Source organism: Euprymna scolopes, chromosome 32, assembly GCF_053919585.1.
Source record: "Euprymna scolopes isolate OS-2025 chromosome 32, ASM5391958v1, whole genome shotgun sequence".
NCBI classification, from domain to species: Eukaryota; Metazoa; Mollusca; class Cephalopoda; order Sepiida; family Sepiolidae; genus Euprymna; species Euprymna scolopes.
Window position 1 is genome coordinate 70898652 of NC_136513.1, and position 72089 is coordinate 70970740.

Here is a 72089-nt window from a genome sequence, read left to right on the forward strand (position 1 = left end):
GGACCATTTAATCCAAATTGTCCAGGTATGATTGACAACAAATGTTCCAAAAAATACCCAAAAGAATTTCTTCAGTGTACCGAGCAAGGCCAAGACTCTTACCCCAAGTACAGGCGAAGAAAACCAGAAGATTGAGGCCAGACTGGTACAATAAGGATGAAGAGAAATGGTCGGTATGTTAATCAAGAAATAACAAACCAGTGGATTGTTCCGTACAACAAGGTCCTCCTTCAGCAGTTCAACGCTCACATTAACGTAGAAATTTGCAGCTCGATCCAAAGCATCAAATATGTCCTCAAATACGTGAATAAAGGATGTGATCAAGCAGTGTTTGAGCTAAAAAGAACTGATGGAGCAGCTAACCAACAAGGCCAAGTACAAAGTCACATCGTGGATGAGATCCAGCAGTTCCAGAATGCAAGGTATGTCGGCAGTTCAGAGGCGGCCTGGAGGATATTGGAACATCCCATCCATGAACATTTCCCCCCAATTGTACAACTTTCTGTTCATCTTGAAAATGGGCAGCGTGTCATGTTCTCAGCTGATACTGCTCTGGAACAAGCCCAAGGTCCACCGCCTGCCACAACTTTGACAGCATTTTTTCAACTCTGCCATGAGGATGACTTTGCAAGGGGTCTCAAATACGTAGAAGTCCCTGAGTGTTACACTTGGAACAAATCGACAAAGAAATGGATGAGAAGAATGCGTGGGATACAAGTTGAAGGTACTGAAAATGATGATGTATGGAAGGCACCATGCATTGGGAGAATCTACACGATTAGTCCAAAAGCAGGGGAGTGTTATTTCTTACGCCTGTTGCTCAATGAGGTTGCTGGTCCAACTTCATTTCAAGATTTGCGAGCATGCAATGGTCAGGTGTTTGAAACATACAGAGCAGCGTGCCTTGCTCGAGGCCTTCTAGAAAATGACCATCACTTGCATCAAGCAGTAGGAGAGGCAAGTGCCACTCAATCACCTTCAAATTTGCGAAGCCTATTTGTGATAATTTTAACAGCCTGTGAGCCAAGCAATCCTCTTGAGATCTGGATGGCTTTTCGTGATGTAATATCTGAAGACATTCTTCACAGATACAGGCAAGAAGTTAACAATCCAGAAGCAGATTTTAATGAGGACATCTACAATAAAACTCTTTGTCTAATTGAAGAAAAAGTTCTCCTTATGTGCGGTCAACCATTGGCAAGCTATGGATTACCTGCACCAACGCAAGGGAGAGATGAAAGACTCGCGAGAGAGTATCAACGTGAAGTTACTTATAATCTTGAAGAACTTTCCCTACAAGCAGAAAATATGCAAGAAAAACTGACCGATTCTCAAAGAGAAGTTTACAATTCATTCATGGCAATGTTGGAAGCACAAGGTGAAATGAACAAAAACATGATGTTTCTTGATGCTCCAGGTGGTACGGGCAAGACTTTTGTAATCAATTTGATCCTTGCAAAGATTAGATCCATGAGAAAGATTGTGCTTGCAACAGCATCCAGTGGCATTGCTGCTACTCTACTACAAGGTGGCCGCACTCTTCACAGCACTTTTAAAGTACCCTTGGATACTCATCGAATGGATCAGCCAGTTTGCAAAATTACTGGTAACTCAGCCTTGGCAAATGTAATTAGAGACACCTCTGCAATCATTGTAGACGAAGCCCCAATGACGCACAAGAGTGCTTATGAAGCAATTGACCGAACACTGCAAGACATCACAGGAAACAAGAATCCCATGGGTGGCATTCCAACCTTATTTTGCGGTGATTTCCGTCAAATCCTCCCAGTGGTTAAAAATGGCACAAGGGCTAACATTGTCAATGCAAGTTTGAAACAATCCTATCTCTGGAGGCACGTTATAGTGAAGAGACTGACTACTAATATGAGAGCCTATATCTCTGATAACACAGCTGCAGCAGACTTCTCAAAATTGCTTCTCCAAATCGGTAATGGTCAGTTTCCTATCACTTCTTCACCTGACACAATTAAGATTCCAACTGCGCTTGGTAAATGTGTCGGTAATCAGAAGCAACTGAAAGACAAAGTGTACCCAGACCTGCAAAACAATGGAAAATCACCGGATTGGCTTGCTGAGAGGGCTATTATTTCGCCATTAAACAGCAATGTGAATCATTTGAACAATTCAATAATGGATGAATTTCCAGGAGACACAAAGCAATACAAGTCAGTTGATTCGACTACTAATGAATATGAAGCTGTTCACTACCCTGTGGAGTTTTTAAACTCTTTGGAGATATCTGGAATGCCTCCACACATTTTAAATCTCAAAATTGGATCGCCAATCATGATTCTTCGATCCTTGGAACCGCCAAAAACAACAAACGGAACCAGATGTGTTATCACCAGATTGCACACCAATGTTCTTGAGGCCACCATTTCCTGTGGTCCCTACAAAGGCGAAACCGTTCTACTGTCAAGGATCCCCTTAGTTCCATCGGACTCAGAACTTCCATTTAAATTCCGGAGACTCCAATTTCCTGTGAAGGTGTGTTTTGCAATGAGCATAAACAAAAGTCAAGGTCAGACATTTAACACCATTGGCGTAGACTTGACATCAGACTGCTTCAGTCACGGTATGTTCTACGTCTTTATCAGCCGGACAGGAAGTTCAGAAAAACTCTACATTCTGGCTCCAAATCAAAGCAGCAGAAATGTAGTTTACCCTGAGGCTCTTCAGTGAAAAGTTCGAGAAATGGATATGAGGAAAAACTGACATGATCTGATTGTGGTAAGTTTTTAGTATTGAATGTGCAAGATAAAATTTAAGCAAGAGTTGAAAATTACTTCAATGAAAAATTTACTATGTAACATCAAGTAACCTTCCTTTTTGATGAAAATGTTTTGTGAAGTTCCTGATTGAATTTCAGTCACTACAAGAGGTAGTTAAAATGTTAATCACCTTATGCAATCGTTGCTCTTACAACATCAACTTACTGGAAAGGTGCCCACAGATTTTGGTACCCGAGTGAGCAATAAAGCTCCGTGCGAAGCACGGGTATCTTTGCTAGTATATATTATATAATATATATAATATATATAATATATATATAATATATATAATATAATATATATATAATACAAATATATAATATATATAATATATATAATATCATATAATATATATATAATATAAATATATATATATAATATATGCATAATATGTATAACATATATATACTATATATATATAATATATAATATATATATATATATATATATATATATATATATATAATATAAAGCTGAATGTTTGTGCGCCTGGTCCACAAAGTATGGAAATAAAAAATTTAAAAATTAAAACAAAAACGTTTACAAGGGTTTTTGATATAGATGTACATAAGAATACTTTGATAAGTATGTTTTCATTTAAATAAGGATGGTATAATAATATTGTGGGGTCTGCGTTCGGGCCTGGCCTCCATTGTATGGAAATAGGCACAAACCTTAATAAAGACCTTTATATCTATCTGCGTCAGTATACTTTGATAATTATGTTTCCGTTTGAAGAAATATAGTATAATAAAATTATGGGGTGTTCGTTCGCACCTGACCTCCGTAGAATGGAAATATGTCACAAAGTTTAACAAGGTTTTTTAATATATATCCACAGAATATTGTGATAAGTGTTTCAGTGTGAGCAGGTATGGTATAATAAATTATGGGGTTTATCTATTTTATTTTTACTTTCATCATATTTTGCTTTGGTTTTGATACCCCCAAATTCAACCCAAATTTACAACCCTTCCTTTCATAACCTATCACACTTTCATAAATCAGAGTCCATTTTCTGTAGGCTGTTTTTGAATCCAGTCAACGACGGGTACTTTTGCTAGCTAATATATAATATATATAATATATAATATAATATATGTATTATATATATATAATATATATAATATATATAATATAACTACTTCATTTATTCACATAAAATTAATATACGAAATTATAAATTTATGCGTAAACTTTAAGTATTTACTTCAAAAGTGCTCAATACGTAGGTAGAGCTAGTTAGTAAGTTATAAAATATATATGGTGATTAAGCTACACTTAATATTCCGCGTTTCAACCACTCTAGGTCTCTGGGCATAAGCCTGAAGAGCCCTAGAGTGGATGAAACGTGGAATATTCAGTGTAGCTTAATCGCGATATATATTTTATAACTTACTAATATATATATATATATATATATATATATATATATATATATATATATATATATATATATATAGCTGTACCCTGCCACGCGTTGTTGTGGTTCAAATTGGTGCAATGGAAAAAGTTCCAAAATGAGAAAAAGCATGTTTCTTATAGGTTTAATTTTCCATTTCGTATGGGTACACAGTTTTTGTAGTTCCATTTTCTTAGGTGGTGTAGAGATTTTCTGGTTTTGTGATTCTTGAATACGTAACATAAATTGCCCATGTGAAAAAACATTTACTGTGTAACTGTAAGCCACACAAATGTAAAGATTGTTCTCTGTGCTTTGTTGATTCTTATTGCAAATGACAATAAAACTGGAAACTGCAATTTCCTAAAGTGTAATGATGTATCCGATGGAATCATAGGAATGCATGGAATGAAGATATATTCATCTGTAAAAAGTCCTGTTATGATTGTTGTTTCTATGATATTGTTTGTTAATTTTTTTTTACTGCAAGCCATGTGCCTTAGCAAAGCTTAGATTTCACATGGTAATTAGTACGCCAAATTTCAGTTGCAATACATGCGGTGGCATCCCTGGCAAATATAGCTGTTGGATAATTAACCACTTTATCTGCTTTCACAACAGTGTCGATGGATTTGTATTTGACTACCTCACTTGGAATTTTAGATTGAATAATAGCGTGAACGTCTTTGTATTGACCTGCAAGAATAGCTCGGTTACTCAGTCAAGTGTAATTCTTATAATTTTAATATCTGCAAAAACCTTTTAAACTAACTCTTCTTTTGATGTAATAAAATTACAGAAGTTAAAAGTCAGAGAATTTTGCCCTCATCTCTGATCAGCTGGCACTTTCTCGTGCCCAATTTCCCACAAGTTTTGCAAAAATTTATGTGCGGATCGAACAGTCTGCAACTGGATATGCATATTTTGAGTTAAGTTTAATGTCTTCACATGGCACAAAAAAGTAGAGTATTTGAGGCAAGCACTTATTTTATCTGCTGGTGTTGATTGAATGTTACCTGTTATTCAACAGGTAACATTTGTCTGAAATCTCCTGCAAGCAATATTACTGCATTCCCAAATGGTCTGGCATTGCCACGCAAATCTTGCAAGGATCGACCAAAAGCCTCAAGTGATTTTTTTTTTTTTTGCGTACCATTGTGCATTCATCCTAAACAATAAGTTTGCATTTTTGCAATATTTTCCCCATATTGGATATTTTGGAGATGTCGAACATGAGATTTTTGAAAATTTGAATGTTTCAAAGTAGAATAAATAATTCCTCTACTTGGCAGCAAGGTCGCAGGTATTTCTCATGCAGCAAGGTCTAAGGCTATGTCATTTTGTTACCGAATGGCTGCCAAAATCAATTTAATTAGAAAGGTTTTACCAGTTACTTCTGGTGCTGTTCAAGGTAGCAGTAATTTCCAAATAACTTCTATTCTCACAGTCAGTAAATTAGGTAACTAAAATAGGGTTTATCCTTGTTTTGACAATGCCTTATTCACAGTAATTAATTTAGGAGACTAAAATAGGATCAGGGATTAGAGATGGACAGATAGAGAGGAAGATATATAGATAGAAAGAGAAAGTGAGAGGAAAATAGAGAAAGAGAAGGAGACAGAGAGAGATAAAGGGATTGATAGACAGACAGAGAGAGGGGGAGTTAGACACAGAGAGGGCGAGACAGAGGAAAGGAGAGAGAGGGAGTTAGAGAGAGAAAGGGGCTCAAAGAGAGATGGAGCGTATGATATAGAGAGAAAGATAGATTGAGAGAGGGAAAGGGAGAGATGGATAGAGAGAGATATTAAGAGAGGAAGAGAGAGGGGAGAGAAACAGAAGGTGAACTAAACTTCACTTTTTTTCCTCGTTCAGTAGAGAAGAAATGTTTCGAGACTGAGGCAATTTTAATTTTTTGTTACAATCCAGAGTACCCTTCTTTTTTTCGGGAGCTAGATTTTTCACACATTAGAAATCGACCGGGTTATCTGTACTTTCACCTAACAAATTAATAAAAGAAAAACATATTGTAAATTTTGAATTTAGTGTGAAAATTCTATTTTAAAAAATAGCACGATAACATAAGTGCATAAGTGACACTTCAGGTACTCCTTGGGCGTTGAGTTCCATGGCAACCAGCATAATTATTTAATGGTCGCTCCCTTATCCCCCCTAGTCAAGGCTAATGCATGCGCACGTAACATTTTTTTTATTTACTGGCGTTGGCTTAGTAACTAAACGATTTATTGATAATTTCGTAATCCTTAAACGCATGCTGGAAGATTTAAATTGGTTCATTATTGTTGTAATGAAAAAAAAAGTTTCATTCAACACAAAACCAAAAACACATATTAATGATGAATGATTTATTATTCTATTCATTGAAATTTACTCATTTTTAAATAAAAGAAGTTAAAAAAAAGTTAATAAAAAAATAGTTGCTTACGTGCTCATGTAAAAATATTTGTAAAAGTGAGAAATAATTTTCTTCATTTAAAAAACTTGGGGTTTTTTTTTTTAGATTAGGTCCACCTTATAATCACCCCCAACCTCCTCATCTTAAGAACAGCTTCCGGAATAAACACCATTTTTGAAGGGGAGTGAAAATATATTTGAAAAATTTAATTGATATTTGTTTTCAGCATACCCACCCGAAAATACTATTAAAAAAAACGAGGCGTCCAGTGGCCATTGCAGAGAAGTAGATTCATTCATCAATAAAAGTTGCAGAGAAGTAGATTTATGTATCAATAAAAGTCGTCATTTAAAAAAGAAAATTGTGGAGGTGGACTTAAATGTAAATATTTACCCAAAAGTTGTTTTTTAATATTCATGAAAAGTGTTATGCCAACGTAAGTAAATACATGAATTACAAATGTTTGTAAAAGTGATAAATGAATTACAAATGTATATATATACACGTGTGTGTGTGTGTGTGTGTGTGTGTGTGTGTGTGTGTGTGTGTGTGTGTGTGTGTGTGTGTGTGTGTGTACAGAGTGCCCACAAAGTCTGGCTACATAATCTACAGGATGCTTCCACAAAGTCTGGCTACATAATGTAACCAGACTTTGTGGACACATCTGTATATTATGAAAGTGCCAAGCGAAATACAAGTTCTCTAATACAGAGGAAACATTGAACCACCTGATGTACATAGACACTCTGAAACTTTTTACAAGGACCGAAAAGAAACTAGAGACACCAATAAACACGACCAGGATCTTCAGCCAGGATATCCAAATGGAGATTATTATGGAAAAATGTGCACTAGTAGTTATAAGAAATTGATAAGAACCAATCACACCAAAGCAAAGATCGACAAAACACAAGAAAACAGCAAATACAGACTCTGTAAACAAAGAGACGAAACAATAAACAATTTAGTAAGCGAATGCAGTAAACTGGCCCAAAAAGAATTCAAGAACAGGCACGACCTAGTGCGGGCGGTAGTACACTGAGAATTATGCAAACAACCGCATCTCAAATGTACAAATAGTACAAGCTGATCAGACTTCCGTTTGACAGTGCGAAAAGAACTGGGACTTTCGGGAGGCCTATTGCCACTCAAATTTCAGTGAAGACCAATGGTCGCTGCCAAGGAGAAATCAATTATCGATAACACAAATTTATTTGAAAATGCTATTGAAAGAGATGGAAAGTACTGGAAATGTTGGAAGATTTGTCACTCGGCTTCCAGGGAACACTGCATATTGTTTTCAAGGAGAGATCTTTGACGACCTGTGTGAAAGCTCCTTGAGAGTCAATAATAAGGTTTATTGCCACCAAAATTTTAGTGGAGATAACAAGTCGCTGCCAACTACCATACTAATTATCATTAATATAATTCTATTGATATAGAGAGTATTATATAACTTTTTAAATTTTTAAATGTTTTAAGTATTATTATTATTATTATCATTATTATTATTATTATTATTATTATTATTATTTATGGCGTATTTTTATTGTTATTACTGTTGTTTTTAATATTATTTTTATTATCATTATTATAATTATTGTTACTTATTCACTAGTAGTAGTGACATGCCACTATCAAAGAATTCTCTGTGGTAATAACCTTTGGTTTCCTATAGTCTACTAACAGTTTTTACAGAACTTTCCACTTCTTTTGATAATATTCACAAATATATTTGTCATCGCAATCTAGTTGGAAGTTACTTGTGATCACCACTGAAATTTGGGTGGCAATAAACATAATTATTACACTGGTCAACAAAAAGAAACTTTTTAAAAGGTGTCTGATATTTTTTAACCGATTTACTATATTTTTGCCATGCTAAATCTAGAAATAACATCTATTTTGCTCTCGGAGGTCAAATGTTTTTGTAAATTTGAATTTAAAATTATGCGACTTATATTTTTTAAAACTATGTTTTCAAGATTTATTAATGATGTTTCAATGGCAAAATGTCAGTTTTTTATGATAAAATTGTTGTATTCTAACAAAGAATCATGTACACTTCATGTACAGTACATGTAACTAAAAATGAAAACTTAATGTTTGCATTATTACGATCTAAATTTTCGTTTTTTTGATTGTCGTGAATGTTTTGGTGCTTGCACATCTCTTTTTAAATTCCAACAGTAGTCCGCCATCATCACAATGTCCCACCTTCCCTGGTAGCGTGATTCCATTTCTCTCAAGCCCTAGTGAAAGCGCTCTCCATGCTCATCGCTTAAAGAGCCAAGATTTTCGGGAAAGCGGTCCATGTGCGAGTACAGGTAGTGCATTTTTATGCTCATATTGCAGCCAAGGTTCCTAAAGGCCACTAACATGTTTGCTACTAGATATTTATAGTTCTCTGCTTTTGTGTTGCCTAGGAAATTCATCAGGACCTGAACAAAGCAATTCCACGCTTGTTGCTCAACAGGATTCATGGTCTCCTCAAACGCGGGAGAGTCTGCCTAATCCTAATCAGCTGCCTAATTTGAGGACCATCAAAAATACTAGCTTTTAATTTTTCAGTTGACAAATTGGGGAAGGTTTTACACAGAAACTAAAAACACCGTCCATCTTTATCCAGGGCTTTTGTGAATTGCTTCATCAAACCGAGCTTTATGTGCAGTGGAGGAAATAAAATACGTCCCCTGTCAACTAGAGACTTGTTTATCAGATTTTTTGCTCTACAAATTGCAAGCTCTTCACGTACTGGCCATTCTTTTTTCACGTAATGTTGAGTACGATCCCTACTATCCCAGAGGCATAAAAAGCATGGGTATTTGGTAAATCCAGACTGTTGACCAAGCAAGAAGTTGACCATTTTTAAGTCAACGCAAATCAGCCATTTATGTTGGTCATAAGAAATTTGTTCTAGGACGTACTTAATTGCTTCATGCTGTTCTTTTAATGTTGTCGAATGTGCCAATGGTACAGATGCAAATTGATTTCCATTGTGTAACAACACACATTTCAAAGACCTTTTGCTGCTGTCGATAAAAAGTCGCCAGTCCTCTGATTTGTATTCAGGTACGCTGAGATGTTTCAGTAGCTCTACTATGTCATTGCAATAGACTAATTCTTTTTCTTGAGCAAAATATCTTAAAAATTCCTTGTGCCTGTTACGGAAGAAACTTACCTTAACTTTACCATTTAGCATGTTCTTGTCTTTTAAACGAGATGCAAGAAGTTCGGCAGAGTCTTTTGGCAAATTTAAATCGCGAACAAGATCGTTTAGTTCGTTTTGGGAAAACAATTTTGGCTGCTCATCATTGTCATCGGGAAAGGATGCATCATGATGATCATCGGTAGTGGTAATGCTTTGAGTTTCATCCTGGGTACTGCTGCTTTCTTCAATACTTGTATCTTCAAATAGGTTCACTATGAGGAGTAGGGCGCATAGCTGACGGCAGATTGGGATACTCCAGTGTTGTGCGATTTTTTCTGTTAACCCCCATGACATTGATAGCACAAAAGTAGCAATCGGTTGCATGACTTGAAGGCTCTCGCCAAATCATGGAGATGCCAAAGTTCATGGGCTTTCGCGTGCCTTTGCTCCATTGACGGAGATGCTCTGTGCATCTTTTGCAAACCATGTGAGGTGCCCAACTTTTGTCTTGATCGCCGAGCTTCATGCCAAAATATGCATAGTAAACGCGCTTGATAAAGGTGGTGACAGTATTGCGATTTGGTGCAAGTGTGTATTCACCACAAACATAGCAAAAAGCATCTGGCTTATTTGCACACATCTTCGAGTCGCCATTGTATACCTGAAAAAAATTAAAAATTAAATTTGTGTACGTTGTCTCCATGTAATTTAAAGTCTGTATCCAAAAAAATTAGGCACAATTATATCTATGTCCTGCGAACAGTTTTAATCGCACAGTAATGAAATAATTTGACTCTGAAACACACAGAACCAATACGTAAGACTTACCTTCTCGTCTGCTTTCATATGTTGGTGTGTTTTAATAACAAGTTTTACAATAGAATTCCCGTATGGGCCAAATAAAGTCTTATCTTATCTTTAAATATCGCATAATAATCGCAAAACTTAGACTCCCTAATTAAAATTTAATCAAAAATTGTTTATTCAAATGCTTTCTTCTTTGTATTGCTATTGCTAAAAACTTTAAATTTGTTCAGGTAATAGAACTTTAAACGGTAAATGGTTAATACTTGTGTTGTACCTTTCTCGGGTATTTAAAAGTTAAAAAATAGAAAATTAACGATAGCTTAAAATGTCGACCTGACCCAGCAAAAAGAGTGTCATTTTTGGATTCAGCACATCAAAATTGTCCAAAATCAGCTTACAAAACTGAGACACCAAATTTGCTGTTGACCAGTGTTATTATTATTATTAATATTATTATTATTATTACAACTATTATTATTATTAATAGTATTAGTAATAGTAGTAGTAATAGTAGAAGTTGTTGTTATGGTGGTAGTGAAAGTAGTAGTGGTAGTAGTTTGTTGTGATCATTCTTTAATTCGCTTTTATTACAGTAAATGAAAGTAAATTTAAATCCCCAACCCAGCGATATTTCAGCCCACAATTCTACTTTCAACGATTTATTTATAAACTGACATGGTTGCATCATCGAACGTTTAATTCGTTTCCTGTGTTGACACATATATATTTTCTTAATACGTTAATAATTTGTTTTTATTTTTTTTTTTTTTCTTATTCTTTATTTTATTCTATGATCTTTATCTTTTTATTTGTCATTTTTATTAATATTTTTCTAATTCGACTGCTGTGTGATTTTTCTAGTCCTATTTTATTTCACTTTTATTTATTTTTATTATCAATAGTTTTTTTTTAATATATTATGTATATATATTTTTATTAGTGTTTTTTGTTTTTACCTGCACTCTTTCCTTACTCTTTTTCATTTTCATTTTTCTTTCTCTTCCCATCTTTTCCTTCCTTTCTTTTTTCCTTTATGCTTTTTCTTCTGTTTATTTTTTTCTTTTTCTTTTTATTTCGAAAATAAAAACCTTAATCCACACCCCTTCTTTTTCGTTTTCTTCTCATATATTAAATATATATTTTTATTCTTAATAACATAAATATTCTTAATAACATATGATGTGACCTACTAATATTTTTTGAATCGCTCAAGCCCTGAATAATTTTCATTATGGACTAAACTTCTGTATAAACCATGTCGCTTGAAGAGGTCTCTAGTTACTTAGAACTGGATGACCGAAATATGCTCATGAATGTGTTGCGACATATTAATGTGTATGTAAAACAAATAAAAAGTATATATTACCCCAACTTCCGTACTGAGCACGCTTGTATCAACCTCGTTTAAACTTCATTGCTTACTTACGTTTGGAAAATATTTACCTGAATTATATATATATATATATATATATATATATATATATATATATATATATATATATATATATATATACAGTATCGTCCAAAACTAAGGGACAACATTTTAAAACCTAATATTTGTTAAAAATAACAACTGTGAAAAGCTGACATTTTGACAACTGGTAGTCGTTATCATCCATAATGACATACTAAAATTGAAATCATTTGCAAAGAATATAAAAAGAATTATTACAATTATTTATTTATTTCCAAAATAGGAACGTCCAAAAATAAGGGACAAAATTGAGAAAAACAATGTAAACAGCCAAAAAAACAATTAAAAAAATACATGTACAATCAATATTTAGTAAATTAGCCCTTGCTCCCAATGACAGCTGCACATCGTCGACTACAAGAACAAATAAGTTCTTGACAATCCTTGATACTAATTTTAGATCATTTTTCTTGAAGCTTCACCAACAAATCCTTCGTGTTAGTAGGATTTCTTTCCATAATTTTCACTCCTAAGATCTTCAAAAGATGTTCTATTGGATTTAAGTCAGGTTTTGGCCGTGGCCAATCCATAATTTCGAAATCTTGCTCGCTAAGGTAACTGATTACCACCTTTGCTTTGTGACATAGCGCATTATCTTGCATAAAGGTAGCCCTATGGGAAGCTTGTTTTTTTTTATAGATCTGCGCGTTTACACGTGTTTCTAAGCGGACAAGACGTGTTGTACATTGGCTAGAAAACATCCCAAATACCATGACGCTTCCGCCCCCAAACTTGACAGTTTTCTTCGTACACTTTGTACTTAATATTTCACCAATACGTCTCTTTACATTGTTTTTTCCATCATTTCCAAATAAATTAAACTTACTTTCATCACTGAAAAATACTTTGGCCCAATTTTCATGTGTCCAAATTACATACTTGTTTGCAAACTCTAATCTCTTCTTATTCTTCGAACTAACAAGTGGTTTATTCACTGGGATTCGATTAAACAGACCTATTTCTTGCAGTCGTCTAGAAACAGTCTGTCTTGACACATTAACACACGAGGTACTATTCATATAGTAATTTCTGTGCAAGACTTAAAACAGTCTTTAATGACATACGCTGCATTATTCGATCTTCTCTTGCCGAAGTTTTGCGGGGTCTGCTGGTTTTAAAAGCACTATTTTGTCAGTATCATTGTAGGATTTAACAACCCTGCCTACAACACTCATGGAACGTTTCACTTCCTCTAAACTGTCTCTGATGGTGTGCTTTTCCTTGTGTACCTTCACAATAGATTGTATCATAGAGTAATAAAGTTTTGGGCCTTTCGGCTGATGCAACGTTTACAAATGACTAAGTAAGGCTTATTCTTCAGAGGAAATAAAAAAATTTGAATAAAGTTTACTGTTCAATATTCGGTTGTCAAAATTTCAGCTTTTCACAGTTGTTATTTCTAACAAATATCAGATTTAAAATGTTGTCCCTTAGTTTTGACCGCTACTACATACATACATACATACATACATACATACATACATACATACATACGTACATACATACATACATACATACATGCATATACTTATTTCTACTTTCTTTTGCAGGTTCATCCTGATTAATTTTTACAGAGAATCCTCTTCTGTGTTACACGATGAAATTGGAACTGATTTTAAAGGCTTTCATTCTCAACTGTCTGTATTTTCAACTAACCGAATCAGAAAATATTCTGTTTCTTTCTTTCCCATATTACGGCCACATCAACCCAATGGTGAGAGTAGCTGACCAATTGACAAAATTCGGCCACACCAGCTACATTAGTATTCCTGAGAAATTTAGAGATAGGTTCAGCCTAACGACAAACGGGGTGAACCTTTTCATCCTCGAGGAATTTCCAGAATTAGAAATAATGAACAAATACATGACTGAAGTGGTCCGATTTCGAAGCAACCCTCCAATCAAGGAAGCATTTTCGGCATACCATAAAGTATGTGATCGCTATCTTCTAAACGACGAACTCTTTTTAAAGTTAAAATCTTTTAATGCTTCCCTAGTGGTTGTTGATGCAGCCTTCGTAAGCAACTGCTTTGCTGTTTTTGCATACAGGCTGGATGTACCTTTTATCCTCCAAGGGATCCACAACCAGATAAACCTACATCGAACAACATGGCCGATTTCAGTTTATTCAAATATGCCGATGGCCTCAGCTGTAGAAACTTCATTTAAAGAAAGAATCTTTAACACGATTTTTAATTTACTTGAATACTTTAAACCAGCAATGGGTACCCCTGGTAGAAAGATAAAAGACTATGCACCCGAACGAGCGGACATTTCGTTTGATGATCTTATACGGCAAGCAAAGCTGTATGTCATCGATGCTGATTTATATCTGAATCCAGCACTTCCGGCGCTTCCCAATGTGAAATATATCGGAGGAATAGCCCTACGCCCGGCAATACCGCTGAGGGGAAATTTTCTTGATTTTGTTAAAGCTTCTAAAAATGGAGTTATTGTTGTGTCTCCGGGAACTGTTGTCGGTCCCGATTGGGATGTTTACGCTAATAAAATGGCCGAAGCGTTTAGTAAGGTTAAATACGATGTCGTCTGGAAACAATCAAATTCTTCTTATTCCTGCCAAAATATACTCCTAACAAAATGGCTGCCTCAGAACGATCTTCTTGCTCATCCAAATACTAAATTATTCATCACACACTGCGGGAATAGTGGGAGATATGAAAGTCTTTATCACGCTGTCCCGGTCATTAGCTTTCCAGTGATTGCGGATCAGTTCTTTAATAGTGAAGGGATGAAATTGAAAGGTTTCGGGATTTCAATGGATCTTTATAATTTCACAGTAGACGAGTTGGTTGAAAATATTAAGGAGGTGATTGAGAATCCAAAGTACAAGAAAAACATTGCAAAGGCCAGCGAGTTATTTCGATCTAAACGACAACTTCCATCTGAAAAAGTTGGGAATCTTATAAACAAGATCGTGAAATATGGAGGCGACCATTTGCGATCAGAACTTCAGAATATCCCGTTGTATCAATTTCTTATGCTAGATATTTTGGCCGTTGTTTTCGCGGCCATTTTCTTTGTTTTGTTTGTGACGGTTTATTTGGCGCGCAAATGTTTTGCATTTGTCTGTAGAAAGAAAAAAGTAAAAACAGAATAACATTTATTTGCTCTTTTCTCTTCATTATTACTACTCGTGCTGAGATTCGAAACCCGGTAGGCAGTCACAGCCAAAGTTGATCAGCAGTTAAGTATCTACAGCCACTGCTTCAACAAATAGTACAGATGAAAAGAATATATTTTATCACGTAGCATGAGAAATGTATTTCTTAGAAAAGTATTATGTTTACGCTAAGAGTGAAACGTTAATACTATGCTGAAGTCTTTGTTACAATTGGTTATGGTGATTATATACAACCGAAGAACTGCGTTGCTGTGCAAACTACGGACCTCAACCACCATTTACTGTGAAGATCGAACGTCTATTTTAGTGTGCGCACATGCATTTATTTTTATGCTAAAATAAGTTTATAAATAAAATAATCCAAGAAAATAATATTTACCTTATATTACGTTTACATTAATTCGATATTGAAAAGTAATAAAATCAACATAAAAATGAACCGAAAAGAAAAAATTGCATGTGATTTAATATGAAAAATAGACAATTGTATTTACTTTAAAATACTTCCGATTAATTACTTAATTTGTGTCAGGTAATACAAATCCTTGATTGTGATTTGTGGCAGCCAGTTGCGGTCAAAAGCTGGCATAAAATGTGACGTCACTCTAATAGTTGTTTTTCATAAATTAAATCATTCTTTTACAACGTCGGGACATTATCAAAGTATCCACGAAATAGAAATTTCTAAAAAAAAAAAACTATTTAATTTTTTAGCTTTTCGGGTGGGGAGCCACTTTTCTATAAAATTTAACCTAAAATGAATACCCACTATCGCGCCGTTTAGTGCTAATATGGAAACGTGGAACACATTTCTTTTTTCTGTTTTCTTTTTTTTTTTTTTCCTTTTTTTTCTCAATATTTTAGGAAAACCGAAATTTGTGCTAGATGGCGGTATGTGACTGTTTACTAAAATGATATTTTTTATTTTATTTCTTTTTTGTTGTTACTTTATTATTTTTATTCATTTTATTTTATTGGAGACTTTTGCTCCAATGAATAAAGTGCAAAAACTATATTTAATGTTGTATGACACATTTTTCTGACTCAACTACATTTGTTGTTTTTTTATCGCTCTCTATATATGTAGATATGTGTCTTATATACATATATATAATTCCTTGTTTTGAATAAAATATTGTAAGTTCAAGTCAAGATAATGTATTATCTTGACCTTTTCTACTTATATATATATGTGTGTGTGTGTGTGTGTGTGTGTGTGTGTGTGTGTGTGTGTGTGTGTGTGTGTGTGTGTGTGTGTGTGTGTGTGTGTGTGTGTGTGTGTGTGTGTAAATATTTAAATCTCGGGAGTATTTGCTTAAATCATTACAAGATTTTTTCTATAGACGGGATAAACAAATTATCCAGTCTATATGATCAGGTAATTTAAGCCAAAATAAATTATAAGAAAAGATTTATACGGATATTAAAAACCAAGATTTGAAGTAATGGATAGAGAAAGGAGAGAGGGAGAAGAGAGGTTGGTTATTTTTATTTTACGGTATATCAACCTTTTTCAGGTTATTTAATGCCGAATCTAGTTAGTTTGAGGAACGATTTTTAATGGAGTATATTTTTTTTTAAGTCGGATTCTATTTAACCCATAGTTGGGACCCTAACAGGTACTACCACTCCGGGTCAGAGTGGACCTGGGAGCAATGGTAATTAAAGGGTTGCTCCACACTCTCCAAGGCCCGCAAGGTGGGGCCTCACCATCGGATATAGTTTTGGGTCATATCCAGGACCGGAGAAGAGAGGGAAAGAAAGGAGTAAAGGGGGGAAGAGAAAAGGTATATTTAAATAAATTATTAAAATGAGAATTAGAATTAAAGATAGAAGGAAGGAAATGGGATTGTGGATGTCAAGAAGAAGGTGTTTGTTAGAAAGAATAGAATAAAAAAAAGGAAAAATATGACACAATAAGAAGAGGAGATAGAAAGGATAAAATAACGGAAGTGTATAGTTTTGGGGAAAGCGACCTCGATGGTGAGGAAGCGAGACGTGGCAGTGATCGTAAAACAAACAAAGCCATCAGTTTCAAGATTATAAGGAGAGTTACACTCTTTCAAAGGGCATTTAAACATATAGATCACATTAGTTCTTTCTAATGTTTTAGAGTTAGGGAGGCGTTGTTTCTTTTCTATAAAATTTTATATCTTATATTTCTTATGATAAACTAGACTGGGTGCCCAGCGTTGTCCGGGTGTTTGGGGGGGTGTTGAGCAAAATAATTGGTAGTAGATAGGCAGGCACGAACTCGTACCGCTAAGGAGGAAAAGCACGTGAGAAAGAAACGTGACGTAGCGAAGGTTTTAATGCGAGTCAACTGAAAAGAGGGGATGACTTTCGAAAATAGCGGCGAAAAAAGCGACCCCTCGTTTTAGAAAATGTCCAGTTGAGGGTGAAGGAATTAATGAGTAGCCAATTTTTCGATATTTGTCGTCCAAAGGGTCGAGCTTCAAAACGATATCGATCTTGTGAAAATCCGTTGCCTCTGTCGAAAGTTTTATGCATACATACATACATACATACTTGATGATGATTGTAACGTCTTGTCAGGCGAGTGCCACTCCCTCAGGCACTGAAAGTTTATGAGCCCAAAAATGACATTTACTTCTGCCGGCGAATTCACATGCTCAAGCAGACATGACACTGAAGACATTCATTGGTATACATACATATATATACACGCACGCACACATACATATGTACACATATACATACACAATACATAATACGCACACATACATATGCATACACACACACATGCAAAAATACACAAGACGGTCATTGGCATACATACATATAAATATATACATGCATACATACGCTAATATATACCCATATACAGACACAATGCATAATACACAAACATACATACCCACATGCATACATACACATATACATACATATACATCCACATATACACACACATATACAAATACATACACACATACACTTACACATACACATACATATACATACACATATGCACATATATATACATACACTTACCTACATATACATACACTTACCTACATATACATACACATACATATATATGCATTCATACACATACACGCATACATGCCCATATACACATACATATACATACACTCATGCATACATATACATACACATATATGTGCATACATACACATAAACACATATATGCATATACATACATACATGCATACAAACATATACAAATGTATATACATACATACACAAACATATATATACACACAGACACATATACATACATATACACATAGATATAAATACATATACACACACATGTACATATATAAATATACATACACATATACATACATATATACATAGATACATATAATGATAGCAGATTAATTGTTACATGCATCCAGCATTTCAGGCGTACACATGTTACAGCTTTTTTATCGCCACAGGACTGTTTTTTTTTAATAGACAAATGTCTGAGGGAGTATCTATACAAAGATGATGTTGCAGAGTTTTAGCTTTGTACGACAGCTAAATCTCTCTCTCTCGGTTCAAAATGTTGACATCCAGCAACAAGCAAGAGCAAGATAGCCAGCAACAAGTAAAACTGTAGACCAGCTTAATGCGGATACTGGTCCCCCGCTTTGTGGGTTTTTTTTTAATCAGAGATTTGCTTCTCCTAGAGGGGTTGCCTTCACCACACCTTACGGGAGCCCTCTCCACCCCACACACACATAGAAATAAACACATGCATACATACAGATGTATGCGAACATATATATGCATGTGCACACACATGCAAACACACACACATAGTAGCACACAAATACGCATACACATACACATGCATATGCATACGTACACATAATACACATGAAGGAACATTCCTGATCATTGAGTATTTAAGACATAGATTCATACACACACACACACACACACACACATACATACATACATACATACATACATTTAAACAGGCAGGTGAGATTCATATTATAAATAATGAGTTTATTATATATGTGGGTTAAGCCGGTAAAAATAGCTGCTAGGTGATCGAAATTGAAAAATAAAATTGAACTTGGCAGGCTTAATTCAACTTAAAGTGCTTACAGTCGAGACTGGCTAAAAAGAACTTTGTATTATTTGTTATAAGTAGTATATATATATATATATATATATATATATATATATATATATATATATATATATATATATATGAGAGAGAGATTAAATGCTTACTAGACACTATCACCGAGTGTCTAATGTCTTTGTCAGAACAAACTCGCATGAAAAGCATAAAGTAAATCCGACTGAATATCTAAAATCACATTTCGTATTCGCAGCCCAAATAAGCTTTCCTCGGTCACCCACATTGTCTTTTAGAAAGAATGGCGCACCTTCTCCAAGTGGTGTTATCTCAAGTAATAGCACGAAGCTGGATAGTCCACAAGACTAGTTGAATAAATTCCCGGAATTCAGTAAGACGAACAGATCCCAAGAAAGGTATACTATAACATAAATGGTAAATTGGGGAGAGAAAGATTATATTCTAAATTTCTTTATTATATTTTTTCTTTTTTTTTTACATAGGCGTCACCACTTATCAAGGCCGATAGGCCACTCAAGGATAAGAGTTTCAGAGTGTAGAGTAGTCAAAAGGACAATATAGTAATCGATAGTAACGGAAGTTCGGAAAATTTGTTAACTTAAGTGGAACGGCTCATCAGAAACTTGTTCACGTTGGACTTGAAGATAACCATATTATAGACAGCTAGAAAGCAGGAAAACGGAAGACAATTCCACAGGCGTGCAGTTCTAAGAAAGAAGCTTTGATCATGGAATCTATGTTTAGGTTTAGGCACAGATAAAGAGTGAGGAAAATTATTGATAATGTTTTCAGCTAGTCTAGTGTTTCTTGTGAAAGTTTGGCGAGGGGGCCATAGATTGAAGCTCAGTCGAACACTTTCCATGAAAATAACGATAAAGCAGAGATAAACTCGCAACATCTCTTCTGTGAGATAGAGGTTGCAGCGAAGAGAAAAGGACATCTCCCACCAGGTCACGAAGTCTATTTTGAACCCTATCAAGGCAGGACAAGTCTTTTCTAGTAGCTCCTGACCATATGTGGCAACAGTATTCCATCCTTGGGCGTATCTAGCTCTTATATAGATAGAGAATTGCATCATATAGAAGGATCCGACCATTTTTCCAGCGGCCTTGGACACAGATTTGATGTACGTATTCCATTTAAGATCAGGAGTAAAGGTCAAGCCCAGAAGCCTGTCAAAACTTGAGGCCTCCCCAAGACGAGAGCCATTCATTTTAATTGATGCCAGATGGGGATCAGAACGTTGATGATGTAGAGATAGAAGCTTGGTTTTAGATGCATTAAAAGTAACCAGCCACTCCTTTCCCCATTGTACAACGTGATCAAGATCTGAGGAGAGAGAATCGGAGAGAACTTGGTCGTTTACTGTCTTAGATGTGCTACCATAGATGGTAGTGTCGTCAGCAAAAATGTCTACGAATGATGTAAGGATGTGATTTGGAAGATCATTAATGTAGATCAGGAAAAGAGTTGGGCCCAGGATCGACCCCTGAGGGACTCCAGCATTTATACCGTGAGCTTCTTGTTTGAGATGTAAAATAAAACTTTAATTGACTATTCGAATATATATTTATCTCATATATAGATCAAGTGTTGGCCCAAGGAAAAGGGTTCCTGGGTTTCTGAGAACTTTTACTGAAATAAAATAAATAAATATATATATATATATATATATATATATATATATATATATATATATATATATATACATTATACAGTATGGCCCGCTTAAAAGTATCCCAGAAAATGTAGTAAAGAGGAAGAACATCCTTTATTGAGGGAATTACCTGTAGCATTGTTAAATTACCTGTAGCATTGTTAAAATTACCTGTAGCATTGTTAAATTACCTGTAGCATTGTTAATATTACCTGTAGCATTGTTAAATTACCTGTAGCATTGTTAAATTACCTATAGCATTGTTAAATTACCTGTAGCATTGTTAAAATTACCTGTAGCATTGTTAAATTACCTGTAGCATTGTTAAAATTACCTGTAGCATTGTTAAATTATCTGTAGCATTGTTAAAATTACCTGTAGCATTGTTAAATTACCTGTAGCATTGTTAAAATTACCTGTAGCATTGTTAAATTACCTGTAGCATTGTTAAAATTACCTGTAGCATTGTTAAATTACCTGTAGCATTGTTAAAATTACCTGTAGTATTGTTAAATTACCTGTAGCATTGTTAGATAACCTGTAGCATTGTTAAATTACCTGTAGCATTGTTAAATTACTTGTAGCATTGTTAAAATTACCTGTAGTATTGTTAAAATTACCTGTAGCATTGTTAAATTACCTGTAGCATTGTTAAAATTACCTGTAGCATTGTTAAATTACCTGTAGCATTGTTAAATTACCTGTAGCATTGTTAAAATTACCTGTAGCATTGTTAAATTACCTGTAGCATTGTTAAATTACCTGTAGCATTGTTAAAATTACCTGTAGCATTGTTAAATTACCTGTAGCATTGTTAAATTACCTGTAGCATTGTTAAAATTACCTGTAGCATTGTTAAAATTACCTTGTAGTGTTATAAAAGATGTTAGAAGTGCTCCCAGTTGACATCTATGCACTTAGATGATATTACATTATAAATTGAGCTGACGCTCAGTTTATAATAATCTTTGTTTCTTTTTAATAGTTTCCCTCAATGTCAAGATCAAGCAGGGATTTTAAAAGCCAGGACACTAGAGGAAATGAACTCTAGCATGGAAAAAATTCCTGAGAGGCCCAATCGGTATTCCTCGGTTGGAGCAGATTAAGGAATCAGGAATTAAATAACTCCTCAAAAGAGACGGCAAGGACTGTATAGAACCATCTTTTAATATAAACACAACTATTTAGAAATTAAAGAACCTGCTGTGCATGACGTCAAGCACTTAAGAAATCCAAAGAATGTCTTATTTTTTAAATAATACTACAAATGCACCCGATTTTCCGTGAATGTAACGAAAACTCCTGATACTCTTTGATTCCTATATTATTTTGTGTAATTTTCAAGCATCTATTTTCTTTTAGCATTACACCAGTCATTCATTTACATCATGTACGTACTGAATTAGTGAACGTCTTTTAAAAAGTATACGTAACTCGATGGGAAAATATTTGTTTTAAATGAGTGTGTGTGTGTGTGTGTGTGCGTGTGTGTGTGTGTCTGCGTGTGTCTGCGTGTGTGTGTTATGCATATTATTAAATATGTAATTTATTACAATGAGTTGTGTTTAAAGGCAGTTTGATAGAAAAACAGTTTTGGTTACGAGACAAGGTAAGCAGAATAAATGGCAATACTGAACGATTACAATACTTTTCGATTATTAATTATTTATTTACCAACGTAATGTGTCGAACTAGGATGATACCGGTTGGATTACGTTCTTTGAATTTTCGAGTTAAAGCACATCTTCAGAAAGAAGAAAAGGTATGTGCAACTATTCAGTTGGGACGCGGTTTTGTTAGAAACCAGAAGTTATATGATGTCCGTTGCAGAGAATAATTAAGTTATAAAAAATTAATAATGTTTCCGATAGAGTTTGCAGTATCAATCGTTTTGTCTCGATCAGTGTGCGACAGATGGATTTGCCTTGTAAATAAAACTAGCAAAAATAAATACGCTTCACGCGGGACTTTGCTCGGATACCTGCTTTATGGGCAACCTTGCAGTAAGTGGATGTTGTAAGAGCAACTATATTTTAAGGTGTTTAAAATTTTGGGATTTGTATTACAATTCACGGATGTACGAGAAAGTGGTCAAAAATATAATGAATAAATGTTGTTAAACGTAATATAAGTTACTCCTACCTATCTGGAAATGTTTGTAGTAGTTTTACTCACTTAAAAACATTTAATCGGTTCGAAAATCATGCAGCGTTTATCGATATGTGAAAAAGACAAATGGCAGCGAGCTGACTGTTAAATACGTGAAGTTTGGGAAAATGAGTTTAAACTAAAAAAAAAATTATACAAGATACTGTTAGAAACCCACTCAATATATGTAACGGTAACATATATTGCGTGGGTTTGTAATAGTATTTTGTATAATTTCTTTGGTTTTAATTCATTTTTTAAACTCATTGTTAGTGTCGGAATGACGTGTTGAAGTTAATGTTTTTACTCGGTAAATAATAAAAAAAAATCCGTTGTTCGTACAAAAATAACTTCGATTGTGTAAAGCCGTATTCTCTTAATTTCTCACTCTTCTTTGTCGTCGTCGTCGTCGTCGTCGTTGTCGTCACAAAATCATGATTACAATTCGACCCTCTCGCAAAAAAAGTCTTTACCTACGGATTTTTAATTGCTTCAGTACCACGATCTGCATATATTTCATCCCTTCTCTTTTCTTATTACTGGACGAATTCCGTGTTCGAATGACGGTGGTTCTTGTCCATATCATTTTGTAACATGTATTGTTCAGTTCTGCCCCCTTCCGTGATCTGATGATCACCTAGGCTACTTTCCGGCGACGGTCGTCTTTGTTGGGTGATTCTTCGCAACTGTGGGGCCTCTTCAGAACCGTGGGCTTCCTAAGGCGCACTTGCGTCTTCTACTTCTGCCTCATGACCATCTTCTGAGTCTGTTTCGTCATCGCATATCGGACTTTTCGGCATGCTCTCCGAGGAGGTTGTGCTGTTGGAATCTTTTGACGAGAGTACACGGTATCGGGGACGCAGGTCCTTCACGTGTCGGGGCATTCCATCCACCAAGACGGATTGTGGACTGATTATCTCGGTTACTCGACTCTTGCTAAACCTCATGGTAAACCGATTTTCTGATGCCTTCATCCACACAGTCTCCAATTCGGTATGGACTATGCTCGGGACCTGTTATTGGTGGCATAACGTCGATTCCTTTCACCCGGACCTCAAACCGGTATATGGCATTGGCTGATGAGGTCAAAGATGACTCGTCGTCTTTTGGAGTCACGTTGTACCAGTAGACCGCCTCTGATATTGAGCAGTGCATTCTAGCCGCGATCCGTTTCACAGTGCGATAGCATAGCTCTGCTATGCTGTTCCCGCATATGCACTGCGAAATCTTAAGTTCGTCTGCAAACGTCTCGAATTCTTTGCTGCGGAAAGCTGTGTCATTATATGTCAGTAGTTCGCGGGGTGGGCGACGTTAAAAAAAGATCACTTCCAGCTCGCGAATTTTAGTTGCCGAGCCCGACCGTGCTAATTGCCTCCGCATTGAAAACCACGATGACCCACAATCAGCGATAGTAGGGAAATGGTAAGCACCGTAGTATGTAATGTCCATTTCCAACCGTTGCCAATAACTGCTCACCGCCAGCTTTCCTTTCTTCCAGTGAACTGGGGCTGGATCTATAGATTGGCACTCAACGCACGTTCATATTGCCAATCTAACTGCTGATTTGTTGTTACAGGGCGTAATATGTGGTGCGTTGCACTCCTGAATGTCCACTATTCCTGCAAATGGACATGACCTGGGCCGTGGCCAGCTCAAAAACATGCACTGCGCCGATCAGTGGCTCGGGTCCCGCATCCTTCTTCATAGCATTGAACCATCGTTGTAGTACACGCCTCAATTGATCGGCCATGTTGTGAATTGACTCAACCAATGTCACGTCTACTGAGAGCTCATATTCCCTCACTAATTCTTTGAAGGTATTTAGTCGTCTTCCAATGAGTATCTCACTGGCAGCCTTGGTATGAACTCGCGCTTTCCCGCTGAGAGTTTCTGACATCCAGTGGTACACACACGCAGAGTCGGTCTTAAGGTGCAACTTCTTGGGCTGCCACTTGAGCGATAAATTAATTCCCTTCAATACTGCATCCAATTCGGCTAGATTAATATGCTGCGCATCGTTCTCAGCATCCTCCACCACAGTTCCATCTCTTTCTAATGCCACTCCGGTTGCTGGCGCGCTGGCATGGACCCATACGGTCAGTTTCCGGCTTTCCACGCACCAGTTCCCACAAGCTGGATCATTCTGCTTTACTGCATCTACCGTCTCGCACATCATATGCCGGAGTAGGGGGTCTGACATCTTGTCGTTTCAGCCATTTGTAACTGATCAAGCTCTTCTTTTTATTACTCTACATGCCACACACAGCCATGCACAGACTGGGAGGTACCCTACGAGCTTTCCACACAAGGAAAATACAGTCCCTCGTGTTATGATATTGGGAATTTCTGGGATTGCATTCCCTCGTTTCCAGCGCAGGATACCATGCTCTCTTAAGACTGTCAGTCCCAGCACACGTGTACCGTTTCCAAGTTGTTCCGAGTCCTTGCATTCAAGTCCGAATCGAGCTCAATGTTCCTGAACTCTTAAAGCGGATTGTGACGTGACTGCTCGCTAATGAAACTGTTCTTGTTTTATTTATTACATTTTGCTGGAAAGTTGTAGATATAAACGATTTTAAAACAAATGAGTTCCATGATAATGAGAGATAAATAAATAAGTTTTAAAATAAATATGCTAAGCACACTGTTTTAATATTGCTTTCTTATTTATGATCGTGATCAATAATCTGAAAAAACTCTAGAGCAATTAATTATTAATGTAGTGTATTAAATATAACTCGGAGAATAGTGTTCAATCTCGTTAGATGTTACAGGTGCGTGTAATAATGCGATATGCCACTCAGAATGAAGTAGGTGCTGAATTCAAATGTATTCAATACAGCTGGAATTATGTTGTTGCAAAAACAATATTGATTTCTCACATATGTTACATTTATACATGATTTCTGAATTAATTCATTGATATATATATGTTATATATCATTGTGGGCGCGTTTTTCGCTTTATCGAATCGTGTTGTTCGTTACTGTACTCAATTTCTTTATTCATTTTTTGCAGGCTTTTTGACAGCATGGACAAAATTGCAAATCCGCACGATTTTCTTAGTCGGTCAACGAAGTAGCATGCCCGTTACAAATGGACCCCAGAATGTCAGAGGGCCTTTGAAGCACTGAAGGAGCAGTTGACTGCGTATCCGGATCTGAGTAAGCCTATGTTCTTATATACGGATGCGAGTTACACGTGCATAGGGGCGGCGTTGACCCAGCCACGTCCCGAGAAAGAAGGCCCTGTGCCTGGCATACCGGGGGAAATTCCAATAAATTTCCTGCCGCATAACCTTTCTGAAACCCAGCAGAAGTGGCCGGTGATTGTGAAGGGGGCTTTTGCGATTGTGTATGCGGTACAAAAGCAAAAATACTATTTAAGCGGGGCCGAGATCGTGGTGAAAAGTAACCACAAACATTTGAAATACCTATTTGAGGCGGCCTGGAGGAACAAGAAGATCCAGCAGTGGGCGCTCAGGTTCTCTGGCTATCAGTGTCTGATTGAGTACTTGGAAGGAAAGGAGAATACCTACGCGGACATTTTGTCCCAGATTCCAGAGCAGTTGGAATCCGAAGCTATCCGATTGGAGCCGAGTGTAGATGATAGGGCTTTCCAGGTAGGAGTGATCAATTCCCATACCTTGAAGGAAAGACCGGAATGGAGTGAGACGGACGCAACCGAAGCTTAAGCTGTGGCCGGTCCACACTGGGTCGAAGCTATCGAGAAAGGTCAGGGAGATATAGAATTAGCTGGATTAAGGGCCAGAGTGGAGAAGGGTCAGACTCAAAAATATACCCTCCAACAAGATTGGCTGTACTATATCGCTGGTCGGGACGGAGAAATGGGACTAAAAATAGTGGTACCAGCCCAACTCCGGAAAGAGATCCTAGAGAAGCACATGAGAAGGCAAAACACTTGGGAATCGAAAAGACCTATGAGTTAATATTTAGAAACTATTATTGGCGGGGACTGGTCAAGGAGGTCGTAAAATGGGTAAACTGATGTGTAAGATGTAAGACTCACAGTAAATACCAACCGCTTGCTCCACTAGCGGAAACGAACATTCTGAAGTATCCCTTTCAGAAATTGAGCCTCGACATCTCCAGATCCTACCCAATAACAGAGCGCGGTAATCAGCAGATAGTGAGCGTGGTAGATTGGCTCACTAAATGGCCGGAGGCCTATGCAGTGCCAGATAAGACCGCCCAGTCGGTGACCGGTATAATCCTTGGGGAGATCTACTCTAGGTATGGGCCCCAGAGCAATTAGTCACCAACAATGGCGCAGAGAATATCAATAAGGTTATGAAGGAAGTCCTGGAAGGTCTGGGGTGTAGCAAGTGTTGACCTCCTCTTATCATCCCCAGAGTAACTCCAAGGTTGAGCGATTTCATAAGACGCTGGTGGATATCTTGTAGGCCCTTGCAGCAGTGAGATTCACGATGAATGAAACCTCGGAGTTTTCGCCATTGGAGTTGGTGTTTGGAGGGATGTGTTTCTCCCGATCGACAATCTGAAGCCGCGTAGAAAGTATTGCGGTGAAGAGCATCACCAGTTATTGTTGGAACAGCAACACAAGAGGTTTGTCCCGGCCAGGGGACGCATTAAGCGAGCTCAAAAGAAGCGGAATGCTCGGATGAATAGAGATAGGAGAATTGTGGGGTTTAAGGTGGGAAACCCCGTTTACTATAAGGAGCAAGCCCGAGAGGGGAAGCTAGACAAAAGCTAGACTCCTTACTACCGGATAGTGGAACAAACCTGCCCCCTTTCTTTCGTAATCTGGGACTAGGTCTCTGGAAAGATAAAGAGGGTACATGCCAATGACCTTAAGGTGGTAAAATTGGAATTTGATATAAAACCTGCCCTACGAGAGTCGGGGAAGAACCCATGTAAGCCACTTTGGTCGCACCATAAGAAATGGAGACCTCCGACGAAGAGGGGAAGTCCATCCAACTGAACGTGGATGTTATGAGATGCTTAGAAATCGGAGAAAGGGGGGGGGTCTCGGCCCCTCGAAACCCACAAGTGACTGAAAACCAGAGCCAGTTAGATCGGATCCCTGACCAAAGATCCACGCAAGGCCTCGATATTGAGGATGACCCTGGGGAGGGGTCGTATAGGGACAGTGAGACCCAGAGGGATTCTGATGGCTCTTGGAAGGAGGAAGATGAAATTTTCTTATTCTTAGTAAGAGAGCAGCTGCAGCCGCGAACAGAGGGGAGTGACCCCCTAACATCATCAGTTCGCCCTATGACTGGGATTAGGGGAGGCAGTAAGCTCCCAGTGCAGCGAACTGGTCAGACACTGCTTCCAGGTAAAATGCCTCTAACAGACAGGCCGAGAGGGGGCCAAGGTGAGAAAAATGGACGGGACCAGAAAAACAGACTGATCAATCGAATTAAATAATACCCTTATAGGAGTGAAATTCTGTTTTTGAATATTTAAACTAATCGGGCAAGTGCTCGTCTGAGCTCCAATCTCTGGTCCCCTCTCGCCAATCTTTCACGATAAACACTGAAATCACTGCCTAAATCAAAACGTAGATTCCATGAACAAAGCTTCTTTCTTAGAAGTGCACGCCTGTAGAACTCTGTTCCGTTTGCCTGTTTCCCACCTGACTAAAACTTGGATGTCTTCAAGTAAACAAATTTCTGATCAACCGCCCCTTAAGTAAGAAACTTTATCAAATCTCCAATACTAACGATTAATACGATACTATCCCATTGATTACTGTACACGTAATAACCCTTATCCCCGAGTGGCTTCCGGGCGTTGATGAGTAGCGACCTCCATGTAAAAAAAAAAAGAATGGCTCTAATATTGACAAGGTTCTAAAACAGACATCACTTCTGATCTGAAATAGAACACATGCATCAAACCTGTGGCCAAGATCGTTGGAAACATGGCTGAATCACTCTACCGTTCCGGCAGGTATCTCACGAACTCTCTATCTGTATAGAAGCCAAGTACGTCCTAAAATAAAGTATTGTTTTCACACCTGGACAGGAGCTGCTCGGCAAGCCCTATCTTTCCTTGATAGTTCAAAAGTAGCTTCGAAACATAGTAGGTGATGCCCTTTTCTCTTTCTTGCAACTTCTTTCCCAAAGAAGAAACGTTGCGAGCCTATCTCTGTTCTGCCGTTATTTTCATGGCAAGTGTTCGACTGAACTTTAATCTACGCCCTCCTTACAAAACTTTCACTTAACACTTGACTAGCTACAACCACTATATACGACTTCCCCCACAGTCTGTGCTTAAATCTAAATGCAGATTCTATGAACAAAGCGTTTGCTTAAAACTGTCCGCCTGTGGAACACTATTCTACTGGTCTGCTTCCCGGTTGACTACAACATGGTAGCGTCCTGCCAATGTTTCCTTAACAATAATTGTATGCACAGTGACATAATATTCTCGGGTAACTGAGTTACTTTATTCTAATCGTATTAATAATTCTTCTCTTTTACAAAATAGAAACTTTATAAAAAGTACACAAGAATTTATTCTTCCTGATATACTGTTAAATGATAGCCACCAGCATCCTTTCGGAATCCCTCAACCAATATATTCCTTCAGTTAATTCTACAAGTCTATTATAATGGAACCGAATTCTCTCTATTCCTCACTACTAATTCCAACGATCCAATTTATGCTCTTACTTTTCCGAAGACTTACACCTACAGTCAAAACACGCATTTCATCTCACTTATATTATTTTAAAAGAGAAAATGATAGCACAAATGTGGCTGCCGCCAGATTCATCTTTTCTTAGGATAGATGGGTGTTGGTATTCTGGCCCGTTAATGCCGAATATCAAGGCCTAATAGACACTAGCTAAATCCGTCACCGTCAAATAGGCCCTTAAGCTGAGGCCAAAAAAGATAGGAAAAATATCGTTCTAGTTTGAGTAATATCGTAAAAGTGTTATAAATATATTTAAATAAAATAAGTAATTATTCATTTGTGTTATATATAGCTGAGAAAGCAAAATAAGATAGGCGTTCCTACTTCCGGGTCGTGATTCGGTCAATGCCTCAGGCGAAGTGATGCCAAACCCTTTCTGAAAGTTAACCCTGGAGAGAACATGTCGTTTCGTTTCGTCGTCCGTCCATCGTCCGGTCAGTTTAAAATGTAGTAGCAGTTCTTTTTTCTTTTGCTCCTAAAAGTGACAACGAGGTAAGAATCCAAAATCATTATTCATTTTATTGGTCATGATTTACGTATTAAGTAGTATGTAGCCTTGTTTTTTATAAGAATATATTCAATATTTCTTTACTTATATATACGTTCGGCAGTCAGATTTATTTTTATTTTTATTGCAGTTTTCAAAGCTGCATATGTACTAGAATAAAATTATTCTAACCATAATCAAAGCAGTTGTTAGTTCTCTCACGAATGTCAGGAGGCTAAAGGAATCACAGTGAAAACTCAGTGCTTCAAAAATTTCCCCGTGTGTGAGACGACCAAGATATTTTTGAAGAATCATTCCGAGCGTTTCGAAATCCCACCGAGAAGATATAACCTCAAAAGCTGAGAACGAATTCTGTCACCAATTTGTTTCATTGGAAACAAATGTCCGGTGTAGTTTGCACGTGCTACGAAAAAAAGAAAAAAGAAAAAGGAACTATTTATCATTGTTTTAATCATTGTTTCCGATAAGAAAAGAAAACAACGAAATTCTCATCTTATAAATTTCTATTGCCAACACAAGTGTGTATGTCATTTTCTTCTGCAGAAATAGTTATTTCGTATAGTTGAGAACAGGTAGCAAGATTCGTACACCAATCTATTTAAGGTGAAATAGATCTCGGGTGTATTGTCGTGCATGTTTGATCTTTCTCAAATCAAAGTTTCGGATTAGAAGAAGCAAACTTTAAGAAAGTCTTATTTCATTCATTCATTCATTCATTATTGTTATTGTTGTTATTATTGTTGTTATTATTATTATTATTATTATTATTATTATTATTATTATTATTATTATTATTATTATTATTATATAATTTCATAAAGTGAAGAACACAGAATTTTTTTGTTTGTTTGACATCCTAACGTGAAATGGACCCCGCTTTTAATCTGTACCTGTAAAAAAAAAATCGAAACTTTAAATCCAATCTTCTTCATATTAGAATTTCGGATAGGAGGAAGCGAACGAACAAAATTCTGATTACATCTTTTATTTTTATTTTTTTTATTACCTCACGTGATTGTTTTTCGTTGTTGTTAGATTGTTTATATATTTGTTTTACCTTTGTGCTTTGCATTCATTCCTAGTCATGTTTTGTATTTTATTTTCGGGCCCACACGTTGTGATTTTGGGTTTCCAATTTTATTTGTTGAAAGAACAAACGCCACAGCCACTTTTATCATTGTTAAGTATTAAGCTTAACCTTTGTTGTAAACTTTAAATGGCGACTCAAAAGGAGGAACATGGTTCTGCATTGTCAACAGAAAAATGTGGCCTCGAGGAAACGAGCACTCTCCAAAAAGTAACGATAGGAGAAACTTCCAGTGCGGTGTCTGGTGTTATGGATGAGCCAGGCTTACGGTGATTTGGCCGAGACAAGCGATTAACGTCAAAGGAATGTAAACAGAACGAGCTGACGAAAAGACAATTACATAAAATTAAACTTTTCGCCAGTTTTTTCAAGATAACTCAGAGAAGGATTTGTCAGTGTTGCCCATAATCGAATTAAAACAAATTGACGATCGGGTGGAGAAGGATGTAGAGGATATTGAGGCGGTGTATGATCACCTCTTGGAATTGGCAGATCAAGACCTTGATTCGAAATTAGTAGACGCCTTCAAGCGAATGGGTACAAAATCAAACCGTCTTGCCCGTAAAATACGCCGAGCTATTGACCGAGCAGGCAGCATAAGTAATGGATCTTCCGTTAGATCACCGAGCATAGCTTCAAGGTTCTCTCGGTTGTATTCTTTCTCCTGGGCTTCTTCTCGTGTTTCAGCAACCTCTCGGATGTCCTCTGTCTCTCATCCCTCCTTTTGTGCACCATCACATGCTGCATCCAGTGCTTCTTCTATGCTGAGGGAATCAGTTATAAAAACTGCTATATTACAGGCGAAATTGCAATCTGAGAAGGAGAGGGCATTTAGGGAGGAGGAACATATGAAAAGAATTCGGAGACAACGTAAGCAGTTGAAGGATGAGGAGAGGAGGATTGAGACATAGCGTAGGCAGGATGAGATAAAAAAATCAGTTGCGTATTGGGCAAGCTATAACTGAAGCAGTAACTCAATATGACATGCTCGATGAACAAAAGCCAGTGATCTCAGGTCTTGTGCCGTTCGATGTGGATCTGCCCAACATGACTCAGTTAGAATCTTCACAGCCACCAAGGCTGAGTGTTCCGTCAGCCGTGCCAGAGAGCGCCAACCACAGTTCCACAAACCCATCAGTACAAAGCGACATACCTGCGCTGGTTATGTCATATTCTGAGTCAATGGCACTAAGTAGAATTACGGCTCCAGAACCTGCCATTTTCAGTGGAGGTCCTCTTGAATACCCTGAGTGGATTGCATCGTTCAGTGCATTGATAAAAACAAATCGTATTCCTCCTAAGGAAAAGACATATTACCTCAAGCGGTATTTGACCGGAAGTGGTGAGGCATACTCACTGCTTAGAACGGAGAATGCTTTCACGAACTCAATGAATATGCTGGAAGAGCGATATTTATTATATTCATTTATTGTGGCTGAAGCATTTCGCACGAAGGTGAGCAACTGGCCAAAAATAAGAGGAAAGGACTCGTTAGGTTTTCAGATTTTTTGTTACAGTGCAAGGTTGCGATGGAGGGCATTCAGGAACTGTCTCTGTTAAATGACATCCGAGAGCATTGGAAGTTGGTTGAGAAGTTACCTGAGTGGCTTAGATGCTGTTGGGGACGAATAGCAGAAGAGATCAATATCAGGCCAAGAATGTATCCATCTTTCCAAGAACTGGCAGATTTCCTCGCTTGTGGTACTATCGCTCCCCGGGAGGGTTACTTGGTTGATGAACGTCTTGGGAACACAACCAGCTCCACGAGGAATGAACGATATCCAACGGTATCTAAACGATAGGCACATGCTGGAAACACAACGGAAACGGGTCGATCCGTCGTCAGCTATAACTGTTTGGTACGGGTCGCATTATGTGTGGTCATTGCAGGCATCTTCCCATCGTCGCTTGTTGCGTGTTCATTGCAGCTTTCTGTCGTCGGTATTAATGGTATGCTGAAATCGAACACTTGTATGAAAACAGCGACAAAATACATTTTTATAAAAAATATAATTTATTAAACAGTTAACAAGTTAGGAAACATATTTAGTCGACCCATCGTGTACAGCGAGCAAACCTCAACTGTCTTTACAACAATCAAATTATATTTCATTTCTCTCTTTCTTCATTGAAAGAGAGAGGAAGAGAGTCAAAGAGAGAAATAGAGAAAGAAACAGAGAGAGAATGAGAGAACGATGCGTTTCGCGCAATGATTTATTTTTCAATTTATAATGTCAGCATTGTTTTTACTTTATTATGTACTGAATTATAAACATATGTCAATCTTGACTTAAGTGATCACAGTACATTTTCAAAATCACAGACACCTGTTTTACACAATTGCACCGCACAAGTTAGACACAAGGTTCATTAATGTAGAAGCCGTTAGCTTCCTTAAAACGGGCTACGTCATTGTGCCACACGCTAAGGAAGCTAAAATTGCATGCTCCCCAATCACATCAATGCTTCTCATCGGGATCCCCCATGGAATGGTTACTAAACCAATGAACAAAAACTTTGGAGGCAATGTTCTGATGGCTGGTATCCAGAATAAAAATAAGAACTCCACCAAAGAATGCCGTTTTTGTCATAATGGTAGCCACTCATTAGAGAAATGGCAGACCTTTGACGGAAAAGACATGCTTGAGAAACGCAAATCCATCCTGGACAACCAATTATGCTTTGCATGTTTAGGTGAAGGTCATATCTAAAATGTCGGAAAAGAAGCATACGCTAACATTGTACTCGTGGGCATCCCACATGTCTTCACATGTCTCCACATGTCTCCACATGGATAAAAATGATAAGCGAGAACTCCACAGTCCGTTGATGAATCTCTGAATGAAAGTAGTTATTCATATCATACTCATGGAAATTTGCAGTTTTCTAAAAATGAAGATGCAGCTTCTGATATCTACAAAAAGAATGATTAAATTTTGAATAGGAGTGACCGCACATATAATATTCGTAGACATTTGCGGCAGTTTGAAAAGAACTATATACATTATAACAAAAATCAATCCAAGACACGTAAAAAAGAGTCTAAGTTGGGTCCAACTGTAGAAATTCCTGGAATTGTTGTGTATAAAAATCGAAAACAGCGATAGAATCAAGCTCACCTGTAATTAAGATTTCTTCTTCTGTTTAAAATGAAGGCAGTCCTCTTCATTCAGAGTACGCGTCTCCTATTAAATTCACTGAAAGTCCTGAAGTTTCTTTTCCTAATCCCAACGTTAGTGGAAAGAGGGTGAACAATGAGAGCTATGTGATTGAAACTCCTTCCGAAGAGGAATCTACCCTCAACACCCCTGTCATCAGAGCAAGTCTGATCAATGTTCCTACATCGTATAACACACCACTAAAACTCCACACGAGTGTGTACACGGAGTACACATCTTCAAAAGAAAACGGATTGGAAAGCTCAATTTTCTAGACCGACCTGTCCATGAATTAGTACTATTGCTCCGCCCTGGTAGCAATAGCAACGGAAAGATATAGAACATTTATGAACACCTAGGTGGTTGTGGCCATGGCGTGATACTGAAGAAAATGAGAATCATATAAAGGTGTATGAGATGGAAATTCACAAGAGTGAATTTGGAGCGGGAGCGGGAATCACAACAAACATTGGAACTTTTTTAACCGCACTAGTTAAGAGCCTTTATTCCAATTTCTTAATATGGTCATTTTTTAAAAAATCCCTATTATACCCGGTTCAAAGTTCTGTTGACTCTTCACTTCTGAAGCAACCTTAATAATCTTTTTCAAAAAATCCTAAAACATAGGAGAAATTTAAAATACGCTCAATCCCTGGTATGAACAGATACACCAGCTTTATCCTCTTATCTTAATAGTTTGTTTTATTTCCATCAAATTTACATAGCTTTCAATATTTTAATAAATCCATTCCATCCTTTTATTTGCTTTTAATACCTTCTATATGACTGATTCCTCTATCTTTATTTTTCTTATTCAGCAAATCTATAGGATAAATTTAAACTTAATTCGCATAGATTTTTAACTTCTAATTTATTATCTAAGGCTTTTTCTGAAATCCCAAATATTTTTTCATTATATTCGACTGCTGGATATAAATTTTTTGTTTTACTTTTCCTTTTTTCTTTCTTTTCTCTACTTCTAAATATAGATACTAATTTATATGTGTATGCTTGTACATATATATGTATATGTATGCATAATTGTGCGTATGTATGTGTATATACATACCTGCATGTATGTGATTATGCATATTTCTATATGTAGAAAAAGAGAGAGGGTGGAAGAGAAAGAGAGAAAGGGGAGGAGAAGTATGGAGCAAGTAATAGTTAAAAAGAAATAAGAAGGTGAGAAAGAGGAGAAACAAAACAGAGAGCGAATAGAGCGGAAGTGATAGGCAAAACAAAACATACAAAATTAAAGAGATAGATATGGGCAAGAATCGAGAGAGAGAGAGAGAGAGAGAAGGGGGTGGAGAAAAATAGGTTATGTAAGAAGTAACTGATAGATAAATAAACAGAGAAAAAGAGAACACGTTAAGAGAACGGTGGGTGGTATAGTGTTAATCATACCAACAGAAAGAAGACAGACGAAAAAAAAAGGAAAGAGAAATAGAAAAAAGCGAATAACGTAGTTTAACTATTAAAAACACGATAGTCAATCGATGTGGAGATATTTTCATCTGGTCTACACTATTCCCAAGGTATGTTATGCATCGTTACATTAACAAAAAATATGCATTCATAGTTAATGTCAATTCATTAATATCTGTTTCCATAAGACATTTTTTTTTCTGGTGGATTTTTATTAGCAGGCCAACTCGGCGTTGCCCTTGGAATGGAAAAACAAAATGAAAGAGTTAAAAAAATTGTGTTAGCATCATCTGTCTTTCATGACAGCTTCTGTATGTTAAGAATTAGTAGGTTTAAAAAACGTTTCTTATAGATCGTCTTAATCTGGCCTAGTGATTCTCGCACTTGACTCGTTGTCTTTAGGTTTTGGTTGCGATCTCAGTTCGCGTATTATTTTTTTTTTTTACTTACAAAAAGTGAATTGTTTAGAAAAGTCAAAATACTCGCATGCACATGTCCCAGTGTCTTTCCGTGTTTTAAAAGTATTTATACACACACATTATTATTATTATTATTATTATCATTATTATTATTATTATTATTATTATTATTATTATTATTATTATTATTTACAGATAATTTCATCGATTTAACAGTAGATTCTCTACAGTGCAATGTAGATTACAATGTATTGTAAACTAAATCACTGCGGGAGGCATGTGAAGTTTCCTCCTGGGTCACACCAAATAGGAGTCTATTTTACTAGAGTAGGCAATCAGTCTTCAGTGCCTCGTAAATAATCGTGTGACAGTTCCCACACTAACATTAAACTGCGCACTCGTTGTCTCTGTAGATACATTACGGTCCTTATCCATGACATTCTTTATTTTACTAATCTACTATGGTGTTGTGACTTTCTTATTCCTTCACACCTCTCATAATCCCTCACGGACTCCCTGTCTTCCTTGAATCTCTTATGCCACTCAAAAACTGATGTCGATTTATGCCGGATGGTCCAAAACCAGTTTTTCTAAGTTTAAAACAGAATTTTATTGCATATTCTTTTTTAAAATGTCCTCACGTCTAGATTGCATTTTTGAAATTCACCAGCTATGACAATCAGACTTTAGTAGGTGTATTCCAATTCCTGCTATAGCTGTACCAGGATGAAAACTAATTAAAATATTTTCAACGTGTCTGAATACACTATATATAAATTTTCAAGTCTATGAATAAAAAATGCGTTGAGTATATAGGTTGAGAAGTGTCCACACACACACACACAAATATATATATATATATATATATATATATATATATATATATATATATATATATATATATATATATATATATATATATACACACTAGAAGAATACATTTTTAAAAATAAAATTAATTCCCAGAACAGAACAAATTGACAATTGTTTATTTCTCCTTGCGAAGAGTTAAATAAAGATAACAAATATTATGTCTAGAATACTAAACCCTTTTTTAATTAAGATCAGTTTCGCGATTTTAATTGTCTGAAATATCTCTAATTCTGAGACTTAAGCTTAAGGCATCATAAAAAGACTCTTCAATTCAAAGGATCTCGTCTAATAACGAGATATCAAACGTTATGCAAATAACATTTGAACATTCAAATCGGTGTCGAACATATTCTGCCTCTTTAAAAACTTTTAAAAAACTTTAAAGGAAGTGAAATGTGGGAAACACTTATTACTTTATGTCGCACAATTATTGTTAAATTTTCACAAACGATATTCACCCACTCTTTGCATAAAACTGAATAAAATTAAATATAAGCCATAACGCATAGCAGTTATGTTTCAAAATCTATAATGATTGGTTGATTAGTAAACTTTATACCGGATAATATCTAAATAAAGCTAATCTTATATATAGCAGCAAATACAACTAGCACAACAGGGAATGAATGCTAACCGTGCCCATCGATACATTTCCCTCTCCTCCAGTAGTAGTGTGGTCATCTATTTGTTAAAAACTTTTTTAATCATATCCTCCAATAACTGAGGAAAAATATGTTTGACTGCAGATTTTAAAATATTATATACTAGCATTTCAACCCGGCTTTGCTCGGGCCCTATGTACTGTTTATAACTTTATGTGCATATGTATGTATTAAAAAGCGTCCATATGTACGGTAATGTCTTTCTATATAATAGGCTTCCTAAACTACCACAGAGAAAAGTTCGTAGAGACAGAAGACTGAATTTTTTTTAAATTTTGACCCCAATTTTGAACCCTTAACATTTATTGTTTTGGGCTCAAATCAAATTAAAATGTTTGACCCATGTCAAAGTAATCTACATCTAAAATTTAAAGTGTTTAGACCCAAAATTGGCGAAGGAATTTGGTAGAGCCTGCAAACGTCAACTCTATTAACTTTGACCAAATTGGCAGCCAAATTTTCGTCCCAAAACTGATTAAAAAGCTTTCAGCATGTTTGAATACTCGTTATGTAAAATTTCAAATGTTTAGACTCAAAATTCGCTTAATAGTTTGTTAGAGATCGCAAAGGTCAAATCTTTTAAACTTTTACCCCTTTGGCAGCGAAAATGTGGGACAAAAACCGATTACGAAGCTTGCCTTATGTCTGAATACACTTTATGTAAAATTTCAAATGTTTAGACCAAAAATTGGCTGAGTAATTTTGTAGAGACCGCAGATGTAAAATTTTGTTTAAACTTGACCCCAATTATGAACTATTAGCATTTATTGTTTTGGGCTCAAATTGAATTATAAAGTTAGATCCATGTCCAAGTTATCTATATCTAAGATTTCAAGTGTTTAGACTAAAAATTGGCGGAGGAGTTTGGTAGAGTTTTCGAAGACCAAAGGTTGGACTTTGACCCCTTAATAGCAACATTTCTGGTCGGAACCTGATTAAAAACAGTTTCCCAAATCTCAATACCATCATGGCAAATTTCGAGTCTGTAAACCGAAAATTGACAGAGGTATTTGGAAAGAAAATGTACACAGACAGACACACGTGTGTGTGTGTGTGTGTGTGTGTGTGTGTGTGTGTGTGTGTGTGTGTGTGTGTGTGTGTGTTAATCGTTACACCCTGCACTGATTATTCCCGAAAGGATGAAATACTAGGTATTTATTAATTATTATAGTATATATATATATATATACATATATATATATATATATATATATATATATATATATATAACGAAATAAGATAATCCTTTTTTTCTTGTACCCATTTGTGAATTTTGCCGTTTTCCTTACTTTGAACAATCTTCTAATAACGCGATTTCTTTTGGATTTTACTTGTGGAAATGGAAATTTAATCAACCTTTTTGGATTTTACCGTTATTGGATATTTTACTCTTACCCAGACCGTCCATTCACGTGTAATCACCTTTTTCTTCCACCTATTCCCTCTGCTTTACTATTTGGAACCAAGTAAGATCTATAATTTACTTATAGTTTCATTAAGTACTTTTGCAAGCAAAATCCGATCCCGCATTTTGCTAATCCTTACCCTCTGATGAGAAGGAAAGTGTTTCTTCAAAACTCCGCGGATTAAGAACTATCCACTTATTTTTAACACAACAAAACAGCAAATGCAGACTCTGTGGGAAAAGAGACGAAATGATAAACCATATAGTAAGCGATTGCAGCAAACTGGCCGGAAAGGAATATAAGAACAAGCACGACCAAGTGGGGAGGGCAGTACACTGGGAATTCTACAAATATCTCGAACGCACAGACAAATGGTACAAGCATAAGCCGGTAACAGTGCTTGAAAACGAGAATCACAAAATCCCTGGGACATGGACATACAAACAGATAAACCCATTCAAGCAAGAAGACCGGATGTCGTAATAATTAACAAGAAAGAAAAACCCTGTCACATTGCTGTTCCAGCTAACCACAGGGAAAATATCAAAGAGAAGAAGAAACAGAGCAAATACACAGAGATAGCCAGAGAGCTGGAACGGATATGGATGATAAAAAGAAAACGAAATAATACCTATAATAGTAGGAGCACTAAGAATAATTTCGAAAAACTTTGAAAAAAGAATGGGAGAAATTGGAATCAGAGGAATGGCTGCAAAGATATAATGAATAACAATAATGAAAGCAGCGGAAATATTAAGGACACCCCTTGAATGTGGAAACTAATACACATGAGCCACATGCACGGGTCAGACAAACTGCTACAAAGGCAAAACAAGAAAAAGCGTCACATGGAAGCAAGAACATTGAAACTGCATATCTATAAGTTCTTTATCCTCTTACCATCCCCTCCCATTGCCCCCTTTCACCCCCCCCCCAAAAAAAAAAGTCGAGAAGGGTCAAAGAGGATGGAAAGATCGAGAAGAGTGCACTGACTAGACCGTCGCTGGACAAGTGCGAAAAGGTTTGGGACTTCTGGGAGCCTATTGTCACTCAATTCCAGTGGAGACCAATGGTCGCTGCCAGCGAGAAATCAATGATAAGCGGCTGTTGCGATAACGCAAATTCATTTGCAAATGTTATCGAAAGAGATGGAGAATACTGAAAATCTGGGGAGACTCGTTGTCACTCAGCTTCCGGGAACACCACAAGTTTTTTTCAAGGAGAGATCTTTGATGACCTGTGTGAAAGTTCCTTGAGTGTTAATAATAAGGTTTATTACCAACACTAATTTCAGTGGAGATAACAAGTCACTGCCAAATATCACACTTTATTATCATTATCATAATCAATTATTTGGTCTTATTTATTATTGCTATTATTACTACTAGTGAGACCTGTGGAAATTTCACAACGGACTCTTTCATATGTAATATATGTTGACATTAGAGACGCCCTGATTTCAGCTCCAACCTCGTATTATTTATTATTTTGTTAAAACTGCAAAAGTATTTACCTAATCAAGCAGGACGATCGGCGTAGCCCGGTCGTAAAATACGTTTAAATATGATATTTTTATTCATGCAGATTTTGTATATATTATTATTATAGAGCCAATTTTATCGATTCTTATATATTATAAAGTTATGATTTAAATAAAATTAAAAATATATCCATATGACTTGGGTACATTAGCTTGAATCGAAACCGAAACCAAAACTCATGGAAATTATATATATATATACAGCTGTACCAGGCCACGCGTTGCTGTGGCTCATTTTGTTAAAATGGAACACATTCCTCAAGAAAAATTGCATTTTGTTCGTTTATTTACTTTTATTATATTTTGCAATTTTTAATCAATAAAAGTTATTTTTTCCCCAAAAAAAAGATTAATTTTTTACCATAAATTGTTAGGTGAAAGTTTTTTTTTCAGGAAAACTTGCACTTTTTTTTTAAAGAAATTTGGCAGTAAACGTTTCTCTTTGAAAACGATTTTTTTATTATAAAAAGAACAGATGAATGCTTTACATGTAAATATTTATGTGAATGTAGAGAAAAGTTTGATTTTTTTTTCATGAGAATGTACAAATTATTTTCTTTTAACAGATGTTCAGAAAATAAACAGAAAAATACTTTCATCATTAATTATGCAGAAAAATAAATAAAATGTTTATTTAGTGCTTCAACATTATGCTTATAAATTACGATAAAACTTGCTGAGTATGCGCTATTTTACGGTTGTTGTAAAAATGGAAAGGAAACTTAAATTTCACTCCATTTTAATCTTTCTTAATTTTTTAATTGTGCCCCCCAACGAATATAATAAAAACAGGAACATTCAACAATTGTACTTTATGTATATAAAACACAAAATATTTAAAAAAAAAAAAAAAAAAAAAAAAAGTTAATAACGAAAGGGAAATAATTCCATTTTTAAACGAAAAAGTCATTTTGGTATATCTTTTTGTTATTTTTTACATAAGTCCAGCTTACCATTCACATTTGAAATGTCGAGATTTATAGGTTGTCGGGTACGTTTACAACGAATAAACACTCCAATCTAGTAGATGTATCAGAATTTTTGTAAGAATTTTTGACACCCCTATCACGAAACTGCGAATAAAATATAAAAAACTCGTAATTTCTCCTTTAAAAGTGGGTTGTTTATTTTCTTTATGGATTATACTTCCAAAATGAACTATTAAAGTTGTTTTAAAATTAATACTTTTTTTAAAAAACAGTAATGAATTTTACGAACTCAATATTTTTCAATTTTTAAACTTTAAAAATCTATCAAAATTTTTCTATTGACTCTATTTTTACGATATTTTCAGGATCAATGTGAAATTTTATGCTCTTTCCAATAAGCTGAATATAATATTTTAGACAAACGTTTTTTTAATTCACGCCCCCCCCATTTTCAAGTTTCTATTAAAAAGTAAATAATCAATTTACTCACCAAGTTTTATATATCACAAATTGAAGAGAAAAGGTCAATAAATAATATATTCAAATTTAAAACAAAAAAGTAGTGTTTTTTAGAAATTTACCTGTAAAGTCCGAAGTTTAAAACCTTTTTAAAAAAACACGGTCCTTGCTCCTTTAATTGAAAAAAAATTAGGGCTTGAATTACATTTTTCGAGGAGTTATAATCTTGGAAAGACGGGGTGGAATTATTCACTATTTTTCACGAATTTTCTAACGCACCTACCAATCTACCCATGTGAGAACGGCTTTCGGAATATCACCCTTAACCTTGCCAGTATACCCGAAAAGCTATAAAAGTCGACGTGTCGAATGTGAACGATGAGTTGGACGTAATGTATAAATGTACTGATTTTGAAAGGGAACGAAATTCAAATTTCCGTTCCATTTTACAACAACCGTAAAGCAGAGCATTCTATGCAAATTTTACATAACTTCCTGTATTAATGCTATATTTTTAAGCAAAAAAAATTTAGGTTTGGCTATAAATTCCTAAACTCATTTCACCCTAAATAATTTAGGTGACTGAAACAGGAATCTAATTGAATCTTTAATTTCCTGATAGTGAGAAATTTATTTTTCTTCGAGTTATATCGAATTCATTAATACGGACTTTAGGGGCTTTTTTCGGAATGTTCCTGTAAATATTATTTTTTATTGTTACAAATTACGATGCTTTATTTATATAAGAAAAGCAAAAATAAATTCTTGTGTTTTTTTATTTACTACTGAAAACCATAACTTTAGAAGGTATTTTTTGTTTAAACAAAATAAAACATTTTCACTAAGATTTAAGTAAAAATAATTAGTTCATTATATTCTGCGATCATTATTTGATAAATTCTGAAATGTTCACTAAAATTGGTTAATTTCCTGATTTTTGGTGAATTTTTAAGTAAAGTGAAGGGTCAACATGTTTATACACTTTGAGCGTCGGCATTCATTGTCTGTCCCTACCATTTTGTGATGAATATTTGATAGCAAAACGACCACGTGTGGTTAATTTAAATCAAATTTCAATCACATGGTTACATTATCAATAATCATGTGATTAAACCCATTGAAAATTTACCGATATTGTAAACACATTATGTTTACATTAAGCCTGTGAGACCAAAATATACTTTTCTGACATTTAAAAAAACCCGCGAGGTCAGGAGAAAGAAATGTCCAGAAAATCGCTAGATTTTTAACTTTTATCATCTGAAATTTTCAAAAATCGCTAATTCACCCACCCACCCCAAAAAAAACTCCATATTTTAACTCCCTACACTACAATAATTATAAATATAGTATATTCAATATAAAAAATGTTCCGTGTTTTCTCACTATATGTTTCTGGAATTATATTGAAGCGGTTAGCTCCCCAGAAGGCTTACATATTTTATCAGCTAGTTTTACCTGTGTTTTTCAGAGGGGGTATTTTTTTATTTTTGCAAGAAACAAATCATAAACTCAAACTTTTTATAATAAAAGTTAAATTGAAATATACTGCAAATTAAACATCACAATAATGGTGCAACATATTTTGAAATTAGAAAATAAAAAAAAACAAAAAAACTTTGCTTTAGCAGTTAAAAGTATGTAGGTTGGTCGATAATTAAATTCTACTGTATTGGTATGAGTTTTTTTTGTTTTTTTTTTTGTTGTTGTTTCTTGCTTTTTACAATTTTCGACTAAATACTTCTAAATTAAGCGGGATTGCTTAGATCGTATTTTAAACTAAACTTCGGAGGTTGGAATGCCCCCCACCTAAAATATACTTGGAAAAATCGATTTTATAGCGAGATTAAGGAATGGTTAGCCGAAAAAAAGGTGAAAAACAAAACAAATAATAAATAAATAATTGTTACCAAAGGCAATAAATGCTACTTCTTTTTTACTTATATGAATGAGTTTATTTTATGTTTTAAAGTATTTTCAAGCGCTTTTCTTTATTTTTGAATCTAAAATTGCGGGTGTGTGGGTGCCAAATATCTCCAGATTTTCTAGAATTCCTCGCTAGATTGCAAACGAAATCTCCAGATCTAGCAGGAAAACCGCTAAATTGGAAACACTGGTCACGTGACAGGAAGCGGTAATAAATAATTGTCCCTAAATAAAAAAAAATGGCCTATCAGTACAAAGAAAACCACCTATTTATCATAGAAAAATTAAGTACAATGTTATAATTAAAAATAAATATATAAAAACACACATGGATATAGTAAACATATTATACCAAAACGTGGAAGCCATCCGTCCAGTGGTTTTTTAAACTATTAATTGCGAACCAAGAGTTATATTTATATATATATATATATATATATATATATATATATATATATATATATATATATATATATATATACCAAGGATTTCGATTTCGAATATAGCTGAAGAAACGTAATATATCTGCAGTCTTTCCGTTTTAATTTTCCTACTTTTTTCTTTCTCTTCCACACTTTTTCTTCCTTTTTCCCCTCCTTTCTTTCTTCTGTTTATTTTTTTCTTTTTCTCTTTCTATTTTGAAACAAAACTTAATCCTCACTTCTTCTTTTTTTGTTGTCTTTGCATTAAAGACCATTTCTTTCTTATTCTAAATCAAATGTAATGTGACCTCCTGATAATTTTTGTCTGATCGCTGAATCCTTGGATAATTTTCATTACAAATTAAGCTGATGAGCAATATCACTTGAAGAGGTTTCTAGTTACTAGTAACTGGCTGACCGGAAAATACTCATGAATGTTTGGCGACATATTAATGCATCTGTAAAACAAATAAAAGGTACGTACTGTCCTACTTCGGTATTGAGCACTCTTGTATTAACCTCGTTTCAACTTCATTGTTTACTTTACCTTTGAATTACCTTAAATTTTATATATATATATATATATATATATATATATATATATATATATATCTATACACACATAACAACTTATTTCTACTTTCTTTTGCAGGTTCATCCTGATTAATTTTTACAGAGAATCCTCTTCTGAGTTACACGATGAAATTGGAACTGATTTTAAATGCGTTCATTCTCAACGGTCTGTATTTTCAACTAACCGAATCGGAAAATATTCTGTTTCTTTCTTTCCCATATTACGGCCACATCAACCCAATGGTGAGAGTAGCTGACCAATTGACAAAATTCGGCCACACCAGCTACATTAGTATTCCTGAGAAATTTAGAGATAAGTTCAGCCTAACGACAAAAGGAGTAAACTTGTTCATCATCGAGGAATTTCCAGAGTTAGAAATAATGAATAAATACTTGGATGAAGTGTTACGGTTTCGAAGCAACCCTCCAATCAAGGAAACATTTTCGGCATACCATAAAGTATGTGATCGCTATCTTCTAAACGACGAACTCTTTTTAAAGTTAAAATCTTTTAATGCTTCCTTAGTGGTTGTTGATGCATACTTCGTAAGCAACTGCTTTGCTGTTTTCGCATACAGACTGGATGTACCTTTTATCCTCCAAGGGGTACACAACCAGATCAACATACATCGAACAACATGGCCGATTTCAGTTCTTTCATATATACCGATCGGCCCAGCTGTAGGAACTTCATTTAAAGGAAGAATCTCTAACACGATTTTTAATTTACTTGAATACTTGAAACCAGCAATGGGTACCCCTGGTAGAAAGATAAAAGACTATGCACCCGAACGAGCGGACATTTCGTTTGATGATCTTATACGACAAGCAAAGCTGTATGTCATCGATTCTGACTTATATCTGAATTCAGCACTTCCGGCTCTTCCAAATGTGAAATATATCGGAGGAATAGCCCTACGTCCGGCAATGCCACTCGTTGAAATTTTTCTTGATTTTGTTAAAGCTTCTAAAAATGGAGTTATTGTTGTGTCTCCGGGAACTGTTGTTGGTCCCGATTGGGATGTTTACGCTAATAAAATGGCCGAAGCGTTTAGTAAGGTTAAATACGATGTCGTCTGGAAACAATCAAATTCTTCTTATTCCCGCCAAAATATACTCCTAACAAAATGGCTGCCTCAGAACGATCTTCTTGCTCATCCAAATACTAAATTATTCATCACACACTGCGGGAATAGTGGGAGATATGAAAGTCTTTATCACGCTGTCCCAGTCATTAGCTTTCCAGTGATTGCGGATCAGTTCTTTAATAGTGAAGGGATGAAATTGAAAGGTTTCGGGATTTCAATGAATCTTTATAATTTCACAGTAGACGAGTTGGTTGAAAATATTAAGGAGGTTTTTGAGAATCAAAAGTACAAGAAAAACATTGCAAAGGCCAGCGAGTTATTTCGATCTAAACGACAACTTCCATCTGAAAAAGTTGGGCATCTTATAAACAAGATCGTGAAATATGGAGGCGACCATTTGCGATCAGAACTTCAGAATATTCCGTTGTATCAATTTTTTATGCTTGATATTTTGGCCGTCGTTTTCGCGGCCATTTTCTTCGTCTTGTTTGTGACGGTTTATTTGGCGCGCAAATGTTTTGCATTTGTTTGTAGAAAGAAAAAGGCAAAACGAGAATAAAATTATTCTTTTTTTTTACAGATTGACTCTTCATTATTACTGGCATTTTCACAATGTTTGGATCGTTGAATCCTACAGCCTTCAGAATAGGAGTAAGGCCGACATATGTTAATAAATAACAAAATAATCCTGCGATTCTTTCCCTAAATCGTATTGTATATATGATTCCCATATGAATAAAATAACTGCGAAATTGTTAATATCATTCACAATTTTTTCCGCAATCTAACTTTATTTTTACAAAGTTTTGCTCATTGTATTTTGCGACCTTCTTTAGCATGTAAGGGATGCTTGAATATGTTTATAAATGAAATACTCGTTCTGTATATAGTTGTGTAGGACGAATCCCCCTCAACAAAATAATATAATTTACAATATTTTCTTATGTTTTATTGCAAATCAACTTTAATGCGACTTTATTGTCTACCAGATGTTTCTGAATTTTTTAGATAAAGTTTGATAATTCGAATTATTTCGATTCATCAGACTAATGTTCTCATTTTTCGTGTTATTTACTCAATGTTTTGATTGATATAGCCTCCGACCTTCTTCAGGTGTATCTTTCGAATTCAGTCATCTTTCTGTTGTACTCCTCAATGACTGTGGCGCTGTGGATAAGGTGCTGGGTAAATTATATTTATAAGTTACACTCTCCTTGGACGACATTCAAAATACAACAGAAAATTTCTTAGTAATTTTACCCAGTTACAAGAGAATGTTACCACCGTGAATTAAATAAATAGTTCTGTTCGAAATTCCTTGCTGATTCCTGAGAAAAATATTCATGAGTTCGCTACCATAAACACCTGAAAATAGTTGGATGTTACATCAACTGAAATGTTCAAATGACACTCAAGATGAGAACAGTAGTTCGTAGAATCCAAATAATACGAATAGAATATCTTTTTTCCGGCGGTGATATTTTCGTGATTATTATATTATTATGATTATTATAATATTATTACATGATTATGATTATTACAATATTATTATTATTATTATTATTATTATTATTATTATTATTATTGTTATTATTATTATTGTTATTATTATTATTGTTATTATTATTATTATTGTTATTATTATTATTATTATTATTATTATTGTTATTATTATTATTATTATTATTATTATTATTGTTATTATTATTATTATTGTTATTATTATTATTATTATTATTATTATTATTATTATTGTTATTATTATTATTATTGTTATTATTATTATTATTATTATTATTATTATTATTGTTATTATTATTATTATTATTATTATTATTATTATTGTTATTATTATTATTATTATTATTATTATTATTATTATTATTGTTATTATTATTATTATTATTATTATTATTATTATTATGATGATGATGATGATTTGATTTTGAATGTTCTTCGCCCTTTTATACAAACAAAAATATTGATTAATTTAACTTTTATATACATTTTATCAGTTTTATCTGCTTAGTTATACATGTTTCGGTTACCGAATCGTATCAACGATTCAGTAACATCACCAGATTTTACAGAAAATATTATTATGATTAGGAAAAACGATATTAGAAGAACCCCCACCCAAAAAAAGAGTCGACGACAGTTAAGTTTTTAGATTTAAGAAACATTGGAAGGTAGTAAGGGGTAAGGGGGGGTTAAAATATTCAACCAGACAAGGAAAGGAATAGAAGTGGGGGGGAAAGAGAAAGGGTAAAAAAATGTTCTGCAATAGTATTGTGCACTCTTTTCAGGTTTTTACTAATTACAATTTTTGCTTTATATATATATATATATATATATATATATATATATATATATATATATATATATATATATATATATAACAGATTAGGGTCTTACAGTAACAAGAATCGAATAAGGTTACTAAATAAGTATACAGTTTATACAACTAAGCGGAATGTTAGAACGACGATCTTTTAAAACAAATAGAAATATTTGACAGCTAAAGAAGTTACAAATAAAAAAAAGGTCGATGATAACAAATATTGATCTCATTTAAGCGTATTTTAGACCAAGCCATGCCTTGGGGGCACTATTATCTATTGAATATAATATACCATTCAATAAAGAATGGGTTCAATAATTATAATAAATACGAAATCTGCATAAATTAAAATACTATATTGAACATATTTTACGACCGGGCATTTAAGGTGTTTTCCTTAATATTTTAGCCGTTTTCATTATTGCTACCTGCTATAACTTCTCAGTAAACGTCCCATGATTATAATTTCTCCCGTTATTTTTCAAACTTTTTCGGGGTTGTTCCCAGTGTTCTTTTGACTGTCTTTATATTCTAGATTTCTTTCAACTCTCTGGCCAGTTTCGTGTATTGGCTTCGCTTCTTCATCTCCTTAATATTCACCCTGTGTTTTCGTGAGTCTTATCTTTTCTCGTCCTTATAAAGCATGCGTCTAGCTGTTTCTCACGGGGATGAAAACCGGAAAAACGAAGCTTGATTGTCATATATTTTTCATATTTTACTACACACATATACACACACACGCACACACACACGCACACACACACACACACACATACACACACACACACACATATATATATATATATATATATTGTGTATTTAGGCAGCATGTTTTCATTCAGACAGGTATTTTTGAATAGCACGGAGTGTTCTTGCTTAATGAGCGTTTTTTATAATTTTTCAATTTTTCGAATTGTCGTTCTTATTTCTCGGTTGAATCTGTGCAATAAATTCTATAGTTGTTTTGATACATCTGTTTGTTATGGTTGTTTTTGCAAGTACTTTCGACTGAGTTTTAACAGTCGTCTCCAGGCAGTTTTGATTATCGTTCGTTTAAAATCTGGATGCGTTTATATGCTTCAGCTAAATATTGAAAAAATACAAAATAGCTCCGCGTTATGGTTGTGTTTGCAAGTACTTTCGACTGAGTTTCAACAGTCGTCTCCAGGCAGTTTTGATTATCATTCGTTTAAAATCTGGATGCGTTTATATGGTTCAGCTTAATATTGAAAAAATACAAAATAGCTCCGCGTTATTCAACAACACTTCTCTGAATATATACTAATTCTAAAAAATCTAACAAATACTCTAGATTTATAAACAAAAGATTGAAGTGCACGAAATACCAGTTTGGCTAGATATTATAGCAAGTGTATCCATGCTGAGATTCGAGACCCAATAGGCCAGTTACAGCCAAAGTTGATCAGCAGTTAAGCATCGACAGTCAGTGCCCAACAAACGGTACAGATGAAAAAAATCTATCATGAAATGTATTCTAGATATATTTTATCACGTAGCATGAGAAATGTATTTCTTAGAAAAGTATTGCGTTTACGCTAAGAGTGAAACGTTAATATGATGCTGAAGTCTTCGTTACAACTGGTCATGGTAATTATATACAGCCGAAGAACTGCGTTGCTATGCGAATTACGGACCTCAACCATTATTTACTGAAGATCGAACGTCTATTTTAGTGTGCGCACATGCATTTATTTTTCTGCTAAAATAAGTTTATAAATAAAAATAATCCAAGAAAATAATATTTACCTAATATTACGTTTACGTTCATTTGATATTGAAAAGTAATAAAATCAACATAAAAATGAACCGAAAAGAAAAAATTGCATGTGATTTAATATGAAAAATAGACAATTGTATTTACTTTAAAATACTTTCGATTAATTACTTAATTTGTGTCATGTAATACAAATCCTTGATTGTGATTTGTGGCAGCCAGTGGCGGTCAAAAGCTGGCATAAAATGTGACGTCACTCTAATAGTTGTTTTTCATAAATTAAATAATTCTTTTACAACGTCGGGACATTATCAAATTATCCACAAAATAGGAATTTAAAAAGAACTATTTAATTCTTTAGGTTTTGTGGGTGGGGAACTACCCCCCTACAAAATTTAATCAAAAACAAATACCCATTCCCGGATCATTTAGAAACGTGGAACCGATTTCTTTTTTGTCTTTTGATTTTCAATATTTTAGAAAAACAAAATTTGTGCCAAATGGCGGTATGTGACTGTTTACTAAACTGATATTTTTATTTTATTTCTTTTTTCTGTTTTTTTATTATTATTATTATTTTTATTTATTTGATTTTAAAAAGTATATTTAATCTTATATGACATATTTGTCTGGCTCTCTATATATGTAGATATGTCTCTTATATATATTTATATATATAATTCCTTGTTTTTAATAAAATATTGTAAGTTCAAGTCTACATTATCTTGATTTTTTCTACTTATATATATATGTGTGTGTGTGTGTGTGTGTGTGTGTGTGTGTGTGTGTGTGTGTGTGTGTGTGTGTGTGTGTGTGTGTGTGTGTGTGTGTGTGTGTGTTTTATTATTTAAACCTCGGGAGTATTTGCCTAAATCATTACAAGATTGTTTCTATAAACAGGATAAACAAATTATCCAGCCAATGTCATCAGATAATTTAAGCCAAAATGAATTAAAAGGAAATATTTATGATTACATACGGATATTAAAAACTAAGAGGGGGAGTAATGGATAGAGAGGAAGAATAGAGAGAAAGAAAGGAGGAAAGGAGGAAATGAAAAAGTATATTTAAATAAATTAAAATTAGAATTAGAATTTTTAAAAAAGAGAGGAAAGGAAATGGGGTTGAGGATGTCAGTAAGAAGTTGTTTGTTAGAAAGGACAGAATAAAAAAGGAACAATATGACAAAATAAGAAGATAGAAAGGATAAAATGGCGGAAGTCTATAGTTTCTGTGTATAATAAAAAGGCGCTGAAAGGGGAAACAAGTGACGGATTTTTCTCTGTTTTTTTACCAAATATACCTCTTACTATATATATTGTTTTTTAAAATATAATTATCCACTGACACGTGTTTCGTCATCTACGACCCATGAGAGTGGCTGAATCTAGCGAGATTCGAAATCGGGACCCCACAATTATGAGTCCACCCTCTTTATCCGCTATCCATTCTCGCCAACTGTTTTCGTAAATAATCGAATTCATTCACAAACTTATCACAAAAACAAATAACATATAAGCAAATCGCGATCGAGAATGGCCCAGCGGATAAAGAGGTTAAGCACATGATCGTGGGGTCCCGATTTCGAATCTCGCTAGATTCAGCCACTCTGATGAGTTGTAGACGACGAAAAACCTTTCAGTTGATAATTATATTTTTAAAAGAATATATACACCAGTGTGGGGATACCAAATTGGGTAAAGGGAAAATTATTCCCAACTCGCATTTAGGTAAAAATGCACTTTCGTAAATAATTGGATTCATTCAAAACGTATCGCAAAAACAAAAACAAATAACATATAATCTTATTATATATATATATATATATATATATATATATATATATATATAATTATTTACTATAATAATTATTAAATATCTACAGACACTAGTAGTTCATCCTTTCGGGAATTATCATTGCGTCGTGTCAGGATTAACACAGGTCGATAGATTCGAACCCAGCAACAGAAGCCATCTCTGGCTTGGCTTCATTAGCAAGGACCCAATCTATTCGGCCACCGTCAACCGCGAGAAATACGGTTAAAATTTAACCATTTATTTTTAAATGTTTTCAACGTCGGTCAGAGTGATCTAATCAGTATATGACGATCTGCGCATAAGAGCTAAATTGACTGACTTTATTAACCTGAGAGTGCTCAACGTTAAGAAATGAGTTTCTTAAAGGGACTGACATAATTATTTACTATAATAATTATTAAATACTTACATACACTAGCGTTTCATCCTTTCGGGAATCATATCGTAAGCCTTTCTGTAATCGATCCATGCTGCACTCAGATTCATCTTCTTCCTCTTTGCACCCTGCATTACTGCCTTATCAATCATTAGTTGCTCCTTAGTACCTCTCGAGCCTTTCCGACACCCTTTCTGTTCATTACTCACAAGATGTCCATAAACTTTTTCTACAAAGATTCCGGTTAACAGTTTCCACATTAGTGGTAGACATGTAATTGGTCTGTAATTGCTGGCAGCTGCTTCCTTTGCAGGATCCTTCCAAATCAGTGTCGTCCTTCCCTTAACAAGCCAATCAGATATATCTCCCGACTCTACGGCCTTTTGCAGGGCAGCATCTATAGGTGAATGAATGCATTGGAACTGTTTGAACCAAAATCCTATCACTCCATCTGGACCAGGTACCTTCAGTTTGTCATCCTTCGTATGCTAGCATTCACGTCATCAATGGTTTCCTCAACGTTCTCCATCTGCTGCATTCCTGATAGCCTTTCTCTGACCTCTCCCAACCAGCTAGCGGTCTTATTATGTCGCCCTTCGACAGACCAAATCCCTGAATAGCATACTGAGAAAGTTCCAAGCCGGACACAAGTTCTTTAATACAAAAAAAATGAACCACCTCATGTACAAGGCTGATCTGAAACTTTTTACAAGGATCGAAAAGGAACTAGAGGCACTAATTAACATAACCAGGATCTTCAGCCAGGATATCCAGATGGAGTTTGGTATGGAAAAGTGTGCACTACTAGTTATAAGAAGGGGAAAACTAGAGACAACAGAAGGTATGGAGCCAAACGGAGTTGAGAACGCTAGGGTAACAAGACGCTTATAAATGAGTTCTGGAAGCAGACACTATCAAAGCAACAGAAATGGAAGAGAAAATTGGAAATGAATACCTCAGGAGAACAAGAAAACTCCTGGAAACTAAATTATATAGCAGAAACCTAATAAAACGTATAAATACATGTGCAGTATCACTAGTAACATGCTCTGGATAGCTCGATCAGAAGACCAGGAAACTTATGCACTACACCCAAAGGACGATGTTGACCGACTTTACATGAAAAGGAAAGAAGGCGAAAGAAGACTGGTTGGTATAGAAAACTGTGTGAAAGACACAGAATAGAACTAGAAAAACATAATGCAAAACACGGAAAGGATAATCGTGGCAGCGAGCAGTAGACACTGAAAAAAAATCAACAAAACAGAGACAAAGGATGAAACGAATAAAGAAAAATGGGAAGAAAAAAAAACATGGAAGATTCACAAGGATAAAAAGATGAAAATAACGAAAACACTTAGACATGGGTGCAAAAAGGACACATAAGCCGAGAAACCGAATCCCTAATAACCGTGGCACAAGATAACTCCATAAGAACCAACTACATCAAAGCAAAGATCGACAAAACACAAGAAAATAGCAAATGTAGACGCTGTGGACAAAGAGACGAAACGATAAACCATATAGTAAGTGAATGCTACAAACTGGCCCAAAAGGATTACAACAACAGACACAACCAAGTAGGAAAGGCAGTACACTGGGAACTATGCAAACAACAGCACCTCGAACGCACAGACAAGTGGTATGAACATAAGCCAGCAACAGTACTTGAAAACGAGAATCACAAAATCCTATAAGACATGGACATACAGACGGACAAACCCATCCAAGCAAGAAGACCAGATGTCGTAATAATTAACAAGAAAAAAAGTCCTGTAAAATCGTAGACTTTGCTGTTCCAGCAGACAACAGAGTGTATATCAAAGAAAATTAAAAACGATAAGATGTTCTCATCCTACCACCGTTTATTTATTTATTCAAATGGAGTTGCAGCGCACACTATGCTGGGAAGACATCGCAAAGATTGGATTTTCGTTTTAAACAATACATCAAAGATTCGTTATGCAACTTTTTACCTTCAGATGTCCTGAGTAATGCATACGGGATTTGCGAGCACCTTATCAATAACCATATTTTAAATAACCATATTATAAATACACATATTATAAATAACTATATTGTAAATAAACATATTATAAATAACTATATTGTAAATAACCATAATATAAATAACCATATTATAAATAGACATATTATAAATAAACATATTATAAATAAACATGTTATAAAAATCATATTATAAATAAACATATTATAAATTATCATATTAAAAATAAACATATTATAAATAACCATACTGCAAATGACCATATTACAATTAACTACCTTATAAATAAACATATTATAAATAACCATATAATAAATAACCATATTATAAATAACCATATTATAAATAAACATATTATAAATAAATATATTATAAACAACCATATTATAAATAACCATATTATAAAAAAACATATTATAAATAACAATATTATAAATAGCAATACATAAAAAAACAGATTATAAATAAACATATTATAAATAACCATATCATAAATAAACATATTATAAATAACCCTATTATAAATAGACATAGTATAAATAACAATATTATTAATAACCATATTATAAATAAACAGATAATAAATAAACATATTATAAATAAACATATTATAAATAAACATACTATAAATAAACATATTACAAATAACAATATTATAAATAAACATATTATAAATAACCATATTATAAATAAACATATTATAAATAAAAATATTACAAATAACTTTATAATGAATAAACATATTATGAATAACCATATCAATGATAAACAGATGATAAATAACAATATTATAAATAACCATATAATACATACTCATATTATAAAAAACCATATCATAAATAAACATATTATAAATAACCATTTTATAAATAACCATATTATAAATAAACATATTATAAATAACCATATTATAAATTACCATATTATAAATAACCATGGTATAAATAACCATATTATAAATAAACATATCATAAATAATGATATTATAAATAACCATAAATAACCATATTATAAATAAACCTATTGGAAATAACCATATTATAAATAAACATATTATACATAATGATATTATAAATAAACATATTGTAAATAACTAAATTATAAATAACCATATTAAATATGACCATATTAAATATAACCATACAATAAATAAAAAATATTACAAATAACCATAATATAAATACCCATATTATAAACAAACTATTATAAATAAACGTATAATAAATAACCATATTATAAATAAACATATTATAAATAAACATGTTATAAAAATCATATTATAAATAAATATATTATAAATAACCATATTATAAATAAACATATTAAAAATAAACATTTTATAAAAATCATATTATAAATAAACATATTATAAATAACCATATTATAAATAAACATATTATAAATAAACATATTATAAATAATCATATTATAAATAACTATATTATAAATAAACATATTATAAATAACCATATTTATGGTTAACATATGATAAATAAACATTTTATAAATAACCATATTAGTAATAAACATATTATACATAACCATATTATAAATAACCATATTATAAATAAACATATTACAAATAACCATATTATAAAAAAAATATTATAAATAAAAATATTATGGATAACAATTTTATAAATTACCATATTATAAATAACCATATTATAAATAACCATTTTATGAGTAAACATATTATAAATAAACATATTATAAATAACCATATTATAAATAACCATATTATAAATAAACATATTAATAATAAACATATGATAAATAAACATATTATAAATAACCATATTATAAATAAAGATATTTTACATAACTATATTATAAATAAACATATTATAAATACACATATTATAAATAACTATATTATAAATAAACATATTATAAATAACCATATTATTAAAAACCATATTATAAATAAACATATTATGAATAACCATATTATAAATAAACATATAAATAACCATATTATAAATAACCATATTATAAATAAACATATTATAAATAACCATGTTATAAATAAACATATTATAAATAACCATATTATAAATAACCATAGTATAAATAAACATATTATAAATTACCATATTATAAATAAACATATTTTAAATAACCATATTATAAATTACCATATTATAAATAACTATATTATAAATAACCATTGTATAAATTAACATATTATAAATAAACATATTATAAATAACCATTTTATAAATTACCAGATTATAAATAACCATATTATAAATAACCATTTTATGAGTAAACATATTATAAATAAACATATTATAAATATCCATATTATAATTAACCATATTATAAATAAACATATTTTAAATAACCATATTATAAATAACCATATTATAAATAACCATATTATAAATAAACATATTATAAATAACCATATTATAAATAACCATAGTATAAATAAACATATTATAAATAACCATTTTATAAATAAACATATTATAAATAACCATTTTATAAATAAACATAATATAAATAACCATATTATAAATAACCATATTATAAATAACCATATTATAAATAACCATATTATAAATAAAAATATTATAAATAAACATATTATAAATAACCATATTATAAATAACCATATTATAAATAAACATATTATTAATAACCATATTATAAATAACCATAGTATAAATAAACATATTATAAATAACCATATTATAAATAAACATATTATGAATAACCATGTTATAAATAAACATATTATAAATAACCATATTATAAATAGCCATAGTGTAAATAAACATATTATAAATAACCATTTTATAAATAAACATATTATAAATAACCATATTATAAATAACCATATTATAAATAACCATATTATAAATAACCATATTATAAATAACCATATTATAAATAACCATATTATAAATAACCATATTATAAATAAAAATATTATAAATAACCATATCATAAATAAACATATTATAAATAACCATATTATAAATAACCATATTATAAATAACCATATTATAAATAAACATATTATAAACAACCATATTATAAATAACCATATTATAAATAAACATATTATAAAAAACCATTTTATAAATAACCATATTATAAATAAACATATTATAAATAACCATATTATAAATTACCATATTATAAATAACTATGGTATAAATAACCATATTATAAATAACCATGTTATAAATAACCATATTATAAATAACCATATTATAATTAACCATATTATAAATAACCATGTTATAAATAAACATATTATGAATAACCATGCTGTATTACAAATTTCAGTGCTGACATAATCTTAAGTAGGTTGCTCTTACTCCTTCATCTAAAACTTCTAAAAATCATTTGTAAGAGAGAAAATCTCTTAGGACTTAAGTTGATTCCGATGTGATTGTTTTCTCCTTTATTTTTCTATATATTTTTTTATTTATATATTTATCTCTCTCTCGCCATATTCATGGCAATTATTTAATCGCAAATTTCCACGATTTAGTTCTGTTGAGCGAGGAAGCAAACCATGGTTAGCTACCTGTTATTTTCCTTTTTTTTTAATTTTTTATCGTCATGTATATTGGTCTATATTTTGCCATAAAATATATGTGTGTGTGCGTGTCTCAATTAACTTATTTCTGATTTCTTTTGTAGACTGACCTTGAGGAAGAATTTTATAAAGAATTACAATGAAATTGGAACAGATATTAAATGCATTAATTCTCAGTGGTCCGTATTTTCCACTGACCAAATCAGAAAATATTCTGTTTCTATCTTTCCCATATTACGGCCACATCAACCCAATGGTGAGAGTAGCTGACCAATTGACAAAATTCGGCCACACCAGCTACATTAGTATTCCTGAGAAATTTAGAGATAAGTTCAGCCTAACGACAAAAGGAGTAAACTTGTTCATCATCGAGGAATTTCCAGAGTTAGAAATAATGAATAAATACTTGGATGAAGTGTTACGGTTTCGAAGCAACCCTCTAATCAAGGAAGCATTTTCGGCATACCGTAAAGTATGTGATCGCTATCTTCCAAACAACGAACTCTTTTTAAAGTTAAAATCTTTTAATGCTTCCTTAGTGGTTGTTGATGCATACTTCGTAAGCAACTGCTTTACTGTTTTCGCATACAGACTGGATGTACCTTTTATCCTCCAAGGGATCCACAACCAGATCAACATACATCGAACAACATGACCGATTTCAGTTTATTCAACTATACCGATGACCTCAGCTGTAGAAACTTCATTTAAAGGAAGCATTATTAAAACATTCATTAATTTACATCAGTACTTGACACCAGCACCAGGTACCCTGCTAGTAAAATAAAAGACTATGTACTCGAACGAGAAGACATTTCTTTTGATGATCTTATCCGGTAAGCAAGCTTTATGTCATCGATGTTCACTTATCTTAATCCAGCACTTCCGGCGCTTCCCAATGTGAAATATATCGGAGGAATAGCCCTACGCCCAGCAATGCCGCTGAGGGGAAATTATCTGGATTTTGTTAAAGCTTTTAAAAATGGAATTATTGTTGTGTCTCCGGGAACTGTTGTCGGTCCCGATTGGGATGTTTACGCTAATAAAATGGCCGAAGCGTTTAGTAAGGTTAAAAACGATGTCGTCTGGAAACAATCAAATTCTTCTTATTCCCGCCAAAATATACTCCTAACAAAATGGCTGCCTCAGAACGATCTTCTTGCTCATCCAAATACTAAATTATTCATCACACACTGCGGGAATAGTGGGAGATATGAAAGTCTTTATCACGCTGTCCCGGTCATTAGCTTTCCAGTGATTGCGGATCAGTTCTTTAATAGTGAAGGGATGAAATTGAAAGGTTTCGGGATTTCAATGAATCTTTATAATTTCACAGTAGACGAGTTGGTTGAAAATATTAAGGAGGTGATTGAGAATCCAAAATACAAGAAAAACATTGCAAAGGCCAGCGAGTTATTTCGATCTAAACGACAACTTCCATCTGAAAAAGTTGGGCATCTTATAAACAAGATCGTGAAATATGGAGGCGACCATTTGCGATCAGATCTGCAGAATATCCCGTTGTATCAATTTCTTATGCTTGATATTTTATTATTGACAATGCTTACATAGAACCGTAGAGAATCGGGGCACATGGTGCAGTGGATAGAGGCGTCGAGTCTCTACGGTTCCAGGTGAGAACTGTATGAAGATAGGGGTCTCAATCTGACAAAGAGCGGCGCATTCTGTGTGTGAAATCATTAAATATGACGGTGATAATTTGTGCTCAGAACTTCAAGGTGTTCCACTGTATGGGTTTTTAATGCTGGATGTTTATGCCTTTATTGAAACAGTTTGTATTCGGTGTTTATCTCTCGCATTAAGAAAACGGAATAAAATTAACAACCTCTCTATTGGACTCTTGGCGGGCTTCTTTTTTTTCGCAGCTTGTTTGAAATCCGGTGAATTAAATGCTAGTGGAAGGTCTCTTCCCTGTTATTTTGTGTTGATGTGATTCTACGTTTCCCCCCTTTTCATAACATGCATTTTACTGATCATAACAACAATTAACTTATCTTATAATAATATCAAAAGTTTCAGTCTTTTCTTTTTTTCAAATATATTCGTATCTTTGCGATTGATAGCAACGATTTATATGTGGATAGTTATTTGCATATTGTCCATTAGACTTTTCTACGCAAATGACCTTGCTCTTTATTTTCACAGGGATTGCTTCATTTTGTATGTCTCCGCTCTTGAATATCAAGGGTGAAATTTTATCTGTCTTAGATTGTCTTTGCTACATTATACTTTCTATTTATTCTTTTTGTATCGTTCACCTTCTGACAATGACAAAATAGTTAATACACAATTAAAAAAAAGGAATATATATATAAGTGAACGTATCTGTGTGTGTGTTTGTGTGTGTACATTTTCCAACGCAATAACTCTGTCAATGTTCAGTCTACAGACTCGAAATTTGACATACAGGGTACTGAGATTGGCGAAAATCTCTGGAATCCGTTTTCGGCCAGAAATTTGGCTGTTAAGGGGTCAAAGTTCAACAATTAGACCTTTGAGAACTCTACCAAAACTCCTCCGCCAATTTTGGGTCTACACACTTGAAATTTTAGATGTAGGTTCCTTGGACATGGCTCTAACTTAATAATTTGAGTCCAAAACAATAAATGTTAAGGGGTTATAATAGGGGTAAAAGTTTTTTAAAAAATTGACCGATTTTTTTTTTTTTTTTTGCTCAACATACACCTCCAAACACCCGGGCAACGCCGGGATTAAATGCTAGTTAAAAAAGAAATAGAATGAAATGATTTGTAAACTTTATATTGAGTATGATATATCTAACAATCGAGAACTTGTAAACCAAAAAGAACTCTAACCCTAACCCTAATCCTCATTTTTAACACTTTTGCCGTTTCAAAAATCTTACAAGTTGTTTATCACGTGTAGAAATTATGCGTATTCAGTAGAAAAGTTTATTTTAATATGCTTTATGCGAATTCTGTGTTCGTGTATATTTCGAGAGTTATATATACACAAGACTACGCTTAATCCGTCGGATCAGTATATGTTACACCTAGCTATGGAATAGTAAGTATAGAAATATTACTAAAAATATGCGCGCTTGTGCGTACAACAATGGTCACCACTTTTAATATAAGGAATTACATTGATAATATTCAGAAAATTACTCATTTGCGGAAAATTTAAATGCGATATTCGTTTTTAGCATATGCAAAAAACCTTTACAAGTCGTCATTTTATTTGGTTTCCTTCTTTACCTTTTCCTTTAGAAAAGGTAAAGATGAAAACCAAGTAAAAGTTTACCAAAACTTCTTTGTTTATATTTGCTTTTAAAAAAAAATACATTATATACAGTGTTAGTCATCCGTGCCTTAAATTTGTCTTACGTCACTTCCGCCGAAAACAAAAAGTGCGACTTTTAACAAAAGCTAGTATGGCATAAATCACTTACTATGAGTCCACGGCTATAACTTTTTTCCGTTTTTAACAAGCTAAAAGTCTATTGTTTGCATAATCTCCAAAGCATTAATAAATATTTGTAAGTAATTTTAATGTCTTGAAACTGCAAATTACAGAATCTAATGCAATAAAAAAAAACTTAAAGATAGTTTAAATCATAAAGAAAAACTGAAGCAAATACGTAAAAAAGGGTAACTGCTATTGCGTTTGGTTACAGGTACAGTGAGAAATAGGATTGACTGGTTAAATGGTTTAATTTCTTTGTTTTATTTTTATTTATTTATTTTTTTTTTAACCAACCAGTTAACTTATGAGATGTTACTGCTACTGCCTTCGGTAAGAGTTACTTAATGTACGATTTTTGTTATATTCCATTTATAAAAAGAAACATGAAATGTTATTATGTGTTGATAGTTAAGTAGTTTCTTTTTATTAACACGGTTTAAGTGACTGGGCAAGCTTACATGAGTAATTTTAACATCATGTGTTGATAAATTTTTTCTCATCAAACATAAAAATAGAACTGTTATCAAAATATTTATTAACTGTTTTTTTAATAATGTGCTTATTAACTATTTGTTTTTAATCAAATAAAAAACTGTTCATAAATATATAATAAAAAACTGTTTACAAATATTTTTAAACAAAATTTAAAAAATTACCAACACCTCTGATGTTTGATTAAAAAACAATTCATAAACATATTTTAATTATAAATGGTATAATTTTTTTATAAAAAAGTTCAAATAAAAACCGTTTGAATAAAATTTCAGTAAATTTTTCTTTAAAATAACGACTTTTAAAAGTTGTTGCATATGCTTAAAACGAATATCGCATTTTAATTTTCCGCAAATAAGTAGTTTTCCGGATATTAAGAAATGTAAGTCCTTATGTTAAAAGTGGTAGCCATTGTTGTTCGCGCAAGCGACCACGCCAAAAACATGCACTATGTTGATACGTTCCATGATCAAAGTGGTTCAGAACTTTATAGGCCGCCCATTCATCCGATAAAATTCGTGTCCCTGGTAGGATCCACGAATTAATCATCGGGATCATCGAACGTTGTTTGAACCTGGGTGTGGCAGCAGGACCTGGCGCCTGCCCACAAACCAAAGACACCCAGGCTTGGCTCCAGGCTTGGCTTCAGAAGGAGTGCTACGACTTTGTACCCTTTCTCTCGTTGAACGCCCTCCTCTCCCGACCTGAACCTGCTGGACTACTTCGTTTGGTCACATGTCGAGAACATCACCAACATGACCTCCCTCTGTCGTATATCAAGATATATTACAAAACGTATCATATGTTGTATGTGAATACATGTCTGCTTGTGACCGTGTAGGCTGTGTATTTTAACATTTATGCAACAGTTCTAACACGAACCGATTGACGTGGACGTATCGAAACAGTTTAGACAAATAGTTCTTTTAACAACTATAAATAACACAACACATACCTGAATTATTTATGAATATTTATTCTCATTATCTGGCCAGCATTTTCAGAGATTACACGTTCTTACATCTTGGCTGTCCGAAGTGACGCCGCTTCCCACGTCCTTGGTCGTCTATTCACTCTGGTGATCAAACTTCCCGACCTCTGACCTCAGTTACGTCACGTCATTTATTAAAAGACTCGTCGCCTTAACGTGACCTTTCCGTCACGTACGTCTGTTCAAGGTTATTTTGTTTATATTTAACCTAGCTAAATTATATAAACATCCCAGCTAACATCTATTGCTAAACTTAATTCTATAAACAATAAAAAACTCCCAATATAAACTATTTTAAGCATATCGTTGAATAGATTGATAGACAGATAGATCGATAACAACTAAATAACTTTTAACCTTGGTAATTAGCCAACACCACAACATGAAAGCTAGCCTTATCGCCGCCATCCGCCGAGCAATTTCAAAAAAATCGATTACGGAATGTGAGGACTAAAGGGGCATAAGAGAATCGTTTTAATGTTAGGTTAGAGCCGAAAAACTGAATCCAAGTTTATTGAAAATATCGAACAAGTAACTATAAAATATCGAATAAGTAACTATAAAATATCGAATAAGTAACTATAAAATATCGAACAAGTAACTATAAAATATCGAACAAGTAACTATAAAATATCGAATAAGTAACTATAAAATATCGAATAAGTAACTATAAAATATCGAACAAGTAACTATAAAATATCGAATAAGTAACTATAAAATATCGAATAAGTAACTATAAAATATCGAAAAAGTAACTATAAAATGTCAATAAGTAACTATAAAATATCGAACAAGTAACTATAAAATATCGAACAAGTAACTATAAAATATCGAATAAGTAACTATAAAATATCGAATAAGTAACTATAAAATATCGAATAAGTAACTATAAAATATCGAATAAGTAACTATAAAATATCGAACAAGTAACTATAAAATATCGAATAAGTAACTATAAAATATCGAATAAGTAACTATAAAATATCGAACAAGTAACTATAAAATATCGAATAAGTAACTATAAAATATCGAACAAGTAACTATAAAATATCGAATAAGTAACTATAAAATATCGAATAAGTAACTATAAAATATCGAATAAGTAACTATAAAATATCGAACAAGTAACTATAAAATATCGAATAAGTAACTATAAAATATCGAATAAGTAACTATAAAATATCGAACAAGTAACTATAAAATATCGAATAAGTAACTATAAAATATCGAACAAGTAACTATAAAATATCGAATAAGTAACTATAAAATATCGAATAAGTAACTATAAAATATCGAATAAGTAACTATAAAATATCGAACAAGTAACTATAAAATATCGAATAAGTAACTATAAAATATCGAATAAGTAACTATAAAATATCGAACAAGTAACTATAAAATATCGAATAAGTAACTATAAAATATCGAATAAGTAAATATAAAATATCGAATAAGTAACTATAAAATATCGAACAAGAAACTACAAAATATCGAATAAGTAACTATAAAATATCGAACAAGTAACTATAAAATATCGAATAAGTAACTATAAAATATCGAATAAGTAACTATAAAATATCGAATAAGTAACTATAAAATATCGAAATAACTATAAGAAAATAGGCTCAAATTTTCCGATTCCGATACCGATTCGGATATCCCAAAAAGCTCCCATTTTTTCTGATTCCTGATTCCGATTAATCGTCATAACACTCATATATATATATACTAGCATGGGTGCCCGGCGTTGCCAGGGTGTTTGGGGGTGTATGCTGAGCAAAAAAAAAGGTCAATTTTTTTAACTTTGACCCCTATTATGACCCCTTAAAATTTATTGTTTTGGGCTCAAATCAAGTTATTAAGTTAGATCCATGTCCAAGGAATCTATATCTAAAATTTCAAGTGTTTAGACCCAAAATTGTCGAGGAGTTTGGTAGGGTTTTCAAAGGACAAATAGTTGAACTTTGACCCTTTAACAGCCACATTTATGGCCGAAACCCGATCACAGAGTTTCCAAAATATCAGTACCCTGTATATCAAATTTCGAGTCTGTAGACTTAAAATTGACAGAGTTATTGCGAAGGAAAATGTACACAGAGAGACAGACAAACAGACACGTTCATTTTTATAGATATATCGACTAGCATGGGTCCCGGCGTTGCCCAAGTGCATGGAGGTGACTGCTGAGCAAAAATAAAAAAGGTCAATTTTTTTTTAATTTGACCCCTATTATAACCCCTTAACCTTTATTGTTTTGGGCTCTAAGTAAGTTATTAAGTTAGATATATGTCCAAAGAACCTATATCTAAAATTACAAGCGTTTAGACCCAAAATTGTCGGAGGAGTTTGGTAGAGTTCTCAAAGGTCAAACTGTTGAACTTTTACCCTTAAATCGTAAAATTTCTGGCTGTAAACCGATCACATCGATTTTCCCAAATCTCAGTACCCTGTATATCAAATTTCGAGTCTGTAGACTGAACATTGATGGAGTTATTGCGTAGAGAAATGTACACACACATACCCACAGACACGTTCACTTTTCACTGTTTGGGGTGTATGCTGATCAAAAACAAAAACAAAAATTTTAACGGTCAATTTTTTTAACTTTGACCCCTATTAAACCCCTTAAAATTTATTGCTTTGGACTCAAATCAAGTTATTAAGTTACAGCCACGTCCAAGGAACCTATATCTAAAATTTCAAGTGTTTATACTCCAAATTGTCGGAGGAGTTTGGTAGAGTTCTCAAAGGTCAAATCGTTGAACGTTGACCCATTAACAGGCCAATTTCTGACCGAAAACCGATCACATAGATTTTCGCCAATCTCAGTGCCCCCTGTATATCAAATTTTGAGTCTGTAGACTGCAAATTAACAGAGTTATTGCAAAGGAAAATGTACACAGACACACAGACAGACACACACACGCGTTTACTTTTATATATATACATATATATATATGCATAGATAGATAGATAGATAGATAGATTCCACTCCTATTACTCCATATTTTCTCGCTTCCCTCTGTCTCTCTCTCTCTTCCTTTCTTTCTCCTGATTTTCTCCTCTCTCTTTCTCTCCTGATTCATCCCTTTTGCTTTCTCTCTTTTCTTTATTTACATAACTTCTCCCTTTACTTCTCTATTTGCGTCATTCACCTTTTGTGACGTAATCCCATGCGCACGGTGATATACAAATATATCAGCAATACAACACGCAACATCTACAGAGTTTTAGTAGCATATGGATTCGCACGAAAAATCCTCTAATTTTATAAACCTAGAACAGTGTTTTAGATATGATTTCTAAATACAAACGGGCAAATAAACCCCGAACTATTTAATTGGAATTAATTATTGAGAGGAGGATTATTTTAATTATTGCGGACCATTATCCTCATCTTTCCTTAGTTGTTTCACGACGTTTCGGCCAACTATTATTCTGGCCTTCGTCGCGGTTACCACCTGACAAAGGCCAGAGGAATAGTTGGCCGAAACGTCATGAAACAACTAAGAAAAAGATGAGGAGAATAGTACGCAATAAAATAAAAATTAAACCCCGAATTGTATGGAATTAATAATACCATGAAATTTGGATGCTAAGTAAAAAGTGGTTTGTATTCTACTTCTTGTGGCAAGCACAATATGTCTATTATGTGTTATTCATATTATTTAGCTATATAGGATTGATATGTATCCCAACCCTATAAACATGTGTTGACCAATAGCGAGTGCGAAAATGCACAAGCAATCCCCTAAAATAATCTGTTGCCAAGGCCGCTGGAAAAATGGTGGGATCTTTCTATCGATCCAGTAGATATCTCACTGATGATGCAATTATCTATCTATATAAGAGCCAGGTACGTCCAAGGATGGAACACTGTTGCCACATCTGGGCAGGAGCTGCTAGAAAGGACTTGTCCTGCCTTGATAGAGTTCAAAATAGACTTCGAAGCCTCGTAGGAGATGTCCTTTTCTCTTCACTGCTACCTCTTTCTCACAGAAGAGATGCTGCGAGTTTGTCTCTGATGTATCGTTATTTTCATTGAAAGTGTTCGACTGAGCTTCAGTCTATGGTCCCCCTCGCCAAACATCCACAAGAAACACTCGTCTATCTGAAAACATTATCAATAATTCCCCCACTCTTTATCTGTGCCTAAACCTAAACGTAGATTCCATGAACAAAGCTTCTTTCTTAGAACTACACGCCTGTGGAATTGTCTTCCGTTTTCCTGCTTTCCGGCTGACTACAATCTGGTTGTCTTCAAGTCTAAAGTTAATAAGTTTTTGATGAACCGTTCCATATAAGTTTACAAATTTACCGAATTCTCATTACTAATGATTACTTTATTGTCCACTTTCTACTGTACACTCTTTAACCCTTATCCTTGAGTGGTCTCTTGGCCTTGATAATGTGGTGATGCCTGTGTGAAAAAAAATCAATTACGTTTTCGTACAAACTAAGATTCCCAATAAATTCGTGGAAAAAAGGGAGCGAAAAGAAAGTTTCATATAACGGGCGTACAATTACGTTCGCACACTCAAAGCGTTCTTCATACTTAAAAATCATTTTGACGCCCAAACTTGAAATCACTCTTTCAGACTGAGCGCTAAGTATAAAGCCATAAAAATTGCAACATTCCAAGTTAGTAGTTCTCCACCTTTCAAATATAATGACTTATTTTAGAACAAGCAATCTTTAAAATATACAATATATTCATTCAATTTTTGTACAACAAACTGCCATACATTACAATTATTGAATTATAGATTATTTATTCGTGAAACAACAATACATTCCGTAAATTCATGATTAATTTCAAATTTATTCATAAAAATTCCAAAGCTAAAAAAAATTGATTAATTGCAAATAAATTAAAAATCATTCTAACTCATAAATTTCAACCGTTATGTAAATAGTAGAATATATAAACGGCAAAATGGTAACGAGCGTTTATGTATGTCCACGAAAGGCTTTTTGCATCGGGCTTCTCATGTCGGTTAGATTCCGCGAGAAGTTTTTGAATATTTTCTAGATCGTAATATCTCGCATTCGCAAACTGACATTGTCTCTATCTTTTTTTTTTTCGAGTTAAACAATTTTTCCACCGTACCGTCGTCTCCAGTGTTTGTTTGTCTTTTTGTATGAATGAAGCGAAATTATATGAACGCAACCGGTTGGCCTTCGGGCCGGATAGTATTTGTTCTGTAATTGATCCTTGTTCAATGTAGGGAAAGCCCTTTATACTGAGACAATTACTATTTATTTTGATACTGCCAGAGGGAGTTATTTGGAGAGGGAGCTGGTTATCTCCCCTACACACGCACACATTAAAAACGACCTTGTGTCTAATTTGTCTAAAATTTTCCACGAGCCTGCCTACTACCACTTTTTTTCTTTTCTTTTTTTTTTTTTGCTCAACACACACTTCCAAACACCGGACAACGCCGGGCACCCAGGCTAGTAGAATATAAACAGAAAAAAAAACATGGCAAAAAAAATTACGATAATAATAATAATAAAAAAGTAAATAGAAAATCATCAAATGAAACCATGAAAGGAGATAAATAAAAATAAAATAAAAATAAAAAAAATAGAAATAAACGTATCATTTATTCATTTTGTGTACACTAGATCAGTGGTTCTCAACTTTTCAAATATGGCGACCCATTTTAGAAAAAACAATGAGGAAGCGACCTCAATTCTTAAAATATCTTATATATACATTTATATTTTTCCTACAACAAACTGCAATATACTGCGATTATTGAATCATAGATTATTTATTTGAAAAGGAACTATACATTTGGTAAATTCATGATTAATTTAAAATGTATTTATTAAAAATTCTACAGCTACTACAAAAATTAATAATTTGGAAATAATTTGAAAATCAATTCAAAATTATGTTTAAGGACTGACCTTAATGAGACAGCTGGTATTAAAGTTATCCTGGGTCCATTATCGATATGACACACCTCTCGTCGTCTTCCACATTTAATTGTTTTCGGTACTAGTTTTTAAAAGTGAAAATTTATGAAAAGGCTTTGTCACATAAGTAAGATGGTGGGGACAGTAATAAATTTCTTATTGTGATTTAATATATTACTGGGATGTTTTGGACGTTTTGGCCCAAAATTCTTGTAGTAGCAGTTTATCAATATATTATTCATTGTGTTTTATACGATATTCACATTTGGCTCAAAATAAATTGGCGATCCCATATCATTGGTGTTGCGACCCTATTTGCTGTCGCAAGTCACAGGTTGGGAACCACTGTGTCAAGCAATAGATTGAGAGCCAGTGTAAGCCAAAACACTATTACGCACAACTAGCCTTCCAGTCCTTTAGGGCTACAGAGATCAAATGACCATTTCTCAATTCACTCCCTCATTCTATCATAAGCATAGACATAATAGCCGTACAAACACAATACCTCATCCTGCCACGCGCATATATGCAATGACAGAAAACAGACATATACACTTTTAACTCGTGTTACCTTCGAACAATTTACAATATGTTAACTCAACTTTACAAAACAAAAATTTACACGCACAAGAAGGATTTCCTTCTACGGTAGTACATTCGATAGGGCAAGGGCTATTCTATGAAAAATGTATATTATTTTAATTTATAATTATTTTAATTTATAATTATTTTAATTCGAATTCATTATTGAGAGGAGTATTATTTATATTAATTTATTTATTGTGGACTATTATTCTCATTTTTATTAGTTGTTGTTCTCACAACGTTTCGGCCGACTATTCCTCTGGTCTTCATCAGGTCGTAACCGCGACGGATAGGAACTTCGGATCTCCTAACTGCATTCTCAGCAATCACTGCCATCCGTAGTTGTTTTCGTCTCACCACGTTTTGGCCAAGTAAGCGTCTGGCCGGCTTTGGGTAGGATTGAAACCGCTATCTCCAGACAATGATCATCTGGAACCGTAGAGATTCTATCAACTGCGCCATGGGCCCCGAAGCCAATCCTACCCAAAGCTGGCTGCTTTTTCCAAGTACTCTAACCACTGCGCAGTGATTAGACAAAGCGATTTTTCTATTATTTGAATTCTCACTTTTGTTTACTATGCTTTTTTCAGACTAATGTACTCTACAAAGACGAAAACATGGCTGGAGAGTTTAGCAGCAAGATCTTTGTTCACATTACATTTAGATTTTTGTATGTTGGTATTGTCGGAGAAACAAAGAGAAGAAAGGCGTTTCAAAGTCAAGTGGTTTGAGAAAAAGTCATTGGAATAACATATTGAAGGGCTGAAATACTTCTTCTAATGGAATTGGTCGGGGAGTTTTATGTTGAAATAATTTCATCGGATCACATTATGTTGAAGTACTTGCAAACAAGCACAAGCACGCTACACTGCAGCGATGCGACAGGGGCTAGTGCTTACTAAAGGCCTTGCATCACAACCTTCGTTTCACCTGCCTTATCTGGTAACACCCAGAAACTTTCACGCTGTTGACATATGCCACCCTGAAAGTTCGTCTCCTTATTTCTACTCTTAAAGGAACTAAGTCGAAACAAAAATGAGAGAATATAACGAGGATTATTCAATTTGATCTTCGTTGTAAATCACTGATCAGGCAGAAAGGTTGGGATAATTTTAATCATATTATGTAAACCTATTTAATTTGAACGTTTTGTGCTCCCAAACAGACTGTTATTATCTCTCTCATTCTATCTTTTAGGAATGTGACGTCACGTCCGTTTTTTTTACATAATTTCCCGCAACCTTTCAATTCTCACCATCAGTTTACCAAGTTGACCATGATTGAGCTTTCATTCATTTTATTCTGAACTAACAATTTTATATACTAGCGGGTTTATTCACCTAATATGGAAAAATCTCACCTAATATGGAAAAAAATAAATTAGTTTGAGAGGGAACTCATTCTTACATAATGTGTTTTTTTTCCGGTTTGTTGTCTTCCATGGGTTGTGTGAGCTGTGGAAATAAATAAATATATGTACTTCCATCCTGACAGGCAAAAGATGACGATTAAACAGTGCCTTTTCTAGCCTATAAGCGGAACTATTTCAAGTTTCCAGGGAAAACGTGAAAGGAAATAGTTAGAAAACCACCTCAATCGTTCGCCACATGAATTCGTAAATAAATCATCTCACTCTATTAAAAATTTAATGGTGAATATTTTTTTCTTTTCTTGATGTCATCAGACATGATTATAATGATTTATAAATGAGAAATTAAATAACTAACGTTATTCTAATATGAATGTTTTCTATATATCTATAAAAGTGAGAATGTGTGTGAGGGCACTTCTCAACCTATATACTCAACGAATTTTTGAATACAGACCACGGAATAGACACCCCAACCTCCCTATGTTAAGAACGACATTCGGAATAGATAATTCCAATCGCATCATGTTCAGAACGGCTTTCGAAAAGCTCACCCAAACCATTGAAAAGTACTTCTCTCTGCCAAATTTAAATGGGAGTTTCGTAATCAGTATAATCGAAAACCTTTAAAAATCGTCATGTCAAAAAAAATTGTGGAGGTGGAGTTAATGCAAAAATTTATCCACAAAAAAAAACAAAGTCACTGTCTTCTGTATAAAGCGACGCTATTCGGTTGATATGTTTAATTGTGCGTGTTTGTTTTTCAGCACGATTGTAATCCGTAGAGAGCGAATCCAATCGGTTAATATGCTTATTTTGTTTTTACAGACGCCAATCAGTTTATATGTCTAATTTTTTTCATATTTAGAGTGCGATGACAATCGGTTAATATGTTTAATTTTGTTGATATTTTAGCGACGCTAATCAGTTAATATGTTTAATTTTGTTTTTTGTTTTTTTTCAGTTTATATGTCTAATTTTTTTCAACACCATTATAATCTGTAGAGTGCGACGACAATTGCTTATCATGTTTAATTTTGTTGTTTTTAGCGACGCCAATCGGTTAATACGTTTAATTTTGTTTGTTTCTTTAGTATTATTGTAATATGTAGAGAGCGACGACAATCGGTTAAAATGTTTAATTTAGTTAGTTTTTTAGAACGATTGTTTTCTGTAGGGAGCGACGCCATATTGTATAATTTCTGG

At 33.8% G+C, this 72089-nt stretch overlaps 3 protein-coding genes across 4 annotated transcripts in view; all 3 read left to right on the plus strand.

Annotated features, from left to right (window-relative positions):
• LOC145256422 (UDP-glucuronosyltransferase 1A3-like) overlaps nucleotides 1-15159 on the plus strand; it is a 56392-nt gene extending 41233 nt beyond the window's left edge. For both annotated transcript variants that reach the window (XM_080115307.1, XM_080115305.1), the window contains exon 2: nucleotides 13590-15159. In XM_080115307.1, coding sequence (XP_079971433.1) covers nucleotides 13637-15157 — 1521 coding nt within the window. In that variant the 5' untranslated portion in view covers nucleotides 13590-13636 and the 3' untranslated portion in view covers nucleotides 15158-15159. The remainder of the gene's footprint in view (nucleotides 1-13589) is intronic.
• A 20699-nt stretch (nucleotides 15160-35858) lies between these two features.
• LOC145256418 (UDP-glucuronosyltransferase 1A3-like) lies at nucleotides 35859-51031 on the plus strand. Its single transcript, XM_080115296.1, has 2 exons — nucleotides 35859-36050; nucleotides 45229-51031. The coding sequence occupies exon 2, from the start codon at nucleotides 45276-45278 to the stop codon at nucleotides 46794-46796; it is 1521 nt and encodes a 506-aa protein (XP_079971422.1). The 5' UTR covers nucleotides 35859-36050; nucleotides 45229-45275; the 3' UTR covers nucleotides 46797-51031.
• A 7889-nt stretch (nucleotides 51032-58920) lies between these two features.
• On the plus strand, nucleotides 58921-59643 carry LOC145256160 (UDP-glucuronosyltransferase 2B2-like). The gene has a single exon (XM_080114747.1). It carries the CDS (start codon nucleotides 58921-58923, stop codon nucleotides 59641-59643), a length of 723 nt encoding a protein of 240 aa, XP_079970873.1.
• The last annotated feature ends 12446 nt before the right edge of the window (nucleotides 59644-72089 follow it).

Bases quoted from the DNA above. Each gene is read 5' to 3' on its own strand.
- LOC145256160 (XM_080114747.1), top strand. From the start codon at position 58,921: ATGTCATCGATGTTCACTTATCTTAATCCAGCACTTCCGGCGCTTCCC.
- LOC145256418 (XM_080115296.1), top strand. From the start codon at position 45,276: ATGAAATTGGAACTGATTTTAAATGCGTTCATTCTCAACGGTCTGTAT.